This window comes from Zosterops lateralis (assembly GCF_965231275.1).
Source record: "Zosterops lateralis genome assembly, chromosome: Z".
Taxonomy (NCBI): domain Eukaryota; kingdom Metazoa; phylum Chordata; class Aves; order Passeriformes; family Zosteropidae; genus Zosterops; species Zosterops lateralis.
In genome coordinates this window covers 36,481,270-36,553,358 of record NC_139800.1, presented here as the reverse complement: position 1 = coordinate 36,553,358, position 72,089 = coordinate 36,481,270, and positions in this window count along the sequence as shown.

The following is a 72,089-nucleotide window of genomic DNA, read 5'->3' as shown; positions in this document are numbered from 1 at the left end:
TGCAAAGGCAGCTGCTCCCACTGAGGGCGCACAGACCATGGGCAATCCGGACCCCGATCGGTCTCGCAAAGATTGTATTCCAGAGCAGACCGGATGGTCTGCCCTCCGTGCCCTGCGTCGCAGGCAGGAGCCAGTCACCAATCAGAGGTGCCCCATGTTGGGCGCCACCCCTGTCGCCGTGCGCCTGTTCTTAGCGGCTGGCCCAAAGCGCACGTGACAGCAGCCACAACTTCGGGTCCTCCACCTCGTCCTACGACCAACGCTGCGGCAATGGAGCCAAGGCGAATAAAGGGAAGGACTCTCTTGGAGTAGGGAAAGGAGCAGTTTATTCCTAGCCCGGGTCCTCCGAAGAGAGCCCCAAGCAAACCTAAGCACCGGCATGAATACACAACCATCAGGGGGTGGGGAGAGCATGAGGGGACCAATGGGGTGGAACCAGGGAGTGGCAAGGGGATGGGGTGATCCACTCTGGAACAATCAGGGAAAAGGCGGGAAGGGACCCAGCCAATCCCCAGGCTCAGGCCTCAGGGAGATTGACATGGGGGGGTAGGGGTGATGGACAGGGCTGGTGGCGGGAAGGGACAGCCAATCAGTGGCTGTCTCCAGGGCAGACAAGGAGAGGTTTATAGAACTTTGGGGTAAACAACAAAATGGAGTACAAGGAACAAGGCCAGGGGGGCCATCTTGGGGGAAACAGAACTGGGATACACAGAACTATAACATACATAAAACACAAGAAAACACCCACAGTCTGAATTTAGAGAAAAAAATTTAATGGAGAAATTAATATAACTTAAGGTGATAACGTCATATTGGAACATTATCTATACATTTACATAACATCAGGTTTGTGAGGAGTGATTCAAGTCCTGCCACAATTCAAGACCAAAATACTGTAAACCAGTTCCTTTATTTATCCAGCATTGTTAGCATGTGGACTTTTTATTTGATTTTAGTAAGTTAAAGAGAAAAGAATTTTTTATGCTGCCAATCAAAATTATTTTTATTTCATCTCTCAAAAATTTTTTGTCTCCAAATTTCAGAATATTTATATTATAGAAATATAAATGTTTACTTTAATTAAACTGCCTTATGTAATCTTATAACTCATGTTGCTTCTTTATGAGAGATGAGGTTAAAATGCCTAACTTCCCTCTTGTAAAAAAAACAGTGAAATCAACAGTTGGTTTAAAGGAGGATTAAAAGCCTAACAGGATAGCTAGTGTAGGTGTCCCTTAGGTGCCTGATCAAATAGCTGTCAGTGTTCTTTATGTCAAATAGGTTTAAGAATATACAGAAAAACAGTTTAACTCAATTTTTTTCATTTTTTGAATATTTGTACAGACACATATTACAAAAATTTCTGCTCATCAAGAGGTTGAATGTCATGATCTTCAAGCATGGGAAAAGATGACTTGTTTCCTGAAATGATGATGATGATGATGCTCAGCAGCAAATATTATCTGGAGAATTTGTCAATTCTATCAAAAAAATGGTTTTCTGAGTGAGGATGTATAAATCTTGCAGCTAAAATTTGTGATTTTAACAGTCATTATGTTTTTCCTCCCTCCCTTTAATGTGTGAGCCACTTCCCTTTGGTGATGGTGAAGAAAGGTAACCATGACTTTGCATTCCTCTTCCCTCCCACCAGACACTCAACCCCTTTCTCATTCAACTGCCTCAGGTAAGCAGTATGAGTTTTCCTAAGATAAAGAACACCAGGTCAGTATTGCAGGTGGAGATGTTTGGATGGTCACATAATTAATGGATTCCAGAAATAGGGGAACAGAGATACTAGCAACTGACTGTAAGAGCACATTGACATGAAAAAGGATAAAAAAGACTGTTAGAGACTGGACCAACTGGGCAAACTGGTCTTTCAAGGTTGCAGGCAGCTTCTGGGTGCATATCCTCCTCTTCCCCTCCCCTGCCCCTTCATCACAGGGCTGTCTGCATCTCAATACTGAAGACTAGGAATACTTTCTTGGATGCTGAGTGAAAAGGCTAAGATCCAGTCAAACATGGAGATAATATCTTAAAAGTAACTCTGTAAGTAATTTGTTTGTTGCTTCACTTTTCTGAATTCTGTAAGGCAAAAAAATGTAAACCCATAGACTGCTAGCTTGACCTACCTACAATTCTTTAGACATAGACCATTGACCAAATCTGAGACAAAGTAGACTGCCACATCTAGCCTTCTCCAAGTTTAGAAAGCAAGGGGGTGTCAATGAAGCTCATGACTAAATAGTCTCATAATCAAGATCTGATTATCCACAGAAATAGATGATAGAGTTGTTAATCATACTCTGCATTGGTAGTATTTAGATAATGTGTTAGCAACAAATCTAATCATCCACCATTACCGCGTTTCTCATGCCTCGCAAGAAGCTTCTCAACAACTTCCTTCACCTTCCTATACTTTATTCTGCTCTCACCTCTATTTTAAGCAAGTCCATCAAAAGAGATATGGTTAGGTAGTCTTTTGGCTACTCCAAGGCCAGGCTGGATGTGAAGCGTGGCCTCCAGCACAGCAGGGATTGCGGCCACAGTGGGGCTGGGACACAGCCCTGGGGCTGGGCTGTGCTGCAGGGCCTCACCTCAGCCCCTTGCACACACACCAAGGGTGTCCAGACACCAATCCTTACAGTCTGTCACAATACCCCACTTCTGAATGTGTATGTTTCCCTCTGTACCTGTGTACTCTTCCTAGAGGAGATGGATATTTCAGCATTACTTCCCTCTCCACTACACCCTACACCATGCTGACCTATGTTTATTTTCTCTGAGACTTTTAATAATAACAGCTGTGTTTGCTAATATTTGTCTAAACAATGGTTCCATATTCTGAGTGTATTTCTTTTATAAAATGCATATGCCAAAAAATACCCATTTTAAGAGAAAAAAAACCTGAAAGAAACAATGAAACACACAATGACCTGTGAGAATCGGATTTTGTTTCGGTAAAACCTAGTAGAATAAGCTAGTGACTATCCTTACGGTTCTTCTTCTTTTGTTGGTAGATTTTCTTTTTTTTTTTTTTTTTTTAAATAAACTATGATTTCTTTCTGAATAGATCATTGTCTGATCACTGTCTGATTATTGTCTGGCGGTAGGTTTTGCCTATTCTAGGAGGTCAAATGATTTGAAACAAAGCCAATTTTTGATACAACCATCAGCCCATTATTGGCATCCATCCTCACACAGGGCACCAGTTGTAGGCGTCAGTGCTTGGATGGTGGATCAAACTGACTGACACTCTTAGTTTATTATCTATAGTAAAACCATTACCTATCCCCTGCTTGACTGCCACTGAACATAGTAGCAAGCATCAATCCTACAGCAAAACTTTCATGCCTTCTCTCTGTGAGTTCTCACAGGCAGCTCCACGCAACACTGACTCCTTCTCTCCTCCTTCTGCATGACCGGCTAACTTCTTTCTGTCCCTCACATGACCGCCTGATGCTTCCTCCTCACAGCACAGACAGCAACCTCCAACCCCCTCCAACTAACTCTCAATGGACTAACTCATTCTTTTATAACACTCACCCTTGCTGTACATAGCTGTGACCTATTTAAGGGCAAGGCTGTTCCCACTTTTTGGTAATTAGTACAGCTGCGACTCCTCAGGGGTGAGATTGCCTTCAGCACTATCTCTATTCTCTTAGAATTCATCCTCCCACAGCCCATGATTGGTAGCGTCCTTGTAGAAAATCATCCACAATGAACAATCCAATATTCTGTGGTCTCACCAGGAAAGTATGCAGTGTCACTGTAATTGGAATTTAGGTAAATGCAGATTATTCTCTCTGACCTAATCATTCAATTGTTTTTGGATCTTACTGGATAAAAACGTGAAGTCTTTTAAGATTAAGGGGGTTTTGCCTGAAGTTTAGGAAGAAGGCAAAGAGAAATCTATTTTTTATAAGCCCTTATCAAGTGAGAGGTTGGCCATAGTCAGTGCAGACTTGTAAGGAGTCTGTGCTCCCTGGCTGTATTTGTTCAGTGTTGAGGTTGATGTCCTAGGAGAATCCTTCCACCTTGCCTTGGCCAGCCCTGACACCAGCGACAAATAAGGTACAGCTTGGTATGCGGACACGCCTTACTGATCCTGTGAGTCCTTGGTTCCACAAAGGCATGATTGTGGTGAAGGAAGAAAGGAGGACTCTGTTGAGGGGTCTGCCACAGAAATTTATTGGTGGCCTGAAAGGAGCAATGTCAACCCCAGGGAATCTGCCTCAGCAGACCACAGACTGCCCTGTGACACCAACTTTTGTTCAGGGGAGGAGAAAGGGGAAGGGCAAGGGAAGGAACCAATAGGGGAAAATCTGGGAGTGGCTCTCAGTTGAGGGATTTCCCAAAGGACCAATCTTGGGGGGAAGAAGGGAGCTTCTTGGACCCTGGCAAACCACATGATGCTCTTCCTGGAACTTTCCAGATGCAGGGAGAGGCTCCAGTGTGACTGACAGGACCTGGGGGTTATATAACATAAAACTGACGTTTAACTGAAATTTGGGGTAAACAATATAGGAACAAACTTAGGGGGTACATGGAACAAACCATTAATGAAACATATCTTGGACAAATAGAACTGAAAAACACACTTCTACAGTTCAGTTGTCAGAAACTAACTTTTAGTTTTGATGAAAGATTAAAAAGGCAACTTATACCTTTGTGAGTATGTTACTAATCAAATATTTGATGACAAACAAGAATTAATATTAGATCTGTTTAGAGGAAAACAAGAGAAAAGGAGAAGAAGAGACCACAAGCAGTAGTATATTAATAAAACACTTGTGGCTTTCCTCTCTGTTTCTTCCTCTAACTGGATGGTACTTTGAAACTGTCTGAGACATGATGATATATCCCTAGAGTAGTAAGAAACAAGAGCCTGAAGTCTTGACTTTTTCTTACTTGAAAGCTAAATGTAGGCTTTACTGGACTACTTCAACAGAAGGCATTGGCTGAATATCTGCTGTTTATGTCATAGTCAATTTTATATTCTATTTTCATTGAACAGGAAAGAATAATGATGATGCTTTATGGAAACAGTTATTACTTAAGTGGAAAAGTTGTGAGAAAAAAAAAGAATGTGCTAGAAAGCAAAAAGGAGGAAACGACTCTGAGAAACTGACATAGGGATAGAAGATGAGCAAAGTCTTTGTCATCGAGGGCTGAAGGAGAAAATACTGATTTTTAGCAATATTAAGCTAGTATTGCCAGTTTGAACATCAGTCAAGCAAGGATAAGATGTCCCCTTTCTCTGCCAGGTTGATAACAAGAAGCCTAAATTTAAGCTTGTGTTTTCAGGGGCTGACTTTCTAGGCTTGCAGAAAGTTGTATGTGTGAGCATATGTACCAAGAAGTGGACTGTGTTATTTGTTAGATGCCTGAGATATGAGAAGGCTCTGCTTTCTTATATTATGACCACAGAAAACAACTATTTACTATGAAAAATGGGTGCATTTACCATTACTAAGGTGTTTCAATGACATTCCTTGGCTTCAGCCTCAGCCATGGACAGACCTTTCACTACTTAGTAATCTGAGATAGATGGACTTTCACAGAATCACAAAATCAATTAAGCGCATAAAGACCTCTGAGATCACTAGCTTATGACTCAACACCATTTTGTCAACTAGATCATGGCAATGAATGCCATATCCAGACTTTTCCTAAACACCTCAAGGGCCAGTGATTTTATTACCCCCCATGGCAGCTCATTCCAATGCCCAGTCATTGGGCTTTCTGTGAGGATCTTCTTCCTAATGCCCAACCTAAATTATGTAGAGTTTAATATACCAAAGAAACTAGGATTTTTAGTCTGTTAAAGAGTCATCCTATTGAATGATCCTTCCCCAGCACTTTGCATTTAGATGGGCTACAGAGAATCCATTGATAACAGAGTAACATGCCCTTTGGTCTAGTATGTATTATGAATGTGTGGTTTCAGAATTACAACTAGGCTCTATGCAAGGCTTTCTGTACAAAAAAATACAACAGATGAAAGAGGATGAGATAAGGATAGAGCTGGGGGATTCTACACTGCATTCATCTTTATTCTGTAGCCACTACCTACCACAGATCCATACTTTTTTTTTTTTACGCCAGTGAGCTTTTTGTTATCAACTGTCTCGTGTGCTGGCTTACAGGAGACGATTCCCTGGGGTAATGCATAACAAAGCTTAAAGTCCATAGTTATTTTGTCTGTAACATCTGAGTATAATTTGGAGTTTTTCACTTATAGCATCCACATAAACATTATTGTTTACCTTGAAATAGCTGATCACTACATTTTCTGTGACATAATGATGTCTTCTGTGTCATTGCAGAATTGTTAAATTTCTGAGACACAATATATTACTATTATTATTATATTTGAATTTCTGCTAGGATGTGGAACATAAAAAGCCCCAACTTTCAAAATGTTTTATTTCTAAATGGATTTATTTGTATTCTTTATTCTTACAAATCACTACTGATGAAGAACTTAATTATATTTCTGAAAACTTTTAACTGCTTAAGTTTTGACCATTTCCTTAATAGTGAAACTCTTCTAGTAACTTGAGCAAGCCTAATGCTGCTAAATTTTGCTCTCCCTTGACCTATAGTTCTTCTGAGTCTGGCTGAGTTTTTGCTAGAGAATGTTGAGATCTGTATTTCATTGTCAAGGAATGCCTTGGAAGGTAAATTTTTCCACATGACAGAGGTAAGTGTTTGGCTTTCAAGGCCACTCTATTATAATTCTTAATTTTTTATTTTCAAATAGGGAACATAAGGAGTAATAAAAATGTGCAAAATGTATGTTGTGAGGGAGAGGTGAATAGATAATGTATCACAAATTTTAATGTGTGTACAGTTACGAGGTAACCACATTTTGGAAAATCTAACACAGTTCGCTCATTGATGTTTTCTTTTTACTTTATTCCCTCACACTTCTAATAAAGAAGCACATATTGTAATGGACATCAGAGAAAGATGATTAACTGAGGTCTTTATATTACTAGGATATGGACTTATTAACTCCTGGCTCAGTCATAGGGACAGTCAGTAATGGTACCCACCTGAAGTCACTTCTCTCTAGTGAATGCTAGATAGAACGTGTGAGTGAACTAAGACATTTTTATTCTTAAGGAGTAAGCCCACTGCTTATTTTCCAGCTTTCCTGACAGATGCAAAAGAGGCCAAGATTGAATGGTGACTGACAAGAGTGTAGAAGAAACTCTAAGTCCTTCTACCTTGGGTGAAGTCTTTGGATCTTGGGTGACATAGCACGCCTCTTTGAGGCATTTGAGGGAGAGAGAAGTGTAAGACAAGAGCTCAGCAACTTACATATTTGTCAAGCTGATGAAAAACTAAGAGACGGTTGCAACTCATTGATAAGTACTAGTAGGTTTCATGAGGATCTCCTGAGGTCTCTGAGAGGAAATAGGGCATCTGAGAGGAAACAGACATAACATTTTCAGTATACTGAAGAGCGGGCTGTGAACTACTCTAACCTGAATGAGCTAGTACACTAAATGAGTCGCATGATTCCCATCTCAATTAAAGAATATACAGGATGTCAATAACTTCTAGATGACAACAGGTAGTTTAGACCTCAAAGGAGAAAGTAATACCCAGAAGCTAATTCTCTTTTCCTATTTACCTTACTTCCCATCCCACACAGGGGTATTTTTGTTTAAATTGTGTACAACACACATAACACAGACCTTGGGGGTAGAAAAAAAAAATTACCAACAATTAACAAAAGACCCCCAAAACCATCTGAGAGGGGTTTTTGATGAAGGAAGTAAGGCTACATTATGTAGAGTTTCATAAATGTAGTACAACTGTCGATTTTTTTCCCGATAAAATAAATAGTTGTACTCCTTTTAAAAAAAATCATAATTTCGAGAATATTTTTAAGCGAAGATATTTAGGAGATCTAAGCTATTTTATGTGAACGGTTGTTAGAAAACTGTGTGAAATCAGCACACAGAGAAGAATTTAAATTCAAACCATCTTGTTTGGAAGACTGCAGTCAAAATCAAAGCATTAAATCAATCTAAATATGTAATTTTCATGACAATTCTTTTTTCAAAAGTGTATCCAACTTTCTGCTATAAAAATAATACATGGGTTTTTCTACATTGTTAAATTCTGCCAGCTGTATTCAGACAAAGTGCTACAATGAATTTTTTCCTCTACCATTGCTTCATTTCAAAACTTTTTCAAAGATTGTGTTTTGTTGTTCTTGCCATGAAATTTAATAGACCACTTGCCCATCTGAAAAAGAAAAGGAAAACATTACACCTTAGCTCCACAATCATTTTGGATATTAAAAATTGTCATTTACCCAAGTATCTTTGACTGTCCTTTGTGACCTTCAGAAACGTGAGGTGATTTTGAAAGCAAACACGTCAAACTCTTCTGATTTTAGAAGGAAAGAAACTAAATAATTTCATGTTTTTTAGTTTAACTATTAGGTGATGGAAGTGTTTTGCTGAAGTATTGGTCTTCATTGCATAAAGACCAACTCTAAACACAGCAAACTAAAACCAAATCAGAAGGCAGTAGTCAGATGCTTCTTGAACTAAGCCTTCTCATACTTTACTCCTCTAAGCTGAACAAGCCAAGTAACCACAGCTGCTATGTAGAATTCCTCTTGAGGCCTTCCAGCATCTTCATCACTGTCCTCTGGACACATTCTAATACTTTGATATCCTTATATTGCAGCACTCAAAATGGCACACAGAACTCACTGAAAGGGAGATCCAGCAAAGAATAGAGAGGGACAATCTCCTCTCTCAGCTGTCCATCAATGCTGTGCCTGATGCACCCCAGGACGTTGTTGATCCTCCTGGCTGCCAGGGCACTGCTGACTCAGATTTGACTTCCTGTCTATGCAAAATCCTGTCTACACAGGGTTTTTATTTCTGTCTACCCAGAAATCTTTCTTTGGGGCTGCTCACCAGCCTCTTGTTTCCCAATTTGAGGGTATAACCAGGATTAACCCATAGAGAATCCTGTACCTATTAAAATGCATACACTTCAGGATTGCCCAGCCCTCTAGTCTATCCAAATCTCTCTGCAAGGCTTCTGTACCCTGAAAGAAGTCCCAAGTTCCTCCCATCTTTGTACTGACAACCTTTCTTAATGTATATTGGATTCCTGCATCCATGTAATTTGTAAAACCATTAAAGAATGCTGACACTAAGACTGAGCCTTCAATTTGAGTCTCTCAAATGACTTGTTATCAAATGGTATGCACTTTCAGACATTTAGATATACAGCAGCAAGTCCAGCCATACATCACTGATTTCCCTCAGGACTCTGACATGAATTCCATCAGATTTCATGGACTTATGTATATTGAGGTTTCTCAGGTAGTCAGGGACCTGATCTTTACTTACAGTGGGACTTTGCTCCTGTAGTTCTTGTCTTGCATTACATCCAGTTGATAGGTATGCGAAGATGGGGTGCCATGGAAAAGTAAGGCAAAATTTATTTAGTATCCCTTTTGTTCTTGGAATAACATTATTTTTCTTTTTAAAATGTATTATGGCAGATGGATTTAGGAGCAATAAGAAATGGTGATTTTTTTTCAATTTTATATCAGAAGAAATGACAGATTTTTACCTGAATGTCAAGGAACAAGCAGCTTGGACAGTCACATATTATTTCTTTGTATAAGTGACAGGACATAAAATAGTGTTGCCAGCAGAAACTGTGCAGAACAAAATGAACTAAAAGGTAAAATCTGAAACTAAGCAATGGGTAAAAAAAGTCACCAAATACATGGTGTTCAGTCAGTAGCTTCCAAAAAATTTCATGTTTCTGGAGTCCCTGTGTCTCTGAACAGAGTAAAAGCAAAAAAGTCATCATGAAAGAGTTGACAGATGGATTTTATGAACTGTAGAGTAAGTTTGACACATAATGCTTTTGAAGAACACTGTATGGAATAAACAAGGCTGCAATATTTTTTAGATTAATTATTGTGACTCTGATCTTCCACTATGGTTATAAACATTCTTTATATAATTTGGGGTTATGCGTTTTCCTTTTGAACTTTCCCTTTGACAATAACACTTTATTCTTAGCATGCAATTTAGACAGCTTATGCTTAACGCAATGTGGCACACTTTTTCTGGATCTGACATGTTTTGTATTGTGTGGTCTGTTTCTTGTTTTTCAAGATGTCTGTAAAAATAAAAAGTAAGGAAAAGAGCTTGCGAGTTTTTTCCTGCTTTTAAACCATAATCTTATACATTGCTGAAAATGTAATTTTAAAAACATACTGTAATCTATCACCTTAGTTTCCTTTTCCATTAATTGAGACTAAAATATATTTTCAAACACTGATTGTGACATGATCTATACCTTCATCCATAACATCCTTAGAAAATAAATTGAAGGTAAATATGCTTTGGACATTTGGTGACTATTTAAGCTCTTGTTACCCATTGACCACAGTTTGTGCAGTACAGAATAGAAGACCAACATTTTAAAAGAAAATTAAGCCATATTTCAGAGATTGTGGGAATAGTTTGTTTTTTTCTTGCTCCTAGTATGTACAACTTCTCTGCTAATACTGAAACATGATGAGATACTTACCACTTAGAATTTCATAAATACAAACTGAAAAACTTCAAATTAAAGAAACTTAAAATTTTGCGATATCAAACCCTAAAGAGTTTGGCTTTATTCTGTATTGAATCTGTGTTTTATTAAATTTATCATGGAATATAATTTTAAGGGAGATTGAAATAATTGCTGTTAGAGATCCAAATTAATAGTAGATGGATATTATTCCTTGTTTACCAGCTTAACTGGGTTCAGATTTTTCAGTATTTCACCTTTTTCCAAGAGCTGTCTTTATGCTAGCTGTAACACATATATCTATAACCTCTTTGGTGTGCATGTGTTTCATTTTGATATGCATCTTCACATTATTTAGTGAAACAAATAAATGAAAGGGCTCTATTTTTTACATACTGATATGTGTGGTTTATACTTTGCATGTTTTTAATTTAATAGGACAGTACTTTCTATCAAAAGATGTCTCTCATTACAAGAAATGCTGCTATGGAACTGTGTGCATTGAGCTTGATTCTCTCTCAATTTAAAAGAAATATTCTGGAAACAAATACATCAAAGCACGGGAAAATGGTTTGTAGGCATTCTGGTTTTTAAAAAGATGAGCAAATTCATGTGATGCATGGGTCAAATAAAACACCCAAATAATCTTAAATGGGATGGAAGAATTTGTGTAAATGACTGTACTGATCTATATGCAGCTTTCTGACTTTTCTTTAATAACCACTTGTCCTTTTCCTGCTACTGAAGAAATTATGAGCTTCTCTTTTTTTTTTTTTTCTAAAGCTGACACTTTACATAGACAAACTGTTTTATTCTTCCTCTGTAAAATTTGATATTTAGCAAGTGCTATTCTTACTGTCTGATTAAAATCCTATATACATCTTCTATTGCCAAAACCTTGTTTACACTAGTTTCAGCTTTAGGAATGAAATTTGATGATCTCAGTCTGATTCCTGGTAAATTGCTCACATTGCAAGAAAACTTCTCAGGAGACACTACTGACTTTCAGATATGTAGAAAAACTTTTGTAATGGTACAACAAGCTGAAAGGACAAAAATACAGACCTAATTCCTCATTCTTCAAAGTTACATTTTCTACGAAAAATGCAGTAAGTTTCTCATAAATTTAATGTGATTTTTTGCTAATGTTTCAATCAACTTGTCAAGTTACATTTCTATTATAAGAAAATTGTTATTAATTATATTACAATTTTAGCACTCTTCTAAGTTCAAGAGAAAAGATCTGAATTTCTAATAATTCTACTTATCTTTCTTTGAATACTTCCATATCTCTATCTGGAGCAAATCATTACTTCCAGGCTTAGTCCCTGATTTTAAAACTAATTCAAATAATCAGCACATTGGACCCATGAGGAAATAATTCCACTCCAATTGAGATTTTTAAGGGAATACAACTAAAACAATACAGAACTCATACCTGTGTGGATAATGTTGTTAGGCCCTCTTGTCTAAACTTCTTTTAAAAGATTAATCTTTTTTGCTTTTTATATCTCCTGAAAATGTGGGGGTTTTGTTTGCTTGTTTTGGCTATTTTTTATTTACATAAAGACATATTTCAGGATTTTAATTAGTTGAAATTTCATGGCTTCAAGGAGATGTTTTCTTAATATAAATTTTCTCATGCTGCTTTGAAATTTAAAGCTCTCATATAATGGCATATTGCTTATGGTACTAAGTAGTAGGTTTATTTTTTTGCTTTGTGTGATTTTTTAATCAAGAAATAAATATTAAATTTAGATTAATAAATCTAAAATGAACAATAGTCTTCTGGAGGCAAAGAGGTATAAATTCTCAAGTATGATGTGGATTTAAAGGTGGTTTAAAAAATAAACGATTTACACAGCAGTTCATAAGGACATTCATTAAACAAACCTAAGGTGCTGCTGTTGAATATGATAATTTTAAGAGTTAAATAAACCTTAAAATCCTATTATTCTCATTCCTGGTTAAATATCTGTTCCTGGGTCAAGAGATTTGTGATTAGATCCTTCAGAATGACAAATTTTGTAGGATATGTAATTTCTGACCCTGTAGTGTCAAGACATCAATCTTTGGGTTAGTAACATTTTAAACTTGGTGGCAGTTTTTGACTTTTGCCTGTTTTGCCAAACAGTCATTATTTTTTGAGCCAGTTGGATAAAACAAGCAGTTCTGTCTGGCTGTTCTGGCAGGCATTTCTTCCCAGCTGGTCTGTCTATAGTTGGTTTCTGCTAGATCTCCAAGTAATTAGCAATTTGGCCTTGGTGAAAGACTTTAACAGCCTTTAATGTGTGAGAGGTGAACCTTTTATGTGAGAGGAGGTGTATACCAGTCAGTATATCACTGGTCCTTTCCCACTGTGGGCCCTAATAAATATAATATGGTACATAGCACATACTTGTTTCCTAACTGCTTGATGTTCTGCTTTTATCTCCTCTGATTCCTGTGGAACATTTTTTTAGAGAGCTGACCAACGTACTGACAAAACTTAATGCCCAAATTACACAGCAAATATTTTGTCTTTAAAAAAAGAATACCAATAAACAAAGAAACAAAGAAACAAACAAACAAATAAATAAATAAAGGAAACATCAAATGCCAAACAAAACCACAAAAAAACCTACCAAACCAAACCCAACATTTCTCCTTGTGAGTCAATAATGTTGTCCAACCCACAATTATTATTTTCCTTTTCATGGATATTGAGAAGATGCACAAAGGAAATTTGATATGCATAGCTGTTCATGTAATCCCTACCTAAAGTTAAAAGTTTAGCTTTCCTATTCAAATAGTGGATAGAGCAAACAGAACAGTGTCTCTGACACTTAAAGACAATGATAATTCATCTCCCTCACATTGTGTGCATATATTTTCACTAGAGAAGCAGATTCCATAGCCTATGAATGATGCTTTCCTAAAGCCACTTGTTGGAGAATGCTCCAACTTTATGAATGCTCAGGCATCTATGGATTGTAATGTGAACATTTTTTTAATGTGATAAAAGGCAAGGTTTATAGGGAGATTGATAGCGTTTATCTGACTGCATCTTTATATTGATGGAAACCCAGCATCCTATAAACATACTAAGCTCATCTTTGAGGAAAAATTATGCTCAAAAATAGGATTTGAAAAAGTGAATTTTGTATGATTGAGTCAGTGGAAATCTGGAGGAAAAATATATGTTTAAAGGAATTCAGGTGCACAGATATTTTTTTTTTGCCCTCAACAGAAATTCACAAGTATAAAATTTGTAATTTTTAGTTTTTATTACATTTATATCATTTTATAGCATGTGGTTTACATCTAATACAAACATAGCAGCACACAGATGAAAATATCTAGTTAAGACATAGAAATGAGTTATTTAAAAAGGTGATAATTGCATTGGGATGTGAGTCTTTCATGTCCTGAGGTCTAAATCAGACTGAATTTTGTCTTCAATGGAAGTTTTGTATATGCCTAAGAAGGGAGAATTTGTCCTGCTGTGTTTTTCTATATTATCATGCATTTTCCAACAGTAATTAAGGGCAGCCTCTGTCTGTCTTTCAAAGTACAACTTTGCGACCCAGATTTCGTAGGTTTTGGCTGTGTTGTTACTCAGTGTGGAACTTGGGATTGAGAAGAAAATATTCACACATGCACAATAGAGCTATATTTTTTGTATTGAAAAATTGCTGTAGACAGTCTGGAGGTGGGGTGAGGAGGAGGGGCAGGACATGGAAATCCAATAGCTAAGAATCTTTTTCACATAACCATATGACACCACATCACAAGAAGTATCACATATCCCCACATCACAAGTCTTTGAAAAACTATAGCATACACTGATATATATCACTTGAAGTGAAAGAAAGATGGCAAATATATTGCTTATACTTATACTATATAAGTATAGTTATATATGTATATATACTTATACTGACCAAAAGAAAAGTTATTTTACAGATCCTGCAGATCCACTAAAACTTATTAGTTTGTGTGTAAAGTCATTGTTTTAAAATGTCCTCCTTTACAGTCTGTCAAAACAAGCTGTAAAGCATGTGTACTGTAAATAATTACGTCTTCTGGTCTCATTTCATATACCAGAGTTTGAAAGGCATTCAAATTTATAGTTTTGTTTAATTAAAGTCACTACTAATATAGTCATTCACTCATCACGTAACTGAATTCCAAGATGCTTTACATGCACATTGCTAATCAATTACTTTGTATGTTTTTGCAGATCTTATCTTTTTTCTTAATAGATATAATGAAAAGTTTATTTTTGTCATTTACGTTCTCCTCTTATGATCTGAGTATAGATCAGTATGTTGGAATAACTGAATCCTTTAGAAAAGTGTATTAGTTCAGAAGAAAAATTTCTACTTACAAAGATAAAGTTAGAAGTATACATCATATTTTGATCAGTGGATTGGGGTACAACAGAACAAAAAAAAAAGATATAATTAAAGCTACTCATGACAGAATATGTACTTCAGCTAAGAAAAAATATAGTGTGTTCATCACATTTTCAAACAAAATTACAAATGTTATAAAGCTGAAGAAGTATTTTGTTTTGTTTGTGGAGTATAAGAGGTTTAAGCCATGAAGTTATGGGAGACTCCCCTTTTTTTCTTTTTCCAGTGATGGTTAAGCAACTTATGTCTTCTTATTCCTTTCATTTGGACCTGTGTATATCATTAGGAGCGCATATCTCCTTGTTTTCTTCACCTTATCTGGGGATGAGATGGCTAGAAGTGGGAGCATTCATATAGTCATGAGTTTTGATCATGTTTGAATATGATTGTATGTTTTAAATACTTCCTCATTCTTTTGTTAATTTGTTCTTTGATTTTTGGATTGATTTCTTTGGTGGTTTGTTGTTTTGGGTTGGGTTTTTTTACTGATTCCAGTAAATTTATGATTGTACTTAGAAATAAATATTTATGCATAATCCTGAGTGCAAAGAAACGTACGTACCCATGTGATTCTCACAAACTTGCAGTAACCAAAGGAGAGCAGGCTTATGACTTACTAAAATAATAGGCTAAAGTTCCTGTTGACTTTTATTACAGTTTCTTTCATATTTGAGTACTTAAAGATTATGTAAATATCATTTACATTCCTTAAATGCAACTATGATTTAATTTCTATGCATAGCAGACTCTTATCTGTTACCTTTTTTTACCCCTACCAGTTTTGGATTACGTTTAGAAGTACAACCCAGTCAAATATTGGATTATGGATGTGTGATCCACAGACAGCTCTTTGTAAATACATACTGTGTCATACAGTATCTTCAGTGCATGGAGTTTGATTTGGTTAGAATTCAGAGTGAAAGAATGGCTGATTAGCTTGACATACAGAACAGTTATGTGAATCGTATGATGAACATAACTAGGGAATGCTTGCATATCGTTACTTGTAAAATAAGTAGGAGAAAACCTATCAAAATTAACAGGCATCAGTTTTTAAATCGAAGTACATTTTCTGTGGCACATATAACTGAACTGTGGAACTGAAGAGCACAAGATTCCCTGCAGGTCAGAAACACAAATAAGCTCAAATAATGAGTAGGTAAGCCATGGAATAAAACTCCAACATGAGGGCTATTAATCCAAATATTTCTAAATAACCATTATCTCACAAAGATTAACAGTTCTGACTGTCAGAAAATAAACCAGTGACAGTATTCATGGCATCCTTTCCTGTTCATAAAGTCTTTTCTGAAGCATATACTCATGGCTAGTGTTAGAACCATTTTCAGACTAGGTTACATTTTGATCTCACATGTTGCTGGACACCTGTGAACTGCAGAGGGTTGCCCTTAAGCCTGGAGCATTGGTTAAGTTAGCAACCATCACATGTGCTTCATTTTTAATCCCATTGGAAACTTTCAGAAAGCAGTGACATATTTAAGGGTGGTTACAAGCAACACAATGATGAAAAGAAGACTGTTATGAGAATAAAATCAGAAAGAATATATTCATCCACTAAATTAATATAAAATCACTGGTGGGATTCTCTGAGCTTTGAGAAAGGCAATGGAGAAATAACGCTAGAGAGCACATTGAGTTTTTATCTTACTGAAGCCCATCCCTAATTAACATGCACATCCTTCTCTGTTTGTGCCCTTGTTTGCTCTGTGTAAACAACTTGATATAGCTGGTTTCCCCTTGTGTTCAAACAAGCAAAAACCTTTGATACTATGAAGAAAATTAGTAACAGGTGAAAGACCATGTTTAACAATGTTGGGACAAAACAACCACTTGCTTTAAAGTATTTGTCCTCTAATCTTCTTTAATTCCTAACAGATAATAATTGTTGTCTGTCAGCAGAATTCACATATATCAATTCCTCTGAAGCCCCTTGTAGTAAGAATACACAAGAAAATAAACACTTTTGTAATTTTCATCACATCCACTAAAGTGTGGGAGAACATATAAAATTATTGAGATTTACATAGGCACTTCCTTTTCATATTTACTTGAACTGCACAAGAAAAATTGAATTGGATTACCTCACTCTAAGGATAAACTATAATCAGAATACATATGTGCTGTGATCAAATGCAGTTAAAGTGTTTGTGGTGTAGAAAGAGATTGTAATTTACAATGCTCTTTATAGATTTCAATTTTGGATTATTCAATTTATGTCTTTCTATGTGCTTTGTCACCATTGTCTGTGCTTTTCTGATGTTTGTTTTCTCACACACACAGAAGGTGGAGGGTTTGAAGATTTTTGAGACATTCTAAATAGGTTCCTGTCTATTCCAAAAAGTCACCTAAAAGGCAAATATTCTCTTCAGATTTAAATTTTCCTTAAGAGCCGCATTTGCCTTCTTTTGTATTCTCAATTTAGAAAATATTCACTCAGTTTTCCCCTCAATGAGTGCATTAATTTTTCTATTATTAAAATAAAAGATGCCTGATAAAACTGATTAGATGATTCATAGCCAATTTATGTTGGAAATCTCACATTCTGTGATACCGTTATGTTAGTTTTCAGAAACAAAGGTTTCTACTGAAGATGGTTAGCAAGAGTTTAGCAGTTGTTCCTAGTTCCTAGCTGTTGAGCTCTTCCAACAAAAGGAAATCCAATCACATCTTCATGCATTCTAAAAGGACTTTTAAAGACTAGTATTTCAGCCTAATTCATTGCACTAAGAAATGACACAGAAACTCAACACAAAATCAGCTTTAAGACGGTTTTTCATTTTAAGACACCATTTCATAGATCTTGCTTGGTGAAAATCAAGGAAGGGGAAGGAGAGCTTCTTAAAAAAAGAAAAAGAGAAAAAAAGAAAAATCACTTTCTTGTTAACTTCTTTTGAATAACTCTAAGGATAATAATTAAGTGCAAAATGCCTGACTCATAGATAGTCTTCTGGAGATTTTCTGAGCTGCTTGTTGAAGACTCCGACATCCAACTAGCATTTCAATTGGTCTACAGAATGAAGCTTCTAGTATAAATCAGAAATTTATACTAGAATAAATTCAGTTCAGTAAGTGGCTGTGAGTGGCATTGGGACTTTAACAAATTCAGTATACTTTGTAAAATAAAAGAGAATATTGGTTTTAGGTTTAAATTCTACTGTGTAAAAGTTTCCTACACACTCTTTGTTCTTACCAGTGTATGACCTCCCCCTTGCCCTCCAAATCCCCAAACAAACAAAAGAACAAACATCCCCCTCCAAACCCATTAAACCAGCCAATCAAGTAAGTAAGAAGAAAACCCCAACCAAACAACAGCAACAAAACCCAATTTGGCTTTTTCTTATTATTTACATGAAAAATATTGAAACCATTACAGAATTTTAATAAAAGTGTGTACGGCTAAAATTGACAGAAAAAAGACTCCTGGTGAGAGCATCAGTCTGACGGAAAGAATAAGAAAAGTTTCCTTTCTCCATCAGTAAACAAAGACACTTTCTACATAGAAATTAAGTGCTATTCTGTGTATTGATAGCATGTGAGACAAGCATATGTTGTGGTCTGAAAATGAAATGGCATGTTGCTCTGGTATTTAACATAAAAGAACTTCATTTTGGCATGTGGAGTTTTCAGCTTTTCCTTACCAAAACACATCTGTGAAATGTTTTGTAAGGTTTAACTTAAACATGTTTATTTATACAACATGTACTATTTTCCAAAAATGTTCCCTAAAAATGCATCACAAATGCACCTGGGAACAGAAACCTATAGTCCAGGTGTTGTGAAGAGGAATCCACTTTTATAGGGAGGAATGAACTTGTCTATTTGCTTACTTAATTTCAAAAATAGAGCTCAGCATTCTGACAGATAGACTCTGAGACCAAAATAAGAGGATTCTCAGCAAGAAAGCTGCTGGTTTTTTCTCCTTGTCTTTACATCTCTCTAGCATGGGCACACTGTATGCCACATCAGAAACATGAGCAGACTGGAGTTTTAGCTTTGGAATTTTTTATCTTTGGATTTCTTTAGCTTTTTGATGCAAGCTCATTTGGGGTGAATATTTTATTTCCTGCTTTGCACTAACATGAAAGCAGTTGAAGTTTTTTAAAAACAGGAGAAAAAAAGAAATAAAGACTTTCTGTGTTAACTAAGATATTAAATTAAAAATGGAGTAGTTTGCTGCATGAAACTTAGACTAGAAAACATTTTTTGATGTTGATATGAAAAACCAACCAAAAAATCATAAGAGCTCTTTATCCTTTTATTTACCCACTTCTCTTCTGCCCCTTCCTACCATCTCTCTTCCCCTCATCTTTCTCTCTCTACCTTTTCCTTCAGCTCCCCTTTTTGTTCCTGGAACATTTTGTTTCTCTTATGAGCTAACAAGTTTGCTGTGGCCTTGTGTCTCATTCCCTTCCAGGCTTGCAGCTGTTTTGGCAACAGAAGAAAAAATCCCCATAACAAATCAAATAAAAGTCCATTCTGTGAAGAGGAATTGAAAACAGCAGGCCTCAAAGAGGACTGCACATGAGATGCCTTGTTCTGGCTTTCAACACGACTCAAATCAGAAACACATTACCATAATCTGAAACAGCCCACTGCTAACACAAGACAGATGGTGGGTAATAACCCATGCATCATTAATAAATAAATTCCAGCATTAAAGGCTTTACAAAGTATGACAACATTATCTGGGAAAAATTACTGCCCCTTTTCCACCCCCAGCATTATTTCACTCTCTTGTGGGTCTCTTTCACTCCCTCTCTCTCCCTTTTAAAGTGATTGTTCTTTTGAAGGAAATTAAACATGGTGCAAGTTTTAATCACATGAAAGCTATCTTAGTGTATAAGTCTGAAACTCCGTAAGGGAAAAATAAAATAGCTGCCAAAGTGTAATTGCTCCCATGTACTTCTACTGGACCAGCAAATGATGATTTATTGCACTGCAATACACTAGCTGTCTTTGCCCTCTCTCATATTTTAATATTTTATTTCACTACGAATTTTAGGCAAGAATTTTGGCATTGTGTTTTCTACTAAATTGTAGGATATATGTATCATTTCTCAGCTTTCCTTCTACAAACTCTGCCATCTGTCTTCTCCCTTTTCTTTCTCACTTATTTCAAAGATAATTTTGGGTAAAATATATACCTTTAACAAATGTGGAAGTATATTTATAATATAATAAGATGTACCTACCACAACACCTTTTCACCTAACCAACATGAGTATCACTTTAAAAGGGAGGAGAGAGCAGACGGGATGGAATTTTTGCAGGTTGTTTCACAGTTACAAGTACAGAGCTTGAATCCCAGGTGAATTTTGAAATCTGTGTTTCCAGAGTTCAAAGTGTTGTAGTTACTTCAGGGCTGCAAGTCTGCAGTAAAGACTCAAGAAAAACTGAAAGTCCATTTGTGTCTGTGTGGTGGGTTAATCTTTATTGGACACCAGATGGCCACTAAACCATTCTTACCACTTCACCTCTTCAGAAGGACAGAGGGAGAAAACACCTTTAAATGATCATGGGTTGAGATAAGGAAAGAAGATCGCTCATGATTATACAGAATCACAGAATATTCTGAGTTGGAAATGACCCACAAGGATCACAAAGACCAAATCATAAGTGAAGGACCTATATGGTGATTGAACCAGCAACCTTGGTGCTACTCTAACCAACTGAGATAATCTCAGGGTCATGGGCAAAACAGCTTTGTCTAGAGGAAATGAATTTAATATATCACAAATTTAGTAGAGGAGGAAGGTGAGAAATAAGAACAAAAGCAAAAGCATCTTTCCCCAACCCCTCCCTTCTCACAGGCTCAGTTTCACTACTAACTCCCCTACGCTTCATTCCCTACTTGGGTGCCCCAGAGGGATGCGAAATTGGGGTTGAAATCAGTTTGCAGCCCTTCGTCTCTCTCTTTTTCCTTCTCACGTTCTTTCTCTGCTCTCACCTCAAGCTCCCCCCATGAGAGAAAGCTCTTCATGAACTTTTCCTGTGTGAGTCTTTTCTGGGAACTGCAGTTCTTCAGGAACAGCTTCAGCATGGATTCTTTCCATGGGCTGCAGTTCTTCAGGAACACACTACTTCCAGATGGGTCCCTCATGAGATCATTAATCTTGACAGCAGGCCTGAGTCAAGAGATTCTCCCTCCCCTCCATGGCCTGCAGCTCTGATCAGGTACCTGTCCCTGTGTGGGCTCCCCGAGGCTATGACTTTCTTCAGGACACAGCCTGCTGAAGCAGGGACCTCCGTGTGCTGCAGGAGAATTTCTACTATGGTGCCTAGAGTCCCTCCTTCCCCTCCTTTTCCACTGACCTTGGTGTCTAGAGAGCTGTTTCTCTGACATACTCCCACCCTTTTCTCCCAACTGCTGTTTCAGAGCTGATTTTTTTTTACTTTCTTAAGTACATTATCCCAGACTGACTGCAAACCTTGCTGAGGGGTTCAGTTTTGGCCAACAGAGGGACAATCTTGGAGCTGTCTGGCAATGGCTCTGTGTAGCCTGGGGGCAACTGGTGGTGTCTCCTCACAGAAGCATCTCTTGCTATCCCTTCCTGCTGCCAAAACCAGCAAGCAAACTCAGTAAAACATAAAAACTACCACGACTATCTGTGAACAGAATATATTTTACTCTAAACATTACCCTGATTTCTGGATTTTTCTGTTGCTTGCTTTGACAATTCACTAATGAAAAAATGTCTGTGAACAGAGCTGAGCAAGCACCATAGTTGGGTTGGCTAAGATTCTACCCAAGTAAATTCCAGTATGAATATTTAAATTTGGAATCTCATAAATAATTCAGATACTCTCTATACTATATAATATTTCTATATCTATCTATATACTATATAATATCTCTATAAAATATAATATTTATTATATTTTAAAATTTCTGATATAAATTATTCTTTTACAATCAGTACAACTAAGTGTCATTTCCCATTGTAGTAATTATTGGAATTCTTCCTGTTTTATATATTTGCTTGGTATTCTTTCACAAGACAGATAGATGAAAATTTTCCTACATAATGAAATACCCCAAATGAATTTTTTTCCCCAGTTGATTGATGGAATTGTATACCTTTCTCCCACAAGGACTTTTACAGGGTGCAAAAACATTTCTGCTTTGCATGTATGCTGCAGCTATATGATGGTGAGTGTCTTTGGTCATAACTGTCCTTGTGACTTGCTACCTTAGTTCCTACAAAGAAGACAGCATGGGTAGCTCTAAAATACCTACAGAAAACTTGTGCACAGCACAACATTATGCTTATTAATTTTCATGGGATTTAATGAATATTACAGTCTTGAAGTTTCCCAGACAATCTACAGCATACATTTTTAACATTGCTAATGTAATCATATTTATTCCCAGGCTTTTTTTGTTTTGTTTTGTTTGTTATTTGGGTTTTTTTGGGTTTTTTTTTTCTTTTTCTTCTTTTTCTTCTTCTTATTTTTCTTCCTCTTTTTCTTTTTCTTTTTCTTCATCTTCTGTTGTCTTTTGTTGTTGTTGTTGTTGAGGTTTCTTTGTATAAAAGTTGCTTTAAGAGTTAGATACAGCTATCTGAGAAGTCTTCCTTACACAGCAATAATAATAGTCTAGAAATCAGCAAGAATAACTCCCAAATTCTAAGGGCTCTGATGAACAGGTCTCAGTCAAATATGTACTACACTGTTTACTTACTTCTTGGCTCAGTTTTCTGGGTTTGTTCAGTTTTAGGGCTGCTGCTGCATTAAAGTAACCTGCAAACCCAGAGGTTTTCCTATATCTTTAATTAACTCAAAGCAATTGGAGGAAATATTTAAGATAGTAATGATATGCTATATTGAATCTATATCTATATTATAATTAATCTTATTAGAAAAATTAAAAAGTAAAAGTCATCTTATATTCCTTTTAAAAGCTCCTTGGAAAGAAGGCAGGAAGGAAAGAAGTCTAGTTATGAGTTTTCCTGCGGCTAAAATACTTTAGCCACATCTGGTCTTGTCTTCTGGAGAAGATCAGAAGAAGGGAAACTCTGTGCAAATGAAATCAGTACATTTAACTCCATAACTTTTGAGTGGTATTTTGTATGGGAATTGAATCAAATGTGGTTTCAGTTTTAATCACTAGTAGTAGAATGACAACAAACCAACAGAAAAAAACCACAATAAGTTTCCTAGAGAAAACTTTGGATAGGCTTTTTAAGGGCTTTCATCCACATACTTGACTCTACACTGGATTTGTATAGCCAAGCTTTGGTAGCAGGAGGGGCTGCAGGGGTGGCTTCTCTAAGAAGCTGCTGGAACCTTCCTCCTTGCCTGGCAGAGCAAACTCTGGCAACTTCATAGATACATGTGCCACTGGTCAAGGCTGGGCCAATTAGGAATTATAGTAGTGCCTCTGTGATAACATATTTAAGAAGAAAAAACAATGCACAGTTGTAATTGAGGTCAGAGAAGAGTAGGTGAGAACATGGGAGACGAACAGCCCTGCAGACACCAAGGGCAGTGTAGAAGGAGGTGGAGGAGAGATTCCCTTGCAGCATGTGGTGCAGCCCATGGTGAGGCAGCTGTGCCCTTGCAGCCCATGGAGGACCACCAGATGCAGAGATCCAGCTGCAGCCTGTGGAGGATAACCACACCAGAGCAAGGGGATGCCTGACCCTGTGGGAGGTGTATGGAGAGGGGCTGTCCTTGAAGGACTGCACCCTATGGAAGAGTAGCCCTCTGCAGCAGTCTGGGGAGCACTGCTGCCCATGGGATGGGCTCACACTGGAGAACTGTGAAGAACTGTGGACTGTGTCCCATGGGAAGTCTTGGAACTACACTGGAGCACGGGATGGGCTCCTCTCCCTGAGCAATGGGAGAAATAACATGTGATGAACTGACCATAACCCCTATTCCTTGCCTCTCTGTGCTGTTGGGGTGGAGGAGGAGGTAGAGATGGGAGGGAGGCAGGTGTTTTGAAGGTTTATTTTTACTTCTCATTATCTTGCTCTGATTTTCTTAGTAACAAATTTAATTAATGTCTTTAATTCTAGTTTGTTTTGCCCATGACAGTGTTTGGTGACTAATCTCATCTGGTCATTATCTTAACTCATGAATCCCTCATTTTATTTACTCTCCCCTGTACAGCTGCAGAGGGGAGTGATAGAGAGGCTTTGCTGGGTGCCTGGTATCCAGCCAGGGTCAACCCACTATAAAGTCTTAGGAAATTCAGAAAACAGAACAGCATTCTTTCCTAAAAATATTTATGAACCCTTAAAAAAAGGTCACTGTCCAGACCAAACCAAAACAGTTCAAAACTTGAAACTGTTCAGCTCTGTGATAGTTATACCAGTATGGTAATAGAGATATTACTTAAAATATTACTTTAGAAGGACACATTGAAAAAAAAATCACATTTAGGAAAGTAAATGTTCTCTAAATTTATTTAAGAGACTTTCATTACCCTGTTAGATGACAGAAAAGACATCTAGAACAGTTTTCAATATCTTTAAAGACATAGATGTTTTAAATGTAATGCTGCAAAGAACTAAAATAGAAGAAAACAGTTTTTGATGTGAGGATATATACTGATGTCAGTATATACTAAAAATTTCTGCTAGAACTTCATGAGAGCTCCACGAGTCCCTGAGGGTCTCACACCTCTTGTGAGAAAGTATATTAACAGCTCTTTTATCTCACAATATAGAATTTCACTTCAAGAATATTTTTAGCCATAAAATCTCCTGAAGACTATGCTGCCATTCTTGAAAGCTGGAACTTGAAAGGCTGCAGAGTTAGGTAGAGAGAAACCTGAAGAGGTTCAGCAAGGACAAGTGCCACTGTCAGGTCCTGCATCTGGGCTGGAACAGCCCCAGGTGCCAGCACAGGCTGGGGCTAAACTTCTACAGAGCAGCTCTGTGGAAAAGGACCTGGGACTCCTGCTGGATCACAAGTTGTCAGTGCCCCTGTGGCCAGGAGGGCCAGTGGAATCCTGGGGTAAACTGGGAAGAGTGTGGCCAGCAGGTCGCGGGAGGTGACCCTTCCCCTCTACTCAGCCCTAGTGAGGCCACACCTGGAGTGCTGTGCCCCATTCTGGGCTCCTCAGCACAAGAGAGACAAGGAGCTGCTGGAGAGGGTCCAGTGGAGAGCCACAAGGATGGTCAGGGGTCTGGAGCTTCTCTCTTATGAGGAAAAACTGCAGGAGCTGGGCCTGTTTGGTCTGGAGAAGAGAGGACTGAGAGGAGATCTCATCAATACATACAAATATTTGAAAGGCAGGTGCCAAGAGGATGGTGCCAGACTCTTTTCAGTGGTGCCTAGTGGCAGGACAAGGAACAATGGCCATAAAATAAAGCACAAGAAGTTCCCATCAACATGAGGAAGAAATTCTTTACACTAAGGGTGGCAGAGCAGTGGCACAGGCTGCTGGGTAAGGTCATGGACCCTCTCTGTCTGGAGACATCCAAAACCCACCTGGACACATTCCTGTGACACCTGCTCTAGGCAATCCTGCCTTGGTATGGAGGTTGTACTGGAGAGGGGTTGGATCAGAGGTCCCTTCCAACCCTAACAATTCTGTGATTCCATGATTTTTGGTAGTAGCTGGGTAATGGCAACCAGAATTGTCAACCTATGTTGCAAATTTCCAGACATGAGAAGAAACTGATTGCTTTCACAAATGTGGAGGTGAATGTCAGAATTTAAATGGACTGATCTATTACGCTTTGCCTATATTTATGTTCATGTAAAGTAATTTTAGGTCTCTCTAAGGCAGTAATCAGCATAAAATAATCTACCTAAGCAATAATATAATGCAGTGGAAAAGTGATTATATTGTAAATCAATTTTTGCCTAAAAGTGGTCATTTTTATGGAAAAGCCTTTTTTTTTCTTAGATGTTTTGGTGCTTAATGCTGGCTTCTTAACAGTGACTCAGTTCAACATATCAAACATATGTCAGAATCCTTTTAATGGATTATATTGTCAGACTGGGCCAACTGAGGACCCTTTATACCAGTTTGTTCCTCTTCCAGTTTCACTTAATTTTCTTGAGCGATGCAGAGGATTCAGGGGCCTCCTTCTCTGGGGAGAGATTAAATGATATTAAATCAGATTAAATTATATGTCTCTCTGTGCTTAATTAACTAATGAACATTTTCTGACCTTATGCAAGAATATCTAACATTGTTCATAAGAAGTAGTGCAATAAAGCTGTTCTTATGCATTATAAACAGCCTTGTGAAATGCAAGCTATGATTCAACAGATTGAATTTCCCTTAGTATGAGTGCATCTTATTTTCTTAGACAAATGCTTTCCAGCACACTTTAAAACTAGAATCAGTACTACTACATGTGCCAATGTTCAGAAATTTTTAGGATATTAGGTTCTGTTTCATAGATATGAAAGGCTGATGTCTCAAATTAAATATAGTTTCTGAGTATGAAATACAGACTATTTTGTATTAAATATTGGGGAATTCACACTTAAAATGTGAAACAAAACCAAATTATTTTCCTAATAGTATCAAAATGTTATTAATCAACAAAATCTCACAGAAGTAAGTGCTGTTTTTCTATTAATGAGAAGAGCTACACATTCAGAAACCAAATTAAGTATTTTAGTTATATTTAAAACATTATAATATTGAAATTGAAAATCTTTTCTTTTAACATATTTTTCTATACAAAGGGGATGCATGAAGTACAGACTCATTTAAGTAGAACAGAAACAAAAATATTAAAAAAGAAGAAGTTTAAAATGTAGTTTGAAATTTTTACAAAAAATTCATAATATTAATAGCATATGCATTTTTGCTGTTGAGCAACTTTTGTATTATATTCTTATCATTTGGCTCAGTTTTCAGTACTTAAGTGCTTACAGACGCCTGTCAAACATTTGCTGTTTATGAAAACCAAAATTTTTTTAATTTCAAAACCTGCAAATAAATTAAAGGTATAAAAGAAAGATAAGGAAAAGCATAACTCCAATTATCAGCTGGTATGCTGAACAAATAAATGTTATAATTGAAAAGAACCACACACCTTTTGTCTTCTAAAAGTTAACTGAAATCATATGCATACCTCAACTAATTTCAAGGAACACAAGAATAATGGAAGCTTGGGCTAAATAATGTTTAAATGAGTTATATATTGTAATTCACAGGGTTTGGGGAAATTTGCCTTTGAATGTTAAATGGCTAGCTGTAGCGATCTATGAAACATTAACAAATATTTCTAGAATGCTGTGGATGATGCTGAGGTCTCAGAAGAGCAGAGAAGGTCAAACGCAGTGCCTATAATAAAAAAAAAAAAAAAAAAAAAAAAAAAAGGGAGAAGGAGGACCTAGGGAGCTGTAAACTGTTCAGCCTGGCTATAATATTGGAAAGCTACTGAAAAAAATTATTGAATAATCAATTTGTAAGTTCTTGGAGGATAATCAGATGACAACGTATAGTCAGCAATAATTTGTGAAGAGCAAATGATCTAAAACCAATTTAATTTTCTTTTCCTTATGGGTACTAGCTTTGTGGTTAAGGAACAGTCAGCAGAAATGCTGTTGCCTGTCTCTAATTTTTGAATGCACCACATCTTTTATAAGCAAACTGGGCAATTTTGACTTAGACATTACTACTTTTAGAGAGGCCACAGCTGTTTAAAACCTCAAAGGATCATTGTTTGGTTTCAAACATGATTGGGTAAGGATTTTTCTTTATTTTATTTAGTATATTTCTCAGTATTTTTTATTTATTTAAGCTCAACATATGATTGGTGGAATAATAATAAATCAGTGGAAGTTTACATATGACATTCAAGACTGTGAGATGGCAGATCCTTTACAGTTCAGAACTAAAACTGAAATAAATTGATTTTGATAAATAAAATAATAGAAATTAAATTCAAAAGAGGTAAGAATAATGCACTAGATTTATAAAGAAAATTCAGTTTGAAAAATAACTTTTTATAAAGTAGTATTGCAGAAACAACATAGGCATATTTTGCACTGTGGTAAAGGCTGAATGTAGATTGACCACAAGATGATGTTAAAAGACAGGCTGCTTGGTATCAATTTTTCATGACAGAAGTGCTAAGATGGAAGACGTAGTTATTCTCCTCATGTTGACGACAGTCATGATGTGTATCACCTGGTACAGTATACACAATATAGGCCACACAGATTAATATAGTGTTGATAAAATTAATATACTCAAGATGAGATGGACAAATATATGTGGTTTTATACCAGCGTATATCAAAAATAAGAGAAAATTCAGAGGGACTACGTTGTGGGAAAAAAAATCATTCAAGCAGTGTCATGATCTTCAATTATGTAAAATTTTTGTTTTAAAGAGGATGATGAGCAACTGATCATCTAAATCTACTGACACAAGGGAAAAGTAATAAACAAAGGGACTATGCCCTTGTAAGGAGTATCTTCTAATTGCAATAATTTTGGAATGGAAAAAAGTTATCTAAGTGTGTTCAGCCCCTGCCATTGAAAGGATTTAAAAGTAGGTTGAGTAACATCTACCAGCTTTGAAACAAGCAAAGATAAGCCACCCTTAGTTCAAGGATGGGTGTTGCTTCGCGTATCTGTCTCTCAGGTCAGCTCAGCGTCAGCTGGGCCACCCTGCTAGCTGTGATACGCCCAACAGTACCTTTGCGTGGGTCCTTGGCTCCGCAGCGCTTTTGCCTTAGCTGTCTCGGCCGTGGTTTGAAAGAGGGGACACTCCGGAGGCTCAGGGAGAAAGGTTTTATTCGGGTAACTCAGGGGCAGTCCCTGGTTCCAGGCCTGTGCCTCTGGGGAGTGACCCCGGGCCTCGGTTACAGGGGGTTTTTGTTCCCCCAAAATCTCAGGGGTGGACACAAGTTACAGAGACCAATCACACAAAGCCAGGTGGGTAAGGTCAAAATGCAATACACAACATTAACAAATCAGGTGGATTTGGGATGTGGCCCTGGGAGACCCACCAATCCCTGTCAGACACCTCTCCTGAAGGTCTGGGGTCTGGGGGATGGTGGACATATGGGGGAGAAGTACAATGGGATGGGGGAAAACACAATAGGACGATCGAAACCCAGGGCAGAGGATTAGAGTTGTCTTGGCAACTCTTATCAACCTCTGATAAGCACATTCCAAGACAGTAACTTTACCTGGCTAGGGTTAAAGTCCAAATCACATCAAACCTACAACTAAGAAACTTATGATACTATTCCAGCACCCCCACACCTCCCCCTTTTTCTTTTATTTGTGTCACTGGTCTGGAGTGTATATATCTGAATCACACTCGCTGCTGGAGTCAGAGTCTGGTGGGAATTCGATGGCAGGTGTCACTGAATGCACTGAGGGGGCAGTAGTGGGGAAAATTGCATTCATGATCAGGCTTTTGACCAAACCAGAAGCAATGGCTACAATTAAGATGATGAACAGAAACAACAGTCCGGTCTTGATCCACGAGCTGGCGATGTTAGAGAGTCCAACACCTTTGAAGAGGTTGTCAAACCAGTCCCCTGTTTCTTGCTTGATGGACTCGACCATTCCTCGCAGCTGCTGGATTGATTTTTTGATGTTCTCAGCCTTAGATGACAGATTGAAGCAACACAGTCCTTCAAACTCCTCACATGAATGTTGGTTCAGTAGAAGTAAATAATCAATCGCGGCGCGGTTCTGAAGGGTTGCCTGCCTGGTAATCTGTTCGTCTGATAGGAGGTCACTTATAGCTTGAGTTGTTAAATTTGCCTGTTTGGCCACCCAACATTCTAAACGGCCTAATTCTCCCATGGATTTTGCTATCGAGACCCAGGGTAAAAAAACTGTCAGGGCTGTGGCCTTTGCCCTGGACCAGTGGATGATTTCCGAATTACAATCTGGGTCGAGACTTGTTAGGTCTCTTTTCTGGATGGGTACATGGAGAGAGGAATTTTTTCTGTGCCAATTGAGGATTTGAGTCATGTTTGGAGTAAACAGGCTCAGCTTGCCTAAAGTGCATGGGCCTCCGATCAGCCGAGCAGGAATGCCTGTAAAAGCTCTGTCACCACAAATAAGGAAAAAACCTTTGGGTAGGGAACGGGGAAAGGGACTGTGAGCATCAGTGGAAGGAGTGGTAACATGTGCAATTTTTGTGCACCAGTTTTTTGCTATATAAGAATCCTTAATTTGCAACAAATGATAAAATGACCTGGTGTGTTCGTCTTGGGGGGTGTAACGAAAGTGAACACAAAAAGGAGCTTTTGAGGACCCAAGAAGGTCTAATTCTTGGGGCTCTTGGGGGGCACGCGGGAGTGTCTGCAACCACTCTTTCCAAAAAGCAAGGGGATTTATAACAAAGGCAGAAGGGGCATCACCAATTTCTGTAAAGTGGTTAGCTTCAACAGGTTTTCGGTTGTATTTTTGTTGTATCTGGAGGAGTGAGAATGGAAACTCCTTCTCTTTCACAGGGATTCCTACCAGGCAGGATGACATGGGATCTTGGGCTGCTGCTGAGGCTAGGCAGATGTGATCTTGACCTAGACTCTTTGCGAGCGTTTTCCATACATTGGTTTTGGGCTGTGGAACAATCCAGGGGGTGGTTATCGACAGGAAGCTGAGCAGCACTGCAAGGGCACAAACTGCTGTGCTGCGGACCTCCATGCTGATCATCTGGACTGCGGTTCTGTAACTTAGAAGAAAGGGGTCAGTTAAACAACCATCGAAAACACTCCTCTGGGGGAAACAGCTCTTCTGCTTCCACTTCATGACAGAAAACCCAGGAGGGAAGAGTGATTGGGCTGGGAGGACTTGCCTCTGGGCCCGCATCCTCTTCCTCCTTTTTCCTCCTTCTCCAGGAGGCCACAGTGACCTGGGGTACTTTCATTTCCGAAGCCTTGGGAACATAGGGTCTCACATTTCTGGAGGGGATCCACCGCAAACCGGTGGGAGTGGAGACGCAGGCGTATCCACGTCCCCAGGTTACTAAATCATGGGGACCCTGTATTCTCAAAGTCTCTGGATCCTTGACAAGGACCTTTGGCCTTTCCCGGGGCTCCAACTGTGAGTTCCCACGGAAATGCCTTGTCACCGGCGGGTTCATGGTTTCAAAGGAACAGTTAAGAAAATTCAACGTGAACAAGGCACGGGCTAGTCTTACAGACGGTGGCTCAATCTTGAGAATTGGTTGCTGCTGGCTGAGGACTCTCTTGAGGTTCTGATGAGTCCTTTCTACAATCGCCTGGCCTGTCGGAGAGTGGGGGATCCCAGTTTTGTGTTCCACTCCCCATTGTTGCAGAAAACTGCAGAATTCTTTGGACCTGTATGCTGGACCATTGTCTGTTTTCAGGGACTTGGGGATGCCCAGGACAGAGAAAGCCTGGATGAGATGCTTGATAGCATCCCCAGCCCTCTCCCCTGTGTGGGCAGAAGCAAAAACGGCTCCTGAGAACGTGTCCACAGAGACGTGCACGTATTTCTGCCTCCCAAAGGGGGCAAAGTGCGTGACGTCTGTCTGCCACACTTCACAGCTGGACAAACCACGGGGATTCACGCCTGTGGGCATGGATGGGATGGCATACCTGTGACATTGCGGACAGCCAGTCACAATCGCTTTGGCCTGGTCACGGGTTAAGTTAAACTGCCTGACCAAACCTGGCGCGTTTTGATGGTGAAGCTGATGACTGATTCTGGCTTGCTCAAAACGGTTTGGCAGAGGGGCTACCTCCACAGGGGCAGCGAGAGCATCGGCTCTCCTGTTTCCCTCTGCTATGAAACCTGGGAGCTCTGTATGCGACCTGGTGTGCATCACATAAAAGGGTTGCTTCCTGTGGGAAATCAGTTTGACCAGCTTGGAAAGCAACTTAAACAGAGTGACGTTGGAAACCTCCTGCAGCACAGAATGTTCTGCTCTAGAAACTATCCCTGCAACATAACTCGAATCTGTTACCAAATTGAAAGGTCCAGGGAACGTCTCAAATGCTCTAACGACTGCGGCCAGCTCGGCAACCTGAGGTGATCCTTCCACCTCAACCACCTCTGATTCCCACCTCTGGGTGAGAGGGTCCCGCCAAGTCATAACTGATTTGTGGGACTTTCCGGACGCGTCAGTGAAGACGGTTAGAGCCTTAAGAGGCTCCTTGCTTTGGACACTTTTTAATTCCAATCGAAATTGGGCATCCGAATTGAAAATTTTGTGGGCAGGCCGATGAATAGAAATTTGACCAGGGTAGTTATCTAGGGCAAACTGCAGTGCTTCGTTCTCTTGAAGCAGGTGCTCTAACATAGCTTTTGTAATTTGACCCGATTTCAATTTGATTGGCATGTGAATGCACTCAAAGTCAAAACCAGCCAGTTCCCTAAGGCGCATTCTGGCTTTCCGGATCAGGTCAGCCATCAACTCTTGTGGCTTTGTCATTCTTTTGGTCCTGTGGTGGCTCAGAAAGACCCACTCTATAATAGAGAGAGGATCTTCTTTGCCTTGGACCTCCCTTGAATTTTTGAGGGTTTTGTTGTTCCACTGAAAAATCATCCCATGGAGATGTGGCAGCTTTCCTAAGATGATGAAACGAAAAGGCAGGTCAGGTTTGCATCTGTTGGCCTGTCTGGTGGACAATGCATGTTGAATGTTATCCAGTGCAATTTTTGCCTCTGGGGTGAGGGCCCTGGGTGAACTCAGTTCAGCTCCCCCTTTTAACAAATTGAAAAGGGGGGCCAGGTCTTCGGTAGAAAGACCTAGCCAAGGTCTCACCCAATTCAGAGCTCCACACAGCTGATGGACATCTGCAAGGGTCTGAATTTGGGTTTTGATTTCCAATTTTTGAGGAACAATAGTCCTCTTCCTAATTTCCAGCCCTAGGTATTTCCAGGGTGGCATCTTTTGAATTTTGGATTCCTGTAGTTCAAAACCTGCATCAACCAGTGCAGCCACGGTGAGGTCAAGGGCATGTGCCAACAGGTCATCTGTTGGTGCAGAAATCAACACATCGTCGAAGTAATGCTGGATTATCACTTGGGGCACCGCTGCACGCACAGGTGCGAGCAGGGAAGCAACATACCTTTGACAGATCACTGGCGAATTTTTTAAACCCTGCGGAAGAACTCTCCACTGATACCTCTTTCGTGGAGCCTCTCGGTTCAAGGTGGGCACCGAGAATGCAAACCGTGGGGCATCATCAGGATGGAGGGGAATGTGAAAGAAACAGTCCTTTATGTCAATTACAGTCAAACTCCAGTTTTCGGGGAGCATGCTTGGGGCGGGCATCCCTGGTTGCAGGGATCCCATGTCCTCAATTACCTCATTAATTTTGCGGAGGTCATGGAGGAGCCTCCACCTGGTCTTATCTGCTTTCTGAATGACAAACACTGGAGAGTTCCACGGTGAAGTGGTCTCTTCAATGTGGCCCTTTTTCAGCTGTTCTTCCACAAGCTCATTGAGCGCCTTTAACTTTTGTTTAGAAAGTGGCCACTGCTCTATCCAGACTGGTTCATCTGACAGCCAATTCAGTTTCTGTATAGGGCGCTCCTCAGTGACCACTGCCCGAAAAACCTTTGGAGGGTCAGGAATATTAATTGTGACCCCCCATTGGGACATCAAATCTCTTCCCCACAGAGGTTCATCAAAATCCAAAACAAATGGGCGTAGCGTGGCCATTTGCCCGTTTGGCCCTTCAATTGTCACTGCCTTTTTTGACTGCTTGGCTAGTTGCAAGCCTCCAATACCATTTACATGTTTGGCAATGTCCTGCAGTTCCCAATGTGATGGCCACATCCTTTCTGGGACGACCGTCACATCAGCAGCTGTGTCCCAAGCTCCTTTAAGGAGTTTGGATTCCCCACCCATAGAAAGCTTACAGAAATCTTTTGGTCTGTTTGAGCCTATCTTTTTTACCACAGCGACAGTGGTATCTTTGTCGCTTTCTCCTTTGCCACTCTCTGTGGCACTTTCCTCTGGACTTGCTTTTACTGCAAGTCCTTGCACTGCAGGGATGGCCTGGGCAATAATTTGCCCTTTTGGTAGGAAGGTGGGTGGGTTTTCACTGCGGAGCCACACAACAAATCGCTCTGGGTCAGTTGTGATTGTCCCAGGGGCGACCTGTATGTCTGAGGGGGTGAACTTACAGTCTCCAATGACCACAAATTTTGTCTCCACCATGTGCCACATGCCGGGTTCCTTTGAGACCATGGCTGTTTGCCACTGACTGTCCCACAGGTGAAGAGGCTCAGCCAACTGGAGCCTAAAGGGCTCATACCTGTCCTCTGTTGTCAAGGATCCTGATGGCTCAGGCAATACTATGTGCCTCGGTTTCCTTTGTTTTGTCAGGTCCTGTGAAGAGAGAGACAAATCTGATTTAGGTGACCTTTTTTCTTTTTGGGTTGTTTGGGCTGCCCGATTGGGATCGTCACGCTGGGCAGTTCCGCGCTCTCGAATCAGTTTTTTGACACCCTGGTGTTCTTTTTGTTCTCCCTCCCCTCATGTTCCCTTTCCTGTTTTAAGAAATTGTCAAATTGTCCCTTCATTGGACACTGATTGATCCAGTGACCGCTTTTTCCACACAGAAAACACTGGCTGTTAGCTCGTGCAGGAGTGTTCTTTTTGTGTGGTTCTGGTGTTTTAGGTGTTTCCACAGCCACAGCGGTGATTTTCTGGCGCGTTTTCCCCTCTCTAAGGGCTGGTTTTCTGCAGCGTGGGACGATGGCACTGACGGCTTGTAGCATCTCCTTGAGAGGAGGTGTCGAGCCTGGTTCTCTGGGTATCAGATTTATCGCAGCAGTGCACTCTTCGTTCGCATGAGAGAAAGCCAACTGCTGAATCACTTGTTTCTGTGCCTCCTCTCCATTAAATTGCTGTTCCACAGCTGAAGCAAGTCGCTCCACAAATTTGACATAGGGTTCTTGTGGTTCCTGAAAAATGTCTAAGTAATATTGTGAGGGGCCATCTGGCCGCATTTTCAGAAAGGCTTTGCATGCTTGATTAGCTACAAACTCAAGGACATTTTGGGGAATGTTGGTGGCCTGATCTGAGGCTGCTTTCCAATCCCCTTCCCCTAACAGGTGGTTTAGGGTAATAGGATTGCCTGCATTATCAGTTGCTGTGGTTGGGTCCTCCAGCAAACCTGGCAATGCAGCTTTCAGCAGTTTTTTCCAAGTGACCTCCCATAGCTCAAATTCCATTTTGCTTGAAAGGCACTTGAAAATCTGCTTCAAATCAAAAGGTACAACTGTGATTCCACCAAAGGAAGTATACAACAAGCCTTCGAAGTAAGGGCTATCTCGCCCATACTCCTTTAATGCCTTCATGAGGTCTTTAACAAGCGTCTGTGACAACGCTTTCCAGGTGGCTACCGTGGTTCCCTGCCCCCTGCTCCTTCGGTATGTCACCGGAGTAACTGTGGGTACCCCATCTGCATTTGCACCCCCGAGCTCCTGCTTCCCTCCCTCTTGGACCCCAGCCGCAGCTTCAGGTTCCCAGTTGTAAGCTGGGGGTGGCTGCCAGCCTGCCTGTGGCACGGGCGGCTGTGGCCGTTGAAAGCTTGGAAAAGCATTTCCCAAAGGAGGTGCAGTCGGGGACACCGTGTTCCCGAGTGGGGGGTAGGGCGGGGGCGGTGCCGGTGGGGCTCCCCCTGTGGGAGGGGGCTGCGGGGGGGCGGGCTGGGGCAGGGGCGCCCCGGCCGCGCCGTGGGGGGGCGGCAGGAACGTGGGCTGGGGCAGGGGCGGCGCCTCGCTCGCGCCGTGGGGGGGAGGGAAGGGGCTCCACGGCGCTGTGGGGTGCTGCTGCGGCGGGGGGAGAAAGGGAGGGGGGGCCACGGGGTCCGGTCCGCTCAGCCACTGTTCCGGTAACCCGGCAAAAGCGGCGGCAGCGCCGGCATTCGGTGGGGGGAGGGGAGCGGGCGGCTGCAGCTCCGGGAAGGGCGCCGGCAGCCCCGGCGGGGGAGGGGGGGCCGGCAGCGCCGGCGGCAGCGGCGAGCCCCACGCTGTTGGGGTTTTGCCCTGATCCCCTCCCGGTCCCAGGGTGGGCAGGGGAGGTTGGGGATGCGGGGCTTCCCCGGGACCACGTGGCTCGGGGAAGCTCGGATCTGGGAAGCATGGCTGGGGAAAAAGGGGGTGGAGAGGGTAAGGAGCCTTCCCGGAGGAAGGAACCGCCCACTTCGGGGGCGGGGCGGGCAGGGGGAAGGTTCTGGGCGGAGTCGGGGCGGTGCCCTCACAGTAGGAGTGGGGTAAACCCCACCCCTGGCTCTGCGGGGGCGTGGGAAGGGGCGGGGGAAGGGGCGGGGGAAGGGGCGGGAGAAGGGGCGGGAGAAGGGGCGGGGGAAGGCCTTGTGAGGAAAAAGGGGGCGGGTAGAGGGAAGGGCCAGTAGGAGGGGGCTGAAAGGCATTCTGGGAACAAGAAGAAGGGGGAAGGGCACAAAGAGGCTGCACCTCGTGGCTGCCGCCATTATGGAGGCCTTTTCCTTTGTTCTCTGGGGAGGGGGGGGTCTCCGTGTCTCTCTTCGGGGGTTTCTCACAGCCGTTTTCGCTGCCGGACCCAACCGGGGTAGTTGGGGACTGGCGGTCTTCCTCGGCGAATGAGAAACGGACTCTGGGTTTGTTGGCTGGGGAAATCGGGGGGGTCGTGGGGGGGGTTTGGGCGTTCTGGCCAGCCAGACTGCCCCGGGAGCCTCTCGCAACCCGGCCGTGGCTGCGGGGGGCGGGGGATCCAGGAATTCTCAAAATGCCCGGAGAGGGGGATCCCCGGGGGGCCGGAGCATTTTTTAAAATACCTGGGGGGGTTTTGGGGGTTTTAGGGGATTTGGGGGGCTTGGGCGACCTGGAGGAGGGGAGAAGGGGAGACCTGGGGGGTTTGGGAGATTTCGGGGAGGCCGGGGAATGGGACCGGGGGGGCTGGGGGGACTCGGGAGAGGCAGGGGGAGGTGGATGGGGGGAAGGGACTGAGTGAATGCTCTGAGAGAATGCAACTTTGTTATCTTGCATTCCTGTGATCTCTTCTAAGGCAGCTTTTATTTGCCACGGCCAGAATGCAAATTTTGCAGCCAGGACGTCTCCTGACTTCCCTAATTTTTCCAACTTTTTAGAAGCATTTTCCCAGAACCAAATGCTGTTCACTTGGTCCGAATTAACATTCGGAAAATGCAAAAACAAATACCTAATAAACTTTTTCAGTTCCTTTTTTGAGTATTTAACTTTGGCAACAATTAAAACTCCAATTAAACTTTTAAAAACCTCTTTCTGGGTGGTGTTTAGTCCGTTTCCCATTCCGACTAGCTGTTATCCTTTTCCACCACCCCTTCCCAGCAAAACCACCCCCCAAATCCCTGTGGGCGTCCTTTCCTAGGGGTAAGGGCTTCCTTCGGGTGGACCCCCGGTCCCCCCTGTCCCGTCCCTCCTAGGGTTCCCTGAGGCTTCCCAAGCCTCTGTGGTGGGTATCCTCCCCTCCCTTAGAGGAAATATACTCACCAAGCCCTCGGGACACTGGAGACGTTGCTGGGGCAACCACAAGCCGGAAGGGACTCCTCTGGGCAGGAGCTGTTCCCTTCTTCCACCAGGGGTGCTTTTTAGCAACCCCAGTGGCTCCGTGAAATGCTGAAGGCCTCGGGACACGACAAGGCGACGTCCTCTCAGAAGGTCTCTGGGTCACAGGGTCCGAGTTTTCCTCGGGCCTCCGTGTCAGCTCCCACGGCACAGCGGGTCAAAAGGCGTCTGCAGGCCCCACGAATGGGCGCCAATCTGTTGCTTCGCGTATCTGTCTCTCAGGTCAGCTCAGCGTCAGCTGGGCCACCCTGCTAGCTGTGATACGCCCAACAGTACCTTTGCGTGGGTCCTTGGCTCCGCAGCGCTTTTGCCTTAGCTGTCTCGGCCGTGGTTTGAAAGAGGGGACACTCCGGAGGCTCAGGGAGAAAAGGTTTTATTCGGGTAACTCAGGGGGCAGCCCCTGGTTCCAGGCCTGTGCCTCTGGGGAGTGACCCCGGGCCTCGGTTACAGGGGGTTTTTGTTCCCCCAAAATCTCAGGGGTGGACACAAGTTACAGAGACCAATCACACAAAGCCAGGTGGGTAAGGTCAAAATGCAATACACAACATTAACAAATCAGGTGGATTTGGGATGTGGCCCTGGGAGACCCACCAATCCCTGTCAGACACCTCTCCTGAAGGTCTGGGGTCTGGGGGATGGTGGACATGTGGGGGAGAAGTACAATGGGATGGGGGAAAACACAATAGGACGATCAAAACCCAGGGCAGAGGATTAGAGTTGTCTTGGCAACTCTTATCAACCTCTGATAAGCACATTCCAAGACAGTAACTTTACCTGGCTAGGGTTAAAGTCCAAATCACATCAAACCTACAACTAAGAAACTTATGATACTATTCCAGCACCCCCACAGATGGGCTTACTCCTGGACTTGTAAGGTTCTTCTGAGATGTAGAAGTCTGCAGTGTGAATAATCATTCTAATCAGAGGTCAAAGTGGGGGCATTTCTCCTTCACTTTTGTCTCACATTTCAAAACATTGCAGCTGACTATGCCCTTTGCACATATTCCAACCACTTTCAGAACAATTTTTTATGAAATATTCAAAATATCTTAGACCATTTCTCTTTTCAGCAGCTTCCAGGAGTTCTTTACTTCTTTTTGCAGGGAAAATGAGAATTTCTCCCTTTATTTCTAGGATTTTTTCATCTCTGTAAAAAGGCACAAAATTTTGATGGATATATTCTACAAGTAAACATATTATAAGAAAGTCTCCCAAAAACCCCAAAGCACTTTCTTCTGAAGTGCTGGGAAGTAACATACTGACTATAGCTCAGAGCACTGAAGTAGTGATCTCAAACTACATAATTTCTTGAGAAGACTGAGAAAGGAATCACTAACTACACTCCAATCCATGGTGTCAGTCAAAAAAACAGACAAACAAACAAACCAAAACAAAAACAAACAAACAAACAAACAAAAACCACAACAGAACAAAACAAACAAAAAAAAAAGACAAAGGGAAGGACCATGTTAGTTGGGAGAGTCATTTACTTATCTTCATACACATTAACATACAAAACTCTGAATGGATATTGGCGTTGTTGACCTTCTTTTACTTTTATTTGCAGACACACTTGGTAAAAAAGTTTCTTGAATGGTCTTTAAAGTTACACCTACCTTAAAAGTAATTATTAATCCATTTAAGTACAGTTTACAGAGGAGAAAATCTCAAATAATTTAATTAGGTCCATCATTCTAGGTAACATTTTGACAAACAGTATCTGTAGAGAAATATTTGTCAACTTTTTTGCTTCAATTTTCTCTGAAGAGTAATTCCTTGAGTTCATTTGTCTTAATCTCTCTGTACATCGATCATAGTACATGTGTATAATGTCTACTGTACTATTCAACATTTTGCCTGAAAGAAACACAAAATTTACACATAGGAAGAGGAAGCCAGGAAAAGTAACCTATTTGACCATAAACTCAGACTTGGATAGTGCTGCTTGTTGATTTGTTCCCTGAATTTTTTCATGTTTTTCAGGAGGTAACTAATCAACATTAAATTTGTCATAGATGGGATCCAAATAATATGCTTGTTTTCTGGAGCTGTTACTGTAATGTAAGAATACATTTGTGTACTCATAACTTTGTTTTAGAAGCTCTTAAGAGTGTAGGAGGTTTGATTCAAAGGGTTTTTTTCATTTCCTATCTTTTTGACAATATTGCTAGGCCTTGACTTTGTGCAAAAAAAAAATTAGAAATATGTATTCACATTTTATTACTAATACCATTATCCTGAGAGTAAAAAAGGAGTCTTGAAGCTAAGCATGTACATCAGTAACAGCTGATGTGATAAGAAAAATGTAGATGAAGAATGAAGAGTGAATGATTTGGATTGTTTCAGGAAAAAGAGATTAAAAAAATAACAAAAAAGAAAAATGGAGGCTCTCCTAGTATCAGTATGCTATTTATTTGTTAGGAGGAATAGGGTTTCTGAGAAATTATTTCAGTACCAGCACAAATATGTTAAAAGACTTGGTTATAGGTGGTAGCTGGCAATACATTTCTATTTAGTATTTGATGACTTTTCCAGTAATGTGAAGCACATACAAGTGTAAAGCTGGTTTATTCTAAAGAAACTTACAATCAGAAGACAGTATTAGTAAGAAAGGAAGTTAGTTTTTTCAAAACACTTGGAAAAGAACTCATCTTTTTACCTCATATGTTTAAGGCCTTATACATATTTTACAGATACGTATTTTACAGAGAGATAATAGTGTATGTCCTGTGGGCTCTGAGCTCAAGAAGATAAATAAGAGAGGAAGCATGAATTAAGACCTTGTCTGATATTTTATGGTGAAATTCTGGTGGGATATATTATTTATTTTTAAGAATATAAATGGAAATATAAAAACATCATCCCTACTAACATACTCCTAATAAGGAGATGCAAACATAAGGGAAAAAAATCTGATTAGAATTTTAAATCACTGTTTTAAAACTATAATTACAATAAGCTGTAAAATTATAGGACCATAGCTAATAGTCAAAGAGTACAAGTCCAATGAGAGAAAAGATGTTCTTATTTATAAGTTGTCAAGGAAGTCTCTTTGTCATGCATAGTCCAGGTGCCATAGGAGTGTTTCAGGGATAGACTCTGGACATAAATAAATAACATTTCCAGATTGTGCTAAATCGAGGGGATTCATTTGGAAAAAACTGCTTTTAAAAATGATTCTAGATTTCACTCAGGGTTGAACTTTGTCTGCAAATGCTAATAATGTGTCTTTTGTATATTGTCAAAATTGAAAGAGCAGCTGGGTAAAATACTTCATCTTTGTAGCATATATTGAGGAACTAAAGCATACAGGACTGAAATAATTTACCACTGCTTTTTTAACTTCCTGAACTGATCTGGACAGTTATATTTTGACTTCAAATAAAAGTTTTGGCCTTTAGCTTTCTTGCAGGCACTGCAAGGTTTTCCTCATCTGTCTGTTTCTTCATTTAATAAAAGAATATCCCAGTACTGAAGAGTCTGGCGATCCTCCCACACTTTTGGTGGCCTCTTCCTCTCACTTTCTGTTTCTAATTTCCTGTCCAATACGGCACAAACCTGATTAGCAGTGTTATTTTACAATTTAAACTACAAAGTCTAAACCTCCTAAAGGACTAAATTATTGCCGTTTTCCCTCCTTTTAATTTTTCCTTTGAAGAAAGCTTTCTAAAATTGTGCTGAGTATAATTCAGGGATACAAATGTCACTGTGGTATATATAATCAATCCCCTACTGAACACGTGATCTCATTCTTTTATGTTAGATATGAGAAGAACCAGGGAGACCATAAAAAAAAAAAAAAAAAGCTCTGTTCTGTTGGTTCACTTATTAATTATTTAAATCAAAATATTTCTTTCCATGTATTATATCTGTCGCAAATATCAAACACTTAGAACTTTTTGAGTATAAAGTAATGGAGTGTGCATTTCTTTAGACCCTTGAAAACCTTAAAAGAGAAAATATTTATTTAACAATATCTGTACAGGATAAAGTTTCCTTTTTGAAATCCACTTCTGACAATCCACAGATAGACAGCTTCATGGGGTGATCTCTTCAGACACAAAAGCAGATGCTAAGTTCATTGAAAATGAAAAAGGAGATTAAGAATATTTACATTATCATAACACTTACTCAAAAATTCTCTGTAATTCTATATATTATTTATTATTCTAATGTCTGCATGGGACATAACTGTACTGCAAAGTATTTAATTGTGAGGGAAAAAAGTGTATGGCAAGAAGGGGTGTTCAATTTGCTGACAATAAAAAAAATATTGAAAAGTAATGACAAAAATTAAGACTGCTATCTAATGCAACTTTCTACAGATCTGTGTTGCTGCTTGGGGTTTTATACAGTGTATACTACTGAAAGACAACTGATTATGGGTCACTTCAAGAAATTATGAATTTCCATGTTCACAAGTGTGAAAAGAATGTCAGTATAAGATCTGTGCATCCCAAATTTCTGTTCAGATAGATGTTTTCAAATATGAAATGGTTATTTAGGTTTTCTTGAGGAGACAATAGTATGGTGATGTGCATTGGTTTGCATTTGAAATAAATTATTTTATATATATATATATATATATATATTAAAGAGAATGCCCTGATTCCTGTGCTTGTGACTTTGAAGTTTTTTTTTTTTTCTGGAGGTTAGTGGATCTATGAGATTTGACTTAAATAAAAGCGTGACATCCAATAGATATTATATACTGCAATCTTTCTGTGCTTCTAACTAACCGTTTCTTTAGTTACTCTACATTGAAACCTGGTGTCTTCTCTTTAGTAATTATTTGGATCACTGACATGCCAATCTATGATGCTTCAATGTCTTGGTCAAATGTACACAAAGTTTGAGTCTTTCCACAGCTTCTTAGAAATTGCCCACAGCAGCCTAATTAACATTAGGTTACGTTTGAATTTCTCACAATTGTTCTATTTACTTGACCAGTGAATTGCACAGTAACTGCTCTGAAAATCCTAATACGGAGTATTTTAAATACACACTTAAATTCACATAACGGTGGCTTTTTTATCTTAATGTGCAGTATTACACAGTGCACTTAGAATTGTAGAGTGTGTCAATTTAGCAGTGACATTTAACAATCAAATAATACCCAACTTCACAAACATAGTTACTGAAGCTATAAATCTGCTGTTACAAGCTGAAAAATTCTACCAGATTTTCTTCTGTGACAACATTAGTCTAACTATTTTCAGAATTATGTTTTTATGAATAAATAATCAACATTGTATTTAAATAAATAGGAATGTGGTACACTATCTTTTTTTCTCTTGCCCTTCTCTTGTTTTAGAAGCGAAAAATTAAAGTAAAATAATTTAATAAAGTTTATTTCTGTATGAGAAAAACCCAAACACATTATCTGAGTTTACAGTCAACTGCCTAACTTTATATCTTGTATGAATCTAGGAAACAAAGACTTGGAGATCCACAGCTAAAGCTTTTAGGAACTTAGCACATTAACTCTGTTTTTGTACTATGAGCTTAACTTTTATGTAAAAAACATGAATAATTGTTACACATTTCCTCAGGAAAGGAGGACATGATTTATATTTAGACCTGCTTGAACCACCCTAACTGAGGCCTGACCTGAGGCCTTGAAGCCTGTGACGCAGATAAAATTCCTTAGTAAGTTGTGGCGCAGTTACAATTAGATATTAAGGTGTCTGAGAAAAGTAATGGGGTGTTGAAGGTCACTGAATAGAGTTGTTAATAGGCACGTGTTAGCCACCTTAAGAGTAAACGAAATAATGTGTGTTTGCATTCTTTCCTCTGCTGTGTGCCAATGAAAAAGTTATTACATGTATAAACTATGTAGAAATGTATATAAGCCACCATGCTGCACGTAGTAAAAGTAGAACTTAGAAGTAACCACAGTGGTCAGATCTCCGTTGCTTCGTCCAACCCTCTATTATTATTGGTATTCCTGGCTTCAAATAATAGCAAGAATATATCTGAAAGACCAGATAAACTTTTTTCCTAATTTGGTGGCCACTGCTGGGCTGAACAGAAATGTTTTGTAGTGTTTTCCTCTCACTAAATAAAAAAAAAAATCCCAAGCTACAATCCCTAGCACTGTAAGTAATAATACAATGACTGATCTTTGCTATTAGGCTAGCACATGATTATCAAGTGTCAAAATTTGGCCTTTTGCTAGCATATGAAGAAGATTTAATTCTCCATGTTCTTTCTTTAATGTCTTAAATACATGATAACAAAGCTAAAGAACAGAAGAAGGTTCACATATATTTTGAACAAAGTGCATTATTTGTTGTTATAAATGCAAAGGCAAATATCAGATAAATAAAAGACAATTTATTAATAACAAAGCATCGAGCACAAGAAAAACGAAAAAGCCACAAAAATAGGAAATGGTCAGCGCCGCGCTGGGTGGATAGGGGTCCGCACCAGGGTACAAGACTCCCCAACCCACGCCGATGCAGCTTTCAGTCCAGCATTTTATAGGGTTTTTCTGCCCTTAGGCAGTCCAGGTGTCCAGGATGGGCTGAATAGTCCGAATTTCTTTTCGATGGCCTTCCCGGATCTTGTCAGGTCTCATTGTCTCATTCTGGGAAAAACTCTTTCTTATGTCAATTTCATGTGTTAGTCTTATGCTGATTTCATTTTGCTTGTTGCAGCGGAGAGCTGATGGGATAGCCAGCAGGTTGATGAGATTGGTATCGTTGTCACAAAGGAATTTCTTCCTTGCATTGGCAAGGAAGTGATTCTTATCAAGGTTGGCCAGTGTCTTTGTCTAGCTTGATGAGGTTCATCCTGTCTTTGCAACTGAGACTGGCAGGCTGGGGGGGAAACGATTAGCCCTATACTGGATTTCACAATTTTATTAACCTTATTCCCTATTACACATCAGGTTATTATTTTATACCCGAATTTTTACCCAAAATTTATCACAGTCCCCCGCCTAATAATTCATCAAATTAAAAATTCGTTCCTTTTATTGACCTTAATTCCAGTTAAGATTGTACTCATCCCATCCCTCCTGAGAGGATTCATCACCTGGTTCATTTTACTCCCAGGGTCTATCCCTTCTTCATTCCTCGAAAAACAAAAGGTCTGATCAAACTGCAAACACACACGATTATCACCCAGAGGCAATAAGTCAAAAACGATGGGTTCAGTATCAAAGGAACCTAGTTCCTCGTTGTTTGAGTTTCTTCCCTTCCTAATACAATTTTCCACCCATGTTACATATTTTCAGTTTCGTTTTGTCGTAGCACAGGGGATTCACCTTGTAGTAGGCAAGGAAAGTAGATTGCCTTTTTCCTCCCACCCATACAGTTTTGTTACATTGCTGACATGTTTGCACCGGGTAAGGAATTTCGAGTTCGCGCCTTTTGTCTAATGAGTGAGCAGGATCCCTGAACAGCCTGCCCTTAGGACTTGCCTCGTTGGCACCGGATTCTTTCTTCCAATTCACAAAGGTGAAATCGAGTGCCATTAGCCCCACAATCACCCAACTGCCTTTCCAGAGGACAATCCATTATCTGCCCGTTTCTGGAGCTGTTAAGCACCATTCACACTTCGCGGGAGAACTCTCCCCCAGGAGCGCCCCTGGAAGGGCCCCCTTGGTCTAGCACACGGCTAGGCTCAGGACTGTCAGGATTCCCCACAGAAATACCCCTCTGCCTTGCCCTTCGCCCGTATGTGAACATGCGGCAGGGTAAACCATCTTCTCGGCAGCAAGGGTATGCTTCAGGGGCCTGTGTGGTCCTGATGGCAAACCTTCTCTTGTAGGTTGCCCACTGGGATAATTTGATTGTATCCCCTCAGCAAGGTACTTTGATGGTCCTCCGGCACTCAACTGCTAGAGGATCTGCTTTAGCGTCCAATTTTCCCTTTATTCCCTTTTTGAAAATTTGGTACCAGTCAGGAGAGTCTAATTCTAAAAGTCCTGCCCGAGTGGCAAGTATTAAGAGACAGTTTGTGTTCTCCAGCTCCTCAACTAGACAGTTAGTACACAGACCTCTAGGCCGATCCCCTCCCCAACAATGGGTGACCCAAACTTGTTTACAGTATGCACACTCAAAATGCATGAAAGGAAAACATTCACAGTCTGGGGTATTGCAACTTATCTGACTGGCGATTTAGGTTGACGCCTGAGCTTGATTTTGAGTTCTCCAGGAGGGGTGGAAACTTTCCAGTCCAAGGTTTTTGGGTCCTCGATCTTTTTTACCCTTGATGAATGAGTCCAACCCTTCTCAGCGGTTCGAACTGCAGTGTCGGTCATGAGCAGCACTAGGAACGGTCCTTCCCACTGTGGAGCAAGAGGGGTTTCTTTCCAAGTCCTGATTAACACTTTGTCTCCCGGCTGGATCTGGTGGATTGGGAACCCGAGAGGAGCGCTTTGGGGAATGAGTCCGCGCCTTCGAAGCTCCTGTAAATTTTTGTTTACAGTGATGAGATAAGGTTCCAATTGCACATCCTCGACCCGGGGATGTCCCACTGGCATTCTGTGTTTGTATGGCATCCTATACAACATTTCAAAGGGGGACAGCCCTGTATCAGAGTGAGGCATAGTTCTTACATTCAGCAAAGCAAGGGGAAGGCATTTCACCCAGCACATTTTTGTTTCCAACATGAGTTTTGCCAATTGTGATTTTAAAGTTTGATTCATTCTTTCTACTTGCCCTGAACTCTGGGGGTGCCAGGGAGTGTGATATTGCCATCTGATTCCCAAGGCCTCGGTTAATTGTTTTATAATTTTTGAGGTGAAATGAGTCCCTTGGTCTGAATCTATGCAATCCACGATTCCGTACCTGGGGACTATTTCTTCTAACAATACTTTGGAAACCGTTTGAGCTGTGGCCTTTGCCCTTGGGTATGCCTCTACCCAGTGTGTCAATTTGTCCACAATAACCAATAAATACCTATACCTTCCGACCTTTGGTAAATCAGTGAAATCCACCTGGATCCTTTCAAACGGCCGATATGAAAGAGGATGACCTCCCCAAGCCGTTTGTCTGGATCTGGACCGGTTCACTTTTTGGCAAGTCACGCACCCTTGTACCTCCTGTTTCGCCAATTCAAAGATACCCTTGCACTCAAAGAACTTCAGAAACTGGTCAGCCAGTGCCCGTGTTCCCCAATGGGTCTGCTCATGCAGACGTCTCAGGATCCCTCTGGCCGTACTTTTTGGGACCAGTTCCCTTCCGTCAGGCAACTTCCATTTTCCCATTTCCAAAGCTCCTCCCATCTCCTTGAATCCTTCAATGTCCTTTTCGGAGGGACATATTTGGATTTCGGAGTTCTCCTCCCCGACTACCTCGGGAGTGCTTACTGTGAGTAAAGCTGCCCTTTTCGCTTCCTGATCGGCCAGATTATTGCCGCGCATTTGAAATTGCAATCCGGTCTGATGCCCTTTCACATGTACCATTGCAATCTCTCTTGGTTCTCTGATTGCCTCCAAGATTTGTTGAATCATCTCCCCGTGTACCAAGCCTTTCCCCTTTGTGTTTATTAAACCTCTTTTTTCCCAAATCTTTCCAAAAGTGTGAACCACCCCAAACGCATATCAGGAATCGGTGAATATGGTCCCCCTTTTTCCCTTTAGCCTTTTTAAAGCCCTCAGGAGAGCGTAAAGCTCACAAGCCTGGGCCGACCACTCGGGCCTCAGGGGGCTTGACTCTATCACCTTTCCTGTTTTGCCGTCCACCACTGCGTACCCTGATTTTCTTTTCCCTTCCACTACTCTCGCCGACCCATCCACAAACCATTTTTCTCCCCCTTCCAATTCCTGATCCTCCAAATCTGGTCTTACTTTTGTCTGGAGTTCCACGATCTCAGCACAATCGTGCAGCAGTTCTTTGGAGGGGTCTCCAAACATGAACTGTGCCGGGTTCCGTGCTGAGGTGGTTTTTAACTCCAGTCCCGGGGAGCTGATCAAAATGGCTTCATATTTCAGAAGCCTGGAATCAGTCAACCACTTTTCTGCCTTTTGTTGTAGAATGTTTCTCACATTGTGGGGGGTGTAAACTACCAGTGAGGCTCCAAAGGTGATTTTCCTCGCCTCTTCCACCAGGAGTGCCACTGCGACGATGGCCTGCAGGCACGTAGGCCATCCCCGACTCACGGGATCCAGGATTTTAGATAAAAATCCTACAGGTTTCCTTTTGCTGGCCCATTCCTGAGTCAGGACTCCCTGTGCAGTCTGTCCACTGACATCTACAAACAATTGGAATTCTCTGTTCACATCTGGAAGGGTCAGTACTGGGGCTGTCATGAGAACCTCTTTCAATTTTTGGAAATCCAATTCATCCTGCTCAGTCCACTTCACCCTGTCGGTGTTCAATCTTTCATACAGAAATCTCACTTTCTCACTGAAACCTTCAATCCATTGTCTACAGTATCCCAGGAGCCCTAACACTTGGCGTATTTGCCTCTTAGTTTTTGGAGCGGGTAATGTAATGATTCCCGCGACCCTTTCAGGGTCTAATTTCTTTTTCCCTTGGGACAGCCAATGACCCAAATATTTCACTTCAGGCTCCGTGAACTGTAGTTTGGATTTTGAAACTTTCAATCCCTTAGCTCCAATAAAATTTAGTAATTTCACCGTGCATTTCCTCACACTTCCCTCAGAAGGTCCAGCTATTAACAGGTCATCCACATATTGTAACAGTTTCGTCCCTGCCTCCGGGATAAATTGAGTCAAGAAGTGTTCCAGGGCCTGCCCAAACAGGTTAGGAGATTCTACAAACCCTTGGGGAAGCACTGTCCATCTCAACTGCTGTTTTCTATTGGTATCGGGGTCCTCCCATTGGAAAGCAAAGTAATCTCTGCTTTTCTCATCCAAAGGACAAGTCCAGAATGCATCCTTCAGGTCAATCACACTATACCATACATCCTCAGGCATGAGCCGGTTCAGTAAAGTATATGGATTAGCCACCACCGGAAACCTAGTCCTGGTTCGAGCATTTACTGCCCTCAAATCCTGAACTAGCCGATAGCTTCCATCTGCCTTTTTCACAGCCAGTATAGGGGTGTTATAGGGGGACATGCATGGCTCTATTGTTCCTCCCTTCAAAAGGTCATCGATTACCCGCTTCAATCCCTTTCTTCCTTCCAGAGGAATGGGATACTGTTTGACCCGTATAGGGTCCTTGGGATTCTCGATTATGATGTGAATGGGATCTATTTCTAGCTTCCCAACCTCCCCTTTTGAGTGCCATACCTCTGGATTGATGTCTGCCTCATCCTTCTCGGTGAGCCTAAACATTCTTACCATGAGATCAGAGCTTCTTACAACTATGCTAATTTCCAGAGCGATAATCATATCTCTCCCTAGCAAGTTGTAATCCGCTTCCTCCACCAACAACAAATTTCCCAAGCAAACTTTATTCTCTGATTCAATTTCTATGCTCTTTATCACTGGTACTTTAAAAGGATTCCCCTTTGCCCCCACCACCACAACTTTCTCTTCACTGACCGTGCATCTCTCTGGTAAATGCTGCAAGGTGCTCCTTTCTGCCCCGGTATCCACCAGGAAAACGATCTCTTGACGCTGGGGACCTACTTTCAATTTTACCAGGGGCTCGTTAGATGTCCTGGTCCCCAAAGTGAAGAGCCCCTGACACCCCTAATCCTCCTGGAACAGTTTTTCATCTCTTATCCTTTTCTTGCAATCTCTCCGAAGGTGTCCTGCCTTTTTACAATAGTAACACTCAGGCAATTCCCTTCTGGTGTCTGGGGTTGCCTTGCGGGGGCCTGAAGGCTTCCGGGGTAAGGTCTTATACTTACCCGAAGCCTGTTCCTGTCTCTGAACCTCCTTCACTGCTGCTACCAAAACCTTGGCTTGCACCTTCTGCTTCTCGTCCTCCCTCCTCATGTAAACTTTCTGCGCTTCCCTCAGCAACTCTTGCAAGCTTTTGTCTTGCCAGCCATCTATCTTCTCAAGCTTTCTTCGAATGTCCTCCCAGGATTTCGCTACAAACTGTGTTTTTAGCAACACCTCCCCCACGGGGGAATTAGGGTCCGTCCCAGAATATATCTGCAGACTTCGCCTTAGTCGCTCAATCCATTCAGTGGGGGACTCATCTTTCCCTTGACATTCATTGAAAGCTTTGCTAATGTTCTGACCCCTTGGGACGGCTTCCTGAATGCCCTGGATTATGATATTTCTCAGGTCTACCATGCTCCTCCTCCCGTCCTCTGTTTGTGCATTCCAGCTCGGGCTAGAGCTGGGCCACTTTTGGTCCCCTGGTGTCCCTTGTGGGTTTCTTCTGTCCCAATCTCTGATGCCCGCCCGTTTTATCATTTCCCTTTCTTCATTGTTGAATAAAGACCTTAGGATTGCCATCAGGTCTTCATATGTATAAATACTGCTTCCCAGGAACTCATCCAACCTATCTGCCACCCCAAAAGGATCGTCTAACAATCGTCCCATTTCCTTCTTAAATGCCCTTACATCTCCCGTGTTGAGGGGTATGTTAACAAACCCAATTACCCCAGGGACCGTGGGTACCTCCCTCAGTGGAAGTAGGTTGTGTCCCTCATTCTCACTCTCTCCCCATTCATCACCCACCATCCTTGCTTTCAGTCGGGTTCTGCTAGCAGGGGGAGAACTGGTAGCAGTGGGTTGTCTCCCCCTCCCAGACTGCGGGGGCGGGATTGCCGCCTGTGCGGCAAAAGGGAGTCTCTCCTCCACTCGGGCCAACCCTGGTGGCGGCGGCAAAAGTGAATGACAGTGCTCCCAAGCTTGCGCAGGAAGGACCTCAGAAGGGGCTCCCGCGGCTATAGCGTCTATCGGCGGGGGCGCCGCCGACGGACCCAAACCGGACGGAAGAGGCAAGAGTGGGGAGGGCAGCAAGGAAGCTGCCAGAGGGGACAATGGAGGAGAGACATGGCTCCCAACCTGGGATGCCGGTGCCCCCAAGAGTTGGCTCGGAGGATCCAAAGGAGCCGTGGGCACCACTTGCTCCGGAGAGGGTGGGGAATTTAACCCATTGTAGGGAGGTGGTAGGTGGTCCAGGGGTTCCCAGGGCTCAGTCCCGGTTCCGGGCCGCCCTTTCTGTTTCATCGGAAACAGGCCCGCTCGGGTGTTTAACCAGAGCCGGGTGTATTCCTTCTCCTTGGGGTCCGAGGGGCTCTTATTTTCCACATAGCGATTTAACTCACTACATACCCAACTTTCAAATGTTCCCATGACTGGCCACGTAAGGTGGTTCCTCAATTCTTCACCACCCCACACATTCATGCAATAATAAATCATTTTTTCCTTAGATTTCTCTTTTCTTTTTGGACAATCTCCCCAATGTTCCAACATCCACCCCAAGGGACTATTTCGAGGGATTTTCATGGTTCCCGTTCCCTTACCAGAGGGGCACTTTTCTGAGGTCTTTTTCTGGGGCTTACTCTTTCTCTGTCCCATGTTTTTCAAGTTCTCCTTACCAAATCTTAAAATTTCCCTGCGAGTCGACTTTTTCTGCCTGTGCGTTGTGTTTTTTCCTTTTTCAGGGGATGGGGCTTTTTCGATCACTCACCCCTCCAGCGAGCTGTGCTGGAGGTTCCTGATCGGTTCTCAATCCTTTCGGATTCCTTTTTGGACCCTTACCTTGGTCCGCTGGCAAAAAGGGTTTACCAATTCCCGAGCTCAACAGGACGTACCCTTCCCCTTTTTGCCCACTCCGTGATCGGTCTCCGAGACTTCCCTCGTCCCGGTTTTGACGAGCGATGTAAGAGAGTTTCACACGAAATCGCTTCCTTCGCGGCCGACCGCTCCCCTCGCGGGAATACGGAAATGCGACCTTGAAGTCCACACTCGCTTCGTGATCAGATCACGTCTCACACACTCGCCCGATCACCCACTCAACCAGCAGTACTTACAGCTCCTTTTCCTGCGTGGATGTCTTCGTGCACGTAGACGTTTTACGAGCAATTTGCAAGCCGCGGCTTTTCGAAGGCCCTTTGCCTTCCTGAGCTCCTTTTGCCCCCGGATCCGTTCTCTCCCCTGTCCTAGTTTGTGGCTTTCTCGTTCCTTAATTTGGTTCGGAGGTTCGGGTGGAGCCGCGGGGTTTCCTCACTCACCAGGCCGCCGAACTCGGCAGGGGTACCCTCCTGGGTCGCAGGTCCCCGCAGCTTCCTCCGAATCCGAGTCACGGCACCAAATCTGTTATAAATGCAAAGGCAAATATCAGATAAATAAAAGACAATTTATTAATAACAAAGCATCGAGCACAAGAAAAATGAAAAAGCCACAAAAATAGGAAATGGTCAGCACCGCGCTGGGTGGATAGGGGTCCGCACCAGGGTACAAGACTCCCCAATCCACGCCGATGCAGCTTTCAGTCCAGCATTTTATAGGGTTTTTCTGCCCTTAGGCAGTCCAGGTGTCCAGGATGGGCTGAATAGTCCGAATTTCTTTTCGATGGCCTTCTCGGATCTCGTCAGGTCTCATTGTCTCATTCTGGGAAAAACTCTTTCTTATGTCAATTTCATGTGTTAGTCTTACGCTGATTTCATTTTGCTTGTTGCGCCGGAGAGCTGATGGGATAGCCAGCAGGTTGATGAGATTGGTATCGTTGTCACGAAGGAATTTCTTCCTTGCATTGGCAAGGAAGTGATTCTTGTCGAGGTTGGCCAGTGTCTTTGTCTAGCTTGATGAGGTTCATCCTGTCTTTGCAACTGAGACTGGCAGGCTGGGGGGGAAACGATTAGCCCTATACTGGATTTCACAATTTTATTAACCTTATTCCCTATTACACATCAGGTTATTATTTTATACCCGAATTTTTACCCAAAATTTATCACATTTGTTATTTAATTTAAGTACAAAATGGGAATAAGTGATATAGTTCATCTAAGTCACCAAAACTAGAGTTGAATATCATCTTGAACATTCGAGTGAAATTCAAGTAGATAAATGTCGTCAGATATGCAGAGGACATTTAAAATGTAAACAAAACAGTCATATCATACAATTATTCACTGCATCTAGCGCAGTCAGACATTGTTTTTTACTTCAGGTGAAGCTACTCATTTGCAGAACTAAATATGGCAGTGTGGATTCAGAGAAACCTGTTTTATGTTCTGCTTCATTGAACAGAGTGTTAGAAATTCTATGCTACTGAGTGTTTATAGTCTAGATTGCTAACAAAAAAGAGTGAGTGTGGAAATAATGATAAATAGATGACAACCAGTATTCTACTGACATCCACATATCTGTTTATTTTATCACTGAAGGAGTCAGGTTGGGCAGGTCTATTTTGCCCCTAGCTAATCTGTGCTGGCTATGTTAAATTTCCTTTTCCTTTGCCTGTTACAAAATGTGACTTTCTCAGAGATGAAACTGAGGCCCACCATTCCACTTTTTTCTTCTTTTTTTGGCCTATGTTTTGAAGATGGATATAAAATTTGTCTTTCTCCAGCTGCCAAGGTTTTTCTTCAGTCTCCATGACATTTCAAATCTAACACAAAATGACCTAGAAGGGACACAGGCCTGTTACCTCAGCCCTCCTTGTACCGCCCATCAAAGACTCAAGAGGGATGATGTCTTGCAAGCAATTTTTGACTCAGCCCATACTCTTGTCGGATGTCTCCCCTTCTCTATGTGCCCTGTCACTAAACTGCAAAACCTGTCACAGCTCATCAGTGAGGACTGAGGCAAAGAAGGCAGTGAATCTCTCCACTGTGACTAAATCAACAGCCTTCATTTGGTAGCATTGACATTTTGCCTTTGTTTAGCTTTTTGCCACTCACATAGCAATGGAGAATCTTGTTGCCTATGATGTGCCTCTAGCTTAATTTGAGTTTCATTTTCCTGAAGCCATTTGTGCATCTGTGAAGGGCAAGGTTTTTAAAGTCTTCTTTGGTAACCTGTCCCTATTTCACATCTTTATGCTGTCTTTTTTTCATTGGAGCTATGCTGGGAGTTTCTCACTTAGCCAAAGCATCTTTGATTTTCTGAGTATTGGGGTAAACTGTTCTGATTTGTTATTCAGATTGTTTTCAGAAACTGGAATACCATCTTCAAATTTCTGAATAAGATGAAATCTGTTCTTGTGAAGCTCAGGTTCTGTGTGCTCCTTTCTCAGTCCTTTCAGGAACTCAAAGACCATGACTTCATCATCACTGTAGCTGAGGTTACCATTGATTACCACATGTCTATCCTGTGCCTCCGTGTTAACAAACAGCAGATCCAGCTATGCATCATCCCTGTTTGGCCCATCCAATTTCTTTATTGGGAAGAAATAGACTCTAAAACTCTCCAGAGGTTTTGGTTACTTATGTCCTGCCATGTAGTGGTGTGGGATTGGGTTTTCTAATTTTTGTATAAATTTTGTATCCCAGTTTCTGTAAGTGTTCATCCACCCTCATCCCCTTTCCCAAATACCTGTAGTTAAGCCACATAATAGACTTCTCCCTGCCCATTGTATCTCCTTAATAGCCCTGGCCTAGCCCATTGTATAGCTTTGTATCTTATCTGTGAACACACCCAAGGTATTTGATGGTCCTAGCCAGGCCAGGTGGGTTTAGCCAAGGCTTCAAGTTTCTACACACCCCTCTTATCCCTAAATGGCGAGATCACACCCCCTCTGCCTTTGTCAAGCCCCCTCATTTCCATGAGTAACACCCCTGTTCATAAGAGCAGGAGAGACCCAAAATCGGGATACTCACATACACACTCCCACCTTGAACACCTGGGCTTTTGCCCTGAATGAACACCTTCTTTACCACCAAGTGTGAGTCGCTCCTTTCTCCTAAGCAAGCACGGTTCTGCCTGAAATCCAGACCTGCCTAAAACTTCACCATATCACGACAGGGCCCAGCTAGCTGGTGGGCTTCTCTGAGAATCCTGATACTGCCAAACTGTCCTTCAGGGACATGTCCTCTGCAACAGACACCTTCTCAAATGGTTTAGAGTGGACTTCATCCACTTCCTCACCTGAACTGGCTGGTCTGTAACTCATTCTTACAATATTGTTAGCTTCATCAGTCTGACCCTTTTGTCAAAACTGAAGAAGTATTTTGTGTTTCTTGGAATAAATGGGTTAAAACAATAAAATTTCATTATCATCCTTTTCTTATGGATTGGATGACAAAAATTTCACAATCAATGAACACGTGAATGTGGTAGGTGCAAAAATATTACAAAATATATATAAAGTTATAGGAAAGGTAACCCATGATATTTGTCTCTTGATTTTTGATTAGTCATAGTTTGGATTAGAGACACAGAAAGTTGTATCTGTAGCCAATTGTGCAAGCTGTAGCACAAAACAACCTATCAGGTAGGAAACCTGTTGTTTGGATAAATATCAGTCTAGGACTTTGCAACCACTGACTTGGGTTCAAGCCATATGTAAACGGCTCTTGTTTGGTAACATCTCACAGTAATTTTTAAGAGTGTAAGTGACTATTTACTTAAGGAATATTTGACTGTTTCTGGTGGGTACTCCCTACCATGCGAAGCAGTCCCACTCATGTTAGTCACATGATCTTAACTGACATACAAGGAAGTGCAGACATTTTAATTTTCATTTAGCAATTTTTCCATGAATAGTAACTTTTACTTTTCAATTTTTGTGAAAGTTTTTTATAGAAAAGTTTTCCGTTTTAAAGTTAATACTATATGTGGTAGGAAAAAACCTGAAATTAAAATGGTGGTTCCTCAAACATAACTTTATCTCAGGAAAAAAAATGTTTTGTTCAGTGCGGGTTTTTTCCTGCTCTGGTGATTCATGAAAAAGAAGAAGAACCCAAAGATACATTTGCAACACTGGTAATTATAAAGTATGGTTGTTCTTTTCCAGCTATGAATATTATCACAGTAATATTATTTTTTTTAATTGCTTAATGCATGTAAAGATTGTTCTATATATGAAAAAAAAGCACATCACTTAATAGCATGAATTTAATTAATTCTTCCTATAGTGGAAGTAAGAATTTGACAGCCTCACTCTTTCTAGTGATGAAATATTCAGTAAATTTAAATTACTATAAATATTCAAAATGTATTAAATATGCTGGAAGTAAGAAAATACAGTGCTAGTTGTACGAAGACCAATAGATGTAAGTTTGTTCTAATTGACTGTAGACGTTTTATTCCAGGTAACTAGAACAGCCCAAAATTAATATAACTTGAAAGATAGGTTGGTTCTGACGCTAGAAATTATCTCAGTCTTTATTGTGTTAACTTGTGACCATAACAGAACCCAGAATTACGAGCTGAAAAAAAGAAATTAACAGAATTTCTGTGAACAATAGAACTTTTTATAGGCTCCCAGACAAGTGCGGGAAATTAGCTTGACTCAGATAGACCCTTTACTAAAGATAAAATGGCTGGGTTGAGGGCTCATTGTGTTTTGCATCTACCACCTAATAAAATTTTGTATCCCTCAGGGTTTTCATACGACCAAGACTCATCACTTCTCATCATTTTCGATACTGAATCCCTGGACACCCATGGAAGAACTCACAGTGTGGCCTAAGTTCAACTGATAAATTCCCTGAAGAATGAGGAGGGTGTTTTATTTTAGTCAATCAATTTAAAACTCACTTATACTTAAAGAGCACAGGGGGAGGTTTTAGGCTTAACTGGTTTTATTACAGAAGCCATCCTGAGCATTCTGAGAAATACTCTGACTGTTATAATCAGGGGAAGAAAACCAGGTCAATGGGAAATTGAATAATATAATAGAATATCCAGTGAAGTCTTATGGGATAGAAGCTCAATAATGATAACTTCAGTTCTTTTGCATATTCTTTCAGCATTTTCCTACACAGAATAAAATAAAATAAAATAAAATAAAATAAAATAAAATAAAATAAAATAAAATAAAATAATGAATGCTCAACCAAACCTTTAGCCTTAACTAGTACTATAGCACTTTCCAGAATGGACTTCAAAGTACTACATAAGCAAATAATTTTATTTTTAAAATGAACCTCAGTGAAGAAGACAAATGCTAATATCCATGCTCTCTCATGCCTCATTGTACATTTTCAATACGCAGAACATATCCTATGAACTTAGCAGCAACTAGCTGAGGAAGGAATTAGCATAGTTTTCATTCTTTTTCTTTAGAGATAAAAATGAGAATTCTCAGTAATGCCTTGCATTCACTAAATGGGAGATTTTTTCTCTATAAAAATATGAAAGAACTCTCTTTTAGACAATGGTAATTTGAAACTTGCTTCAAGGAAAAAAAAACCAGTATGAAGTAAAGAAACAGGTCAAAAATATTTCCTATAAGACTGTTCATGGAGTGACCAGTTTTAACCCAAGTATGTGCTAGAGCACAGCGAGTGACTGAATTTTGTCTTCTAATCCTACACTGAAAAATAAAGTAGCACAGGCTGGGAAAGAAGAATGAACAACAAATAGCATAAATAAAACTCTTTCAAAGAAGCTGAAATTAAAATAAATAAAACTGGAATTTATCCTCATCTCTAGAAATTTCATAAAATGCAAAATTTTGTCTCTGAGTAAATGGGCTTATGTCAGGAGCATCTACTGCAGGGATATTTCAGTATGTGAGAGTATAGGGCTAGGCTTTCTAATTAGAAGACAAGATAAAAAATTATTTTGAAAAATCTTATTTCTTCTCAGTAGTTGACGAACTTAAGGCTGTGTTTTATTTGCCCTCGATGAAGCCACATCAGCTACCTCTGAAAACCTCCTTTGTGGCGGTGTGGGATGGCTTCCATTTGCATGGCATGTTTTAATATGTTCTGTTATCAGATGGTTTGTTCTCTGTATGCCCCCCCTCCTGTTATTCCCTATTAGTTTCTCCCTGGTTCAGTTAATTGTCAATCATATGTTTTATAACCTCCCGGTCCTGCCAGTCACTCTGGGGCCTCCCCCATGCCTGGAATGTTCCAGGAGAGGCTTCAGGTGATTGGTCAGGGTCCAGAAATCCTCCTCCCAATGTTTCCTGGTTTGCTGTTTGGTGTGTCTGTTATGCCCCGAGCCACTCCCTGACTGTTTCCCATTGGTCTCTTGCTCTACCCTCCCCTGAGATCCACGTCCCTTTAACAGTTGCTGCATCCAGGTGTTTGGGGTCTCTCTTGAGGCACGACCCTGGGTGAAGGAATAAAGCCCAGTTGGTTTACCCTCCGAGAGTCCCATCTCTTGTTTTGCCTGTGCCTTAGCTGTGGCTCTGCTCCGAGCTTCAAGACCCTAGGTGTTGCTGTGGTGCCAGGGCTGGCCGAGGTGAGCAGCGCAGGAAGGCAACCACAAAACTCCCTCTCTTCCATATGCTTTGACAAAACTTCAGGACTGTTTGTTGCATATCTTATCAGGCATCGAGGTGAGGCTGCCTGGCTGATAGTTTCTAGGGTCCTCCTTATTACTCTTTTGAAAACTGGGTGCTGTGTTGCCATTTTTCCAGTCACCAAGAATGCCACCTGACTGCCATGACTTTTCAAATATGATGGTGAGTGGCTTGGCAACTGCATCAGCCAATTCCCTCAGGACTACACATCTCACCAGGTCCCATAGACCTGGGACTATTCAAGGTCCTCAGGGGGTCATGAATCTGCTGTTCTTTTATTATGGGAAGGACTTGATGTTCAGGGATGTGTGAAGACTGAAAACTGAAGCAAAAACCATAATGACCGCTGCAACCCAGGCTGACAAGGACATTGACCTCTCTAGTTAGTTTATCTATGTTGGGAAGCAACAGATCCAGTAAGGGTTTGCCTCCAATTGGGCTTCCACCTGCATTATGAACCTATCTTCACCCCAAGGGCTTTTGGGAAGTTAACAGCTTGCTGTTCTATTCTGTCAGCAGAGAAGTGCCCACATTGAGTACAGCCTGTGAGCATGATGCTTCCTGTAGTTGAACTTCGCTGACAGGCTCCCCTTGATTGGAGTAAGCACGAGCCATAAGGTTTCATTTATTGGCTTGGCCTCTAATTTTCATCCATAAACCCTCAATCTGTTCCACACTGTTTTCCAAAAACAGCTTGATGTAATCAATCAATATTTTTTACAAATGGGACAACTCTAGTCTGCTGCCTCTTCTAGTACCTGTGTTTCGATCTGCTTATAAGCCATGAGTTGCAGTGCTCCAGCTGTGTGTTTCATCCCATGAAGTTTAACTGATGACAGCTAGGTAATAGCTTTCTAACTTCTGTGCATGAACAACTCCTCTGGGTATTCCTCATTGTTTAAAAAAATTAATCCTTATATTTTAGTAGTAGTTAATGTTACTTAGAGATGTTATTTTAGATCAAAATTTCTTTATGTTGGAAAAGAATATTCTGAAATTTGTTCTGTAGCAAAATAAAATAAATATTTTAATACTTAAATTTCATACAGAAATGTGCTCCTGAAAATTTCAATAGGGAAATTTTAGGAGAAGACATTCTAGAAAGATTTCAATCAGTGTACTAGAAAGACATTTAAAAATACTAAATTACCATCTCAATAGTACCATATCACAGAATCACAGAATGATGGAGTTTGAAAGAAATTCCTAAGATCATCTGGTCTGATAACCATGCTCAAGAAGGGCCATCTACAGGCTGTTGCTGAGACCATGTCCATGCAGATCAATGTGTTTGTATCCTCTACATTCAGGGAAAAAATATATGAGAAATCCAAATATACACAGTTTTTATCACATAGTTAGTAAATTGTTTTCTCCAATATAAAATTTCATAAATTAATATTTGAATGCAAACAAAAAATAGCATTTACCTTAAAAACCACAGAGTTAAGCTGAATATTTTAAATGTCAAATATTTCTATAAATAGAAGAATTTATTATACTTGGTATTTTATATTTTGTAAATGTTTTCTTATGTTAAACATCATATTTAATTAATTCAGCTTCTCAGTGTTGATCAGTATGATTTGTCTAGATTTTTTTTAATATACACTTTTACTTTTTATATAGTTATAATTTTCAGATTTCAATCTATAATTTCTTGTGTCCATTCCACATGCAGACTGCTTAAGTAACATTGTTGAACAGTTATCAAAAGAGAACTCAAGTGAAAATTATCCTACATGCATGACACTATAACTGAAATCCTTGTTTAATTGCTTAGCATAACATTATTACATTAATAAATCAGCTATTTTGGATTTAGTGTTCAGATAGACAAAATTAATTGTCTGGAAGTAGTTTTAGAATTCTAGACTTTGCCTTAGTCTTTGAAACAGTCATTGCTCCTACCCAGTTTGTGATGCTCAGCCAAAACTAGACCTGAGTCCTTGTGAGTATATAAATCTCATGAAACACAGAAAATGCAATTATACAGTAAAATATGCTGTAAAGAAGAATTCCTTTCAATGCTTGCATTTAAAACTAATTTGAAGTTTCCTCCACTTCAGCCATATTATGCAAAATCTTAGTAATTTGAATTTTTGCAGTGGTTACTAATTCTCTCAAAAAGTGTTTACAACACTTGGAAATCATATCAATTACTAAAATTGTCTTCCCTATTATTTTTTTTATTTGATGAGATGCAGTTATTTTTCAGCCACAGACATGACTTTATATCTCTGTCCAGTAAAAGTTTTCAAAAGTCATGGTAAGGAAGGGCATGGTTTTCAAAGTTTTCAAAAGTCATGGTAAGGAAGTTAAACTATGTGTGATAGTTAAATCTGTCAAATTATATACATATAAATGTTTCCTCAAAATGGCCATAACAAACTCTGGTTAAAGTATATGATTTCAAATTGCCACATAAAATGTGTAAACCTCAATTTCCTTGGAAAAAGGTAGGCTTATACTGTATTTATCTCCTGGCCTGCTTGCACTTCATGGTGCAAAAAAAAGGAGGTTGCATTTCTGCAGCACACTGCCCAGGCTCATTAACTGTAACAGCTAATTAACAGGGTTAATTAACTCAGACAGAACCGCACAGCTATGGACCTCTGCTTTTGGATTAAGCATTGACCTTAGGATTTCCAGGGTACCATTTTATTTGTTTAAAATTCATGTGAAATTTTCATGAAAATATAAGTGAATAGATAAGGAAAGAAAATACAGTTGTCGGTAAGGTAAAAACTACATCTATTGTTATTTAGTGTGTTCATAAACATTATATAGCACAGTACATTCATATTAGAGATTTGATTTTATCTGTAAGACTTGAATCACAAAAAATTGTGCATCAGTTGTTATCATTTACTATTTTGTGAGGTACATTTGTTTTCAAGGGATTTCATTAGCACTCTTTTAAAGAGGAAAATACCCATGAATCTATCTGTCAAAATAAGTGTGGAGGGAGAATATATGCTTCTGTTTCATTTAAGAAAACAGGTTTCTTTATCTTTAGCTAGTATGTGTATATATATTCACACATATGCAAGACCTCTGGAAGTGTTCAAGACCAGGCTGGATGGGGATTTGAACAAACTGGCCCAGTAGAAGGTGAATCTGTCCATAGCAAGGAGGCAGAAACTTATCTCTCATGTCCCTTCCAGCCCAAACCATTCTGTGATTCTATGAAAATTCATGAGTGCATCTCCAAGAACAAACTTACTTAAATGAATACTGGTATTCATTTATTTTTTTTTTTGGTTTTTTTTTTTTTTTTTTTTTTTTTTTTTTTTTTTTGGTTTTTTTTTTTTGGTTTTTTTTTTTTTTTTTTTTTTTTTTTATCCAAGGCATTTTCAAGCAAAAGACTTATTCTAAATTGCTGATATTCCACATTATTTTGTTTATGCGTTCTGTCATAACAGTCACAATGCAATTTTAAGTCATCACATAATAAAATAACAAAATGAAGTGTACTTGAAATTTCTGTAGTGAAGTTTCAGAAATTTGTAGGTGATAGGATTCATCATAATTTCTAGTGCAATGTCTCAGTAGATGGGGGCAGATGTCATCCACCTACCTGCAAGCCAGATATTCCTAAATTTTTGCCAGTAGCATTTGTTATTCACGTACCTCAGTGCATACTCATGATTTTTGTGCTTACTGTTTATCTTAAGGTTTTCTGATCTTCTCTCACCTTCCCTTTTTCAATCTCTGCACTTTTCCTCTTTGTAATGTTTACATTTATTTAATCTACTAGGTTAAAATTCTATCAATGAATCTGAAGACTCAGTCTTCATTTAGTTGTTACTATTTTGTGCCATAGTCTATACTTCTGAATGATCACTGAATGATCAGTGTGATCATTCTATTTTCATAGTTTCATTGTAATGCCTACAAATATCTGAAGTTTTTCTGTGTCAGGGTTTGCAATAAATCCTTAGTTATATTCATGCCTAAATACTTGTGAGCTTTTAATGGTTTTCTAGAATAGTGTAAAATTATATTCAGGAAGTACACATTCAGAGTATTATACGTCTGAAATGCAAGGATCCATTTGATAACTCTGGAAATCCAGAAAAGACTAATAATTTTGCAGAATGGCTAAAATGCATGTGTCAGAAGACAGAACTTCATCTGCCTAAAATTCCTTTTGCTAATCTGATTTACACTATCAGTAATCCTTAATTTCTCTTTTTCTGCTCAGCAAATCTCCATCGTTTAAATTAACAAGTTAAGAATTCATCCTCAAATGAGAAAAACTGTTTAATACTACTTTTTCCTGGCAGGTAGGAATGTATAATTGTCTGTTTAAGTTTTTTTGTTTGTTTTTTTTTTTTTTCCTTGTGATTTGCTTTATATTGGCACAGACTTTATCTTTACAAAAATTTCAATATGCATTCAACATTGTAAGATCTTTCTGGAACACTTCACAGTCAATTTTCCTTTGGTCATATAATTTATCAGCAAATTTCATAACTTACCACAGATCTTTCTTATATTAGTTTTGAATACAATGAATTTAGGTGAGATGGAGTTCATTTGCTCACAGCACCCTCCTCACAGTGCTTTGCATTGGTGGCTAGAAAGGTAATGCAGCCGTGTTTTGGCTACTGCTGAGCAACACTAGCACAGCAACAGCCACATCTTATGCAACATTTCCCTCCATCAATAAGCTGGGGGTAGGCAAGGTCTTGGGGAAGGACACACAAAAGGACAGCTGACCCAAATCAACTAAAGGGATAACATTATACCTTTTTCAGATATAAAGGCTAAGAAAATGAGGAGGAAAGGAGAGCATTTACTTTTTACAGCAGTTACTTTCCATAGCAATGACTATACGTGCTAGACTCCTGCTTCCAAGAAAGTGGCCAGATGCAATGTGCTAATAAAAGAATAAAACATTTGGGATTTTTTTCCTTTACATGTCCAAACGCAACTTTTTGCTTTTGATTTAGCAAGCTGTCTTGTCTCAACCTACAAGTTGTTTTCCATGTTATTTTCTCTCCTCTGATCAGCTGAGGAAAGGGGTGAAAGAGTGACCAAGGTCAACCCACCATACTATTGCAAGTTCCTGCAAGTACCATTCTTTACCGTAATAATCTAGGTGATCAAATTCTTTACTATACCAAGAAATTGTACTGCTACTTTGCTCACTGCAGAGGTTGTAAATTAAGAGTTGTAAATAAAGTTTTCTAACTTCTACAGATTCTTTGCTTAAGATTGATGTTGCATTTTGATTATTTTCTGTTCATTCAGTATAGACATTAATGACAGGGGTGGGTTCCACAGGATAGCAAGGATAGTAGGATTTTAATTCCTCTGGAACACTTAAAATAAAATACTATCTCATTATTGCAATTTATTATTGTTACAAGTTTATTTTAAATTCTGGTATACTGACATTTTAGAATCAACCTATCCCTTGTCTTCCATGAAGAGCAGATTAGTTAGGAAACTTCTGAAAACAATGTTATAGTGGATACTGAGACACACACACAAATCTGATTTGGCTTTTCTGCTACACATCAATACTCTTTCGTATTCCATCTACATCCTTATTATGTATTTGTCTTATATATGTGGCAGGATTTTGAAAATACTTATTTTCTTTTTTTTTTAGCTTTCATGTTTTTAGCAAGCTGACGGTCAGGATAATTTTCAGCTTTCCTGATCGTGATTTAACATTTTTTTCTGCCAGGCTGTATGTTCTTGTCTTTTCTTTGTTGGGAAGTGGCTTCTCTTTCTTAAAGGACGCCTCTGCATCCAGTAGTCTCCTTTTCCCACTGCTTAACTTGCCAAGCTTTCTATATGGTCCACTTTAAGACTTTACTGATCTCTTTGGAGTTCAGTGAAACTTTTCATACATATGGGGAAATTACTAACCGAGAAGAGGATGATTTAAAGAGAATTCAAAGTTGGGTTACAAAGTTGCTGGAGGAATTTATCTCATGGTGAAAATAATGTACATGATAGTTCCTCAAGAATTAGCCTTAAGACTTACATCATTGCATATTTTAACAGCAACAAAAAAGGCAACACAAGCCATCCTATAGAGAGAGAGAGTTGGAACACTTATCTGCATGTAAACTCAGAGTCATATCATGACAACAACTCTTCACTATTTACAGTACACTGCTCCTTATTTAGGTATTTAGTCTTCACTGAGCAGAAAAAGTGGTCAACTGTTTTCAAAGTTTAACTTACCACTCTTCTAAGGAAATAATCTGTCTCACAATAAAATAATCTTACCATGAGAAAGTAATCATGGTGATTAATCATATGGAAATGATCACAGAGAAAAATTTTATAAAGTATCTATAATAATATAAAGTCTTATCCCAGCTCACTGTACAGTAACTTTGCTGGGTAAACAAATGTCAAGATTATTGTTTATTTAGACATGTTTTAGTTGAGACTAAGGTACTGTTACAGTTTCAGGTATTAATAGCTAGCCTAGAGTTTATTTAACTTTAGACAAATTGTCAGGTTCTTAAATTGGCCTGATGCTACTGGGCTCAATGTTAGACCTTCATAGCAGGTGTAATGCACTAGTGTTCTACCACTGGGGCACAAAGCTATGCTTATACAGAGTGATCCAGAGAACCAAAAATACCTGTGCTCTGAATTTCTTCTTGAGTAGCTTCTCTCTGCACCGGCTTTCAATAGTCTCTTTTTTTGTGAGGGCTAAGGAGAGGCAGAGCTTCATCTCCTCCTCTATTGCCATGGCACATATATACCACGTATGTAAACATGAGCTGTCTAAAGTTTAAAACTCATACCAAAGCATTGGCTTTTGTCTAAGCAGTTTGATTGAGGGACTAGTCAATAAACTATAGAAGCCCCCCTAACTTCATAAATCATACAAAATTTTCCAGTCATCACAGAAGAATCATATCAACATCAGCAGCCGGTTACCCACTGCGGCTCATTTTTGGTTTACATAAGGATAAGGCCTACAAATTATTTCTGCCACAGTCATCTTTGGTTTACAAGCTATAAAAACATAGTGTAAATAATTACCATTAGGGAGGTGAAGCTATTGATCATTCTGAGACTTTCACATGCTACAAAGTTAGTGGCCATTTAGATGTTTAAATGGAAAAGAGAAAGATGGAATGTCATGCAACACACACATTGCATTTTGTATAAAATGACAGAGGTAAACCTGATTTAATGTATGCAATTGTTGTTACACTGTTTGCACTTTAGACAGCTGTGTATGTGCGGCTTGATAGATATTTTCACAGAAACTTTGAGCCTTATAATATCAAGGCAGTCCTTGAGGCTTCCTGTATCATAGTAAAGAAAGCATGTGTAATATCCTAGGGTGACTATGATGCCTGTATCCCCAATTGGCTGTTCTGTGTGTGCTGTGTGTTCTGTACCTTTAAGACTGGTTCTGAGAGTGAGCAGGGGAAGAAGAAGCACGCAGTTTGTTTTGAAAAACTGTTCACTCCTCTGCATCTTCTCTTTGTCCTTGGGACTGTATGTTCATCGAACGCACGGACAGCGGCCAGAGAGGTTTTTTTTCCCGTTTAGTTAGTCTAGCTAGCTGGGGTAAAAAAGCTTCCTGGACTGGTTTTTTTTTTTTCCTTTTTCTTGGGATTGTTTAAATCTGCTCTAGACTGAAAAACCCAGAGGAGCACCTGAAAAACCCAGGAGCTGCACCTGTGGCCCACTGGGGCCTGGACCTCGGCATTTTCCAGCGCCAAAGGGACTAGGACTGATAGAGCTGAGAGAGCTGAGCTGGCTCACAGCAAGGACTCTCAGTTCTGCCACTTCTCTTCAGAGCAGTGAGAGGTTTTATTGTTTCATATTATTCATTTCTTATGCTTGTGGGCAGTTTGTTTGTTAAATAGATTTTTCCACTTTTCTCCAAGGAAATTCTTTTCCCAGACCAGCTGAGGGGGAGGAGCCATTTGGGTTTGCTCTCCAGAGGAACCCCATTCAGAGGTTTCCTCCCAAATCTGCCCTAAACCAGGACATGTACCCTCAAAAAAAAAAAAAAAAAAAAAAAAAAAAAAAAAAATCCAGGGGTTTACATTTCCATAAAACAATTATACATGAGCATTTTAATTTTTATGAATGTGATCGTAATAGGGTCAGAACAGGATCCTCTACCTGTGTCATCCATAGTAATTGTAAAACACTAAAGCAGGAAAACCTGTTTCAAAAACAGATGTTTCTGACTATACAAAGCACTGTTCTAAGTTCTTCTGTAGGAATTGAAGCCTCATGTAAGGTACTGGAAAAATAATTTAAATTATACTAAGTGTGTTCTAGTGCCTGTTTTGGGCTGATTTAACTGGTATATTTTTAGCTTCATAGAATTTCAAATGTACGAAGCTTTGATGCTGAAGATCAACTATGCAGAGAAAGAACTAAAGCTCTTTGTAAACTCTTTATATCAGTTAGGTCATCTGTTTATCTTTCTGTTCAAACATCTGGGTTTGTAGAACAGCTGGCCAGTATTGCAAATGAAAGTTCAACAGGAAAACAACAGCCCTTCCAAGTTAGCAGCATTAGAGGAAGGAATGCATCAGGGTGATCCACATCATCAAATTGATTTATTAGTACAGATGGTAAAAAGGACTAGCCAAAGCCCTGAATTCAACTTGACTGTTTATTTATGTCACTGCTAGACCTTCAGCTATTTCAGGAAACCAAATAAAGAATGTATGCCAAAAAATTTTAATAACTTCTATGAAGATAAACTTTAGGGACAGTCATAAAAATAGTGAGCAAAAATCCAAAGAAATACAAAAAATGAACATACCATAATAAGGTGTCCCAAGAAATGTCCCTAGAAATTAAATCCTAGAAATCCTAGGCTTCTGAACAGATATTGCAAACTCAGATGATAATATTTAGCCATTTCTTCTTGCAGAAAGTTAATTGTCAAAATGGGGAACAGAAATAATGTTTTTACTTTTCAAAATATAGGAGTAATATTTTCATAAAACTAATTTATTATTGATTATAAATAAACTCTGTCATTTTTTATCATTAAAATAATGCCATATATTCTTTGAGATCTCTAGGGTGGTTGAGCAAACCTACTCATGTCTCAAAATCTCTGGTATTAAGTAGATAACTTTTACCTGAACAATTAGCAGCAGGAAGAATCATAGAACTGCAGAATTGTTATGTTTGGAAGGGCCCCCTGGAGATCATCCAGTCCAACCCCTCCTTCCCTGCCAAGGCAGAGTCACCTAGAGCTGATTATACATGAACATGTCCATGTGGGTTTTGAATGTCTACAGACAGGGACAATCCACAACCTCTCCAGGCAGCTGTCCCAATGCTCTGCCACCCTCAGTGTAAAGAATTTCTTCCTCATGTTGAGATGAAAATTTCCATGTTTTACTTCATGATCATTGCTCTTTGACCTGTCACTGGGCACCACTGAAAAGACTCGCATCATACTCCTGACACCCACTATTGAGACCTTCCTATGTATTGATGAGATCTCCTCTCAGTCTTCTCTTCTCCAGACCAAACACGCCCAGCTCCTGCAGTTTTTCCTCATAAGAGAGAAGCTCCAGACCCCTGACCATCCTTGTGGCTCTCCACTGGACCCTCTCCAGCAGCTCCTTGTCTCTCTTGTGCTGAGGAGCCCAGAATGGGGCACAGCACTCCAGGTGTAGCCTCACTAGGGCTGAGTAGAGGGGAAGGGTCACCTCCCGCGACCTGCTGGCCACACTCTTCCCAGTTTACCCCAGGATTCCACTGGCCCTCCTGGCCACAGGGGCACTGACAACTTGTGATCCAGCAGGAGTCCCAGGTCCTTTTCCACAGAGCTGCTCTGTAGAAGTTTAGCCCCAGCCTGTGCTGGCACCTGGGGCTGTTCCACCCCAGATGCAGGACCTGACAGTGGCACTTGTCCTTGCTGAACCTCTTCAGGTTTCTCTCTACCCAACCCTACAGCTTATCAAGGTTAATGACAGCACAGTCTTGAGGTCTGTTTTCAGTCTCAGCTAAATTCACCCCATTACCACAGAAAGAAAAATACACTATGTCTTCCTACATTATGTCAACATACAGCAAAATGGGGGAAAAGTCCATCACTTCTTCTTCTCTTCCTGCCAAAAGAAGACTATAGTTACTAGATTTTTTTCCCCCTTGCAAGGCTCATTGCTTTTCAAATAGGCCAGGTATGAGGCTCTGTATAATGAGCATCAAGACTGCACACATAAACACCCTTTCAGCTAAGTCCCTGATGCTGCAGGAGAAAATGTCAAGTCAAAATATTTAGTGAAAGAGTAGCATCCAAAATAGAATTACATACTGGCTTGACTGCTGTAGTGTGAGACCCATTCATTCTCTTCTGGTTACCTCCTGTTATCAGAGGTAACAGCAGAGATTGCACCACAGGTACAATATATGTTGGCATCCTTCCCACACACCGATTTTTTACATTTAAGTAGGTGGTCAGACAAAGGAACCAAATTTTGAAATGTGGTTTGATTTTACTGTGGTACAAAGAAGAAGGTTCATGTATAGCTGTTATATGGTTTGTTAAGGGATCCCCTCCTTTTATCTTAAAATGGAAGGTTTCAGTATTTTAATTTTGTAATCCTATTCTTATTGAGAGGTGACGGAAAGGGAAAAAGAGTTCAATTTAGCATTAAAAAATATAGACATAGCTGTCCCCCCTCTGGATTGCATTCGTTGGTCTTTTGGGAATTTTTAAGAATTCTGAGGTTGAAAAAATCTGCATTTTGGTCACAGGGCCAGTAAAGATACCTAGTATCTGCTTTCACTAAACTTATTTAATTTTGCTTTTACCATTAGAAAAGTAATAAAAAAAAAAAAAAAAACCAGAAGCCAAACAAAACAAAAAACCCACCCACTATAAAAAGTGTGGTAATTGATATAAAAAAAATGTGGCCATTTCCAAAGATTATAAAGTGTATTGTCCAATGAATGACAAGGGGCAGCAAAACCATTTATTGCAGGATATTGAGGCAGCAAGCAGTGTGAGCTGTTTCTTTCTTGATGATACAGCCAGCAGAATACATCTAATCCCATACATCTCTGGCTTTATAATCTCTATGCACTCTATGTACTGTTGAACTATGAGCATCTATTCATTAGAAATTAATGAAAAATATAAATTCATTATGTTTGAAGTAATAGAAAAAGGATAGTTTACTTCCAGTTAACTTAAGGAAATCGAAAGGGCAAGTTTAGTTCCTGTAAGTAGTCTGACATAAAGAATTTACTCCTAGGTTAAAAGTGACAAGAAAATAGAAGGTGAAAATCCTATATATTGTCTAATTGCATGCTTTATTTCAAAATTCTGGATTTGTTTTCCTGTTTTTACCCTTAATAAACATATAACTAACAAAAAGCATTAAACTGAGTGTATTCTAAGAGTCAAATATACCTTGAGAGCCAAAAATTCAATGGGGTATCTTTAGTATTTTTTTGACATTCTGAGAGATGTCAAAAGCAGACGGGGAGAATAGTATTTCCTTAACATACTCAGTTTTCATCTGTGCATGATTTACTTCAAAACCAAAAATTACACAATAATAATGGAGAATACAACCTTCACAATTTACCAGCAAAGACAATCAGATATGGTGGTTGGGAAAATACACTCTTTTGTGACATCCTTATTAATATGCTTCTTTATATCTAATACAAAAAAAATATTTTACCACCATTTAGTTAAAATAATTTTCTTGTATTAGACAGTTAATTTTACAGGTAATATTTGACCACATTCTCTCAATAGGAGAAGGAACTATAGATAATTACTCCAGGAGAATTATCTGACAATTTCAGCCAAACAGGCAAATTAGGAAAAAAAAGGTAAATGTGAATTTTCATGTGTCATATGAGTCCTTTTATTGAAAATTCTTGAGACATAGATATGTTAATAGAATCAATTGTCCTGTTGTAAGTACTTCAGAAAAAGAAAGGATACTTCCCCATGTGGACAGGTACAAATATCTAAATGTACCGAGGCTCCAATCCTGTTCTCTCATTCCATGGATGTAATAATGAAATAAACAAAAGAAACAAATGAGGACCCCAGAAATGGGCACAGCACTCCAGATGTGGCCTCATTACATCTGAGTAGACCAGCAGGATCGTCTTCTTCAGCCTGCTGGCAATGTTCTTCCTAATGCACCCCAGGACATCATTGGCCTTCTTGGACACCAGGACACACTGCTGGCTCATGGATGGCTTCTCGTCCACCAGGACTCCAAGGTCCTTCTTCACAGAGCTGCTTCTCAGCAGGTCAGCTCTCATGCTGTACACATATATGGTGTATAGTTCTGTAAATATATATATATATTTTGTAAAATGTCTGTCTATACTTTTCTATGGAACAGTCATAAGCATTCTTGTTTCTCTATACTTTTGTGATGAATGACACCTCTCTTTTTTTAATCGATGGTAATTGGGGCAATATTTCGTTCTTTCTCTTTTGTTTCACTTTCACACCAATGCTTTTCTTTCATTGAATCACAAGAGATCACCGTTTCTGAATTCTGGAAACCTGTAACTTCACCTTTTTTCCTTAGTTTTTCTTTGTCTTTGATGTGACTAGTCCTTGCCTTAACTATTTTCTGCATTATTATCCCAAGTTATATTTCTGTCTTTTGCACATCACTTTTTCAAATGACAATGTATACCTCCTTCTCTACACTTAAATTAATTCAGAACTCTGAAGTAATACAAAGCCATTTTGTTTGACTCAGTCCTTGAACATGACAGTATTATCTAGTGAATTTTTTTTGTTGTTCCCTGTTCTCCTCCCTTGGTGTTATTATTTGCATAGCTTTTGCTAGAGAGCTAGAAGCTGAGAATGTGTAACCTGAATTTCTGTAATGTTTATGTATTTTTTTCATGGCATCTGCTAATGGGTATCCTTCTGAATGATCCATGAGAAAGGATGGTTGAAATCCAGTTTGAAATCAAATACTCAAGAAAATCCACAAGAAACAAAAGTTTCCTTGGAAAATCAGGGGATATATCATCTGTTTTCAAATTGAATACACGCCTAGCTGGATGCAGTCTAAGCAAGTATTGTTGTTGTTATCCTTGTATTTTGTCTCCTTTTCAAACAAGGCTTTTAAAAACTGAAAATAATATGTTCATGAACAGTCAGATAAAGTCTTTATCTGTAAAGACAAAAGTAAAAACTAATCTCTTCTCCATAAATTATCTGGCATATATCTACTATCAGGCCTTTGAAATGTTTGGTGCAATATGCCTTCCTTAAAGACAGGATTTAAAAGGAAACTTTAGCTCTATTTCTGGTTTATCTTCTGCTAAATATTTATCTCTTTTTTGTTTTTTTGGTTGGTTGGTGGGTTAGTTGGTTGGTGTTGGGGTTTTTTTTTGTTGTTTGTTTGTTTGTTTTGTTTCTTTGTTTTAGTTTGTTTGGGGTGTTTTTTTCCTAAATTAGTTGTGCCTAAGTGCATACACATATACACATAAAAGCTTTGGATTTTATTGCATCACTGTATCTTTACACAAAAGATGCTGGATATTTATGCTGGATATTTACCATACATATCCTAGACATCAGTATCATCTTTGCAGACCACTGACCTTTTCATCCTGAGAAAATAACCACCCTAGTGAGAATGACCTATGTAGAGCCCCTTGCTCCAAGGTCCTGTTTTTTATACAGATGTAATGATCAAGCAACCCTTTTTGGAGGAGTAAATATGTGTTTTCATCAATGGTGACAATGGCAAGTATGTTGACACAAATACTGAGATGGTCTCTAGTGCAAGTTAGGGCAGGCAACTGACTAAAACAATCAAGAACTCTTGAGAAAGTAAGCATCAAGTTCTTAATGACTTTATGCATTTGCATTTCAGTTGTAACACATCTATCTCAGCTCCTACTTTTTGTCTTTTATTGTGAATGCAGGCTTATATAGAAAATATGAAAAAATCTTGAGGAAAAAGCAAAGATTGTAAAAGAAAAAGGAAATTGCCTTGGACAGAGCTTCATCTAATTTAAGGGAATGTGACCGCTTTTTGCGGTGGTCAGCTCCAATGGGATGCGGCACCGGCCAGCCCAGCTGCCACCACAACCCGGGGGCCTTTTGTTCAGCGGGTCAAGCAAGCCAAACCGTAGTCGCAGGGAGCACGAGAAAGAAAAAGGCGGGACTCTCCGGTAGGTAAACCAAGTGGTGCGTGGACCCCAAGGTTCCGTCCCAGAGAGACGTCACCTAGGGATTAGCACGGCTTTTTATTAGCTCAGAACAGGCGGTGGGAACAGGGGTGGTCTCTCTGAAAACCAATCAACTTTTAAGAACAACTTCTAACTGTGAGGAGAGAAAACTTTGATCCAATAGGGAAGAACTGGTTACATAACAGGGGGAGGGGAAGGTTATGTAACTAGAAGATTG